Below are 71765 nucleotides of genomic sequence, written 5' to 3'. Positions count from 1 at the left end.
TTATTCCCTGGTGTTATGAGGGAAGCATTCATGCGCAACTGTCCTATGTAATTTTTAACCCCCTGTTGGCATCTATGGAGGGATAGAAATTCCAGGATTTGGGGACAAATGCTGCTAAGAACTGATGTATAGAAGTTTACCGCACATGGCACATGGCTAGTACAATAATAATCCAAGGTACCCCCAGAAAGTTTTAGAAATCTTTTCTTTTCTTTTAAATGTGATATATGCACTCCTTCTAAAGGAGAAGGTCTGTAGCATGGGGGTGCTTCTGTACCCAGGCCTTCTGTTGGACAAACAAGTGGCAGTGGTTGCCAGGTGTGCTTTTTGCCAGCTTCAGCTCTTCCCGAGCAGGAAAGATTTTGCCATTGTAATACCTGCATTAGACTACTGCAATGCACTCTACATAGGGCTGCCCTTTGAAGATGATCAGCTAATGTCTATTATTGAGCTTTTATTACTAATTCCTTTCTGTCTAATACTGTCCATGTAACTGTCTGCAGTCAAACAGTGAAAATTACAGTGGGCATCTATATTTTTATATGCTGAATGAATATTTTAAGGTCAAGTTGCATCTTTAAAGAACTCGGCTTACCATCCTCATAGTGGGGCCTGAATATCTCACAGAACGACAGCTGACCTCCAGATTTCAAAGATCAGTTTCCTCAGGGGAAATGGCAGCGTTTGCTGAGGGACTCTATTGCATCACATCCCCACGGAGCGTAACACCCATCCCAAACTCTGTGGTCCCCAGACACTGCTCCCAAATGCCAAAGAATTTTCAAGCCAGGGTTACCAACCCTATAAAGAAAGGGGAAAGGGGAAACAGTTGTGATAATAGTGACTTCTTTTGCTCTAGATAGAGACAATAGCTATGGACAGTTATCTGATGATCTGAGGAGGAGACTTGTGACATTGAAACAGAGAGTTGTCACCCAACTGTCCAGGATTAGAGCACTTCAAAACAGCATCCGAAATCAAGTTACAGAGATAAATCGTTTAGAGGTAGGTGTTGTTGTTTTTTTATTATCATTTTCAAAGTTTATTTACAGAGGTAGGGGCTGTTCCCGTCTCAGTCAAGAAGACATGATACACAAGCATTCTTTGCTCTGTAGGGATATTTCCAGAACTACGCGGCTTGTGCCATTATATTTATCAGTTCATACTAGCTGGGAACCAATTTATCATGGCTTCATTCACTGATAGTGGAAATTATAATTTTGATGAGGATGCTGAGAGTCATTTGTTAAAGAACCTAAAGAATAGCACATGAGATTGTTCAGAGATTGTTTTGTGCTGTTGGAAGATTATTCCTTGGTTATCCACCGGAAGCAGAACTGAAACTGGAGTACCACAAATCACTTAATAAAACTGTATTTCCCCATTAAAATCTAACAATGCATGATACATAGGAATGTTCCTACTATATGTTTACTTAGGAGTAAATCCTATTCAGCAAAGGTTCCACTGCTTCTTTTAGTTTCCTTTTGTTCCTTTGATTTACAGCCTCATTAATTTCTTCCCATTCTCTGTTCAGCTGGCCCAAACATTCAGAAATCAATTGTCAATAATCATTTCTTGTTCAGAGGCAGGAATTAAATACAGTACTGCTTTTCACTTTGCAAGCCAAGCCATTGCTCACCTTTAAATTATTTTTATTATCCAAAATTGTATAACTGTATTATTATGATCCTACATAATTTTTTAAAAAATAAATGAGAGTAGCTTTGACTGCAAAGGGGAAAGCAGTATTAATTTCCCCAAACAGGTACTAGAAACTTACAATTGATTCATGACGGTTGATGGCTAACAGCAGAAAATGAGGAAAAAAATTGTTACTGCTCTTTGATGTCTGCATTGGATATCCTAGTGCTGTAATTGCTATCTATCTATCTATCTATCTATCTATCTATCTATCTATCTATCTATCTATCTATCTATCTATCTGTCTGTCTGTCTGTCTGTCTGTCTGTCTGTCTGTCTGTCTGTCTGTCTGTCTGTCTGTCTGTCTGTCTGTCTGTCTGTCTGTCTGTCTGTCTGTCTGTCTGTTATAAACCATACATCATGTATATAAAATTCTGTGAGGACAATGAGTAAACCCGGGAATGTAATAGGTTACCAACATTATTTTCCTTTAAAACTGAGTATAAATGAATCATGGCAATTTCAGGCAATATGGCCTGTGTAGAAGCAGCCTAGGATTTCCATGACTGGGGCAGTTAATCTAAAGTGAAAATGGTTTATATTTGAAGTGTACACATATATTTAATTAAAATAATTATCCTGCCTTCCTTCTAGAAGAAATGATCCCCTTCCAGTGTATGTAGGAAAGTGGCCTCAGCTGTCTTACAACTTTGTTAGTAGCCTTAATGAAGCCAGTGGAATGAATTTTCAGACTGTTTATACATATATAGAAAGAAAGAAAAACTGCTTTAGGATATTTACTGAGCAATCTTAAATAGAGTTATTCCGTCTAAGGCCATTGATTTCAATGGGCATAGGCTGGGGTAATTTTTCTTAGGATTGCACTGTTAGAGATCAAATGCAGTCACTTAATTTTTCCCTATCCATCTCTACACAGGTGGACATTGATATTAAGGTACGTGCCTGCCATGGGTCTTGCACTCAACGTGTTGATTATCATGTGAATACAGACAGCTATGACAACATACAGAAGCAGCTTGTACAAGTTAGTGCCATCAACTCTCAACCAGAATTCCAAAGTAGTCCATTGAGGGTCCTGAAAATACAACCGGTGAAAGACTCTAGTGTTTCTGAACGTTACAAAACTCTTCGTCTGTCAGAAGAAGATGAAAAAATACTTAACAAACTAAAACTATATGAAACAATATTAGAAGGCCCAGAATCAGAATCTAGAGGTTCGACTATAGTCACCAAGCATGTTGTCTCAGCAGGAAGTTCAGATCGGCAACCCCATACCAGCAAGATAGTCACTCCTGGGTATCGGGAAGGAACACCTGAAGAAGCAGGCAGCTCCACCAAAATCAAAGTGAGCTCTACTGGTGGTGGAAGTGGCTTCTCTGATCTTAGCCATTTGTCAGGTGTAAAAGAGTTTTTCACCCCAGAGTCTGGGAGCAGAATCCATGGAACCCACACCCATGTTGTGCACATTGAAGGACCTGATGTTATCTCTGAACTAGGGGAGGGAGAAGATGATGATTTCAGGGGGGTTCATGTCTCACCTGAATTCCATTCTAAAACAACTGGCGTCTCATCACATTCCAGAACAATTGTAACCAGCAGCAGTAGTACTAGTAGCTTCAACAAAGGGGGCTCCACTTTTGAAACCAAATCACTAAAAATTTCTTCACCGTTTGAGGAACATAGTGTTCAACTTGATGAAAGTGGAGAGGATGCTCCTGATTTTCGGGCACGCAGCTTGAGAACAGGCGGAGAGAAGCTGGGGGAAAGCTACATCGGGACAGGTATCGATCACCGAAAATAAATATTGAGGGAGCAGGAATGAGTTCAGTTTGCAACCAAATTGACAAACTGGCTATATCATTACCCCAATCAATTTCATAGTTTAAAAAAATACAAATAATGTGGCTGTTTATTGCTATTTAGGAAGGTGAGAGCAATTACTTCTTACTATTAATAACTGGATAGCAAGGAAGTTGCATAAGGAATGTCATCTGCAATTAAAATATGCATGTAAGCAACCATTTCAGAAAAAAACAAGGCTCAAGGTTTCTTTTCAGTGTAGCACAAAATTAAATGTAGCAGGTTATCTTCAGCAATATTACTGTTTGGATTCCTGTGAGCCTTTTATAAAGCTTAACTGAAAACTTCTGTCAACCCAGATCAACTTTTTTTTTTAGACTGTGAGGATATCCATCAAAAACACACTTCTGGTGCCAAAAGTGGCATTTTCAGAATCAAGCCAGCAGGATCCGCTAAGGTTTTTTCAGTTTATTGCGACCAAGACACCAGTTTGGGAGGATGGCTTCTGATCCAACAGAGATTTGATGGGTCATTGAATTTTAACCGGACCTGGGAAGACTACAAGAAAGGTTTCGGCAGCGTGGATGGCAAAGGGAATGGAGAGCTCTGGTTGGGCAACGAAAATCTCCATATACTGACCCAGGAGGACACTGTCCTTCGAGTCGAAGTAGAGGACTGGGAGGGCAATGAAGCTTATGCAGAATATTATATGCAGATAGGCTCTGAACTGGAAGGTTATAGCCTCAGTGTCTCTGATTATGAGGGCACCGCTGGAGATGCTCTGATCATAGGCTCAGAGGAAGAAGGCAGTGAATACACAGCTCATGCTAACATGAAGTTCAGTACCTTTGACAGAGACAATGATCAGTGGGAGGAAAACTGTGCTGAAGTATACGGAGGTGGGTGGTGGTACAACAATTGCCAAGCTGCTAATCTCAATGGGATTTACTACTCAGGAGGTCAGTATGACCCAAGGAACAACATTCCTTATGAGATTGAAAATGGTGTCGTTTGGGTCCCCTTCAAGCCCTCAGATTACTCTCTCAAAGTTGTTAAAATGAAAATTAGGCCTGTAGAGACGGACTAGAAAGAAAAAGAAAAACTAAACTTTCTCCCAAACTATATACCTCAGAATTATATTGTATTTTTTATCCAAGCAACTGAATGCAACTGAGACACATCTGCATATTAAATAAAACAAGCGGTTTCACTCTTTAACAATTGTTGGTGTGGTTAATTTATTTACAACCAGTACTGCTAATAAATATTTTATAATGTCTGGTGGGCTTGGTGTTCATAGTTAAAATAATACATTGGTTGATACCTGTTGAAATCAATTTCAGATCCATTCTTGTGAAGAAATAACATTGTCTGAGGAAAGAAAGACTGGATTGGCTATAGCAATGCCTGTCCCCTAAGTGTGAAGTCTCTTTCCAGTCAGGAGTTTAGATGTTGGTGGGCATACATTCCTCTTTGTTCTAAAATTTTCTTTATTTAAACCAGTGCTTTTTTTCTTAAAAAATGTTTAGGGGTACTCTCAGTACGTGAGAATTCCAACATTTTAAAATTTTTACTTTCTCTTGTTAGATTCACAAAATGTTTAGGGGTATGCATACCCCTTTGTACCCCCAGAAAAAAAGCACTGATTTAAATTATAAACTATACACCACAAGACAATAAACAACAAACATAGAGAACAAGAAAAAACACACATTTCTAAACATAACACACTAACAATACATATATCTATAAAATGAAGAGGAAAAGGAAAAAGAAAATAAACACTACAAAAGGAAAAAGAAAATAGATTACACTACAAGTGGAGTTCCGATTTTCTCTGCCACAAGTATATATCATTTCTAGACTCCCACTTATTCTAAGTTAATCACAAAACCCCTTTTTTCTATTGTTCCTGTTTCTTAATCCATAAATCCAGATGTCATTAAATCCTTGTTATCCATTTCATGCAAAAAGTCTATTAGCGTTTCTTTCCATTCAGACAAGAAGTTAACTAATGTCCTTTCTCTAATTAATGCAGTATGTTTTGCCATTAACACAAACTCCAAAACTTTTGTCAACCATTCCTCCACTGTAGGCAATGTTGTAGTTTTCCACTTTTGTGCATAAAGTACTCATGCTGCTGTAGTAAAGTATAAAAACAGTGTTCTAAAACTTTTTCCCAACTGGCTGTCCATTTCCCATCAAAAAAGTCTCTAGTTTCAGCTGAAGTTTAATCTTCAAAATCTTCTGAATTGATGATTGTATCTGCAACCCAAAACTCTTTGCTTTCTTACATGTGGTGGGCATACATTCCTGTTGATACAGTCCAAATAGGTTCAGTAGGGTAGCTTTTTTTGAATACATAGCTTGGTCTTTAACTGTGATGGTTCCACAAAAGAAGAAACTTCAGAAGTGAAACAATTGGAACCAACTAGTATTTAAAATGCTAATGAGTGTGTGTGTGTGTGTGTGTGAGTGAGTGAGTGAGAGAGAGAGAGAGAGAGAGAGAGAGAGAGAGACCTTTTGAGTTGCCCAGAACTTTCCATGTGGCCTCCAGCAGCAGAACCTCAGCAGGGTTGATATACTGGGCCCAGTACCACATAGAAAAACTCCATGATGTGGCTCCAAGGAAAACAGGAGGAAATGAAACAGTCTGAGAATGTAGCAAGCTGCTTCTGAACTTTATCCCTGTTAGAGTAAGGAGGAGATTATGAAAATACTCCCGAGACTTTCTGGGGCATATGGGGCAAGTTGGCAAAGATGCTGCAAAAAAACAAAGCCTTGGCAAAATATTTAAGGGTGGGACTGAGAGCTGTAACTGACCTTTGTCAGAGCTTGTCCACTGAATCCAGTTAGAAGCCATGATTAATGAAGCTATTACATTGGTCTGTCAATGTTACAGCCATTGCTTGTTGTCCTCCTTTCCTTTGTTTTTGAATTCATACCATGGAAGGTGTAGAATGTAGGTGTGGGATAATCCTGGATTATCAAGTTGCAAAGTTGTCTGAAGAGTTTGTCTCACTCTTTACCCAACTCTTTACCCGTAATAAAAATAGAGAAGAATGAGGATTCAGCAGTGGTGGTGGCAATGCCACCCTGTATAGCAGTGCAGCCTTCAGGAAACATGAACTAGAACTGGGAAGGAGAAGCACTAATGTGGCTGGAAGGAACAGAAGATTCCTTAGGGTAGGAGAAGAAGCAGGAAAGGAAAACATGGTGAAATGGCAGCACTGAGGGTCAGTTCATTGCTGATGCAAATGGAGATATTGTGTGGCAGGACTTTTACATGGATTCCTGTCAATATGAAAATGTGCTTTGCAGCTCTTAGGATTAGAAGTGGCATCATGCTTGATATACATCTTTTTTGGAGGAAATCACCTTATGAAAAACTATCCAATCTGAAAACCATAGAAAGAATCAACTTACATGTATATACTCTGTATGTTACAGGAGCCACATGATGTATAACAATATTAAAAGTTCTGAACAGCCAGTATTGTATATTTTTTTCCTATTTAACATATACTTCTCCTCTGGGACTTCAAAGAAAGAGGCCTGAAAATGAGGAGGCTGTTTAAGAAACTGTAGTTAGAAATAGTAGAGTCCAGTAGCATCTTTAAGACTAACCAACTTTTTTGTAGCATAAGCTTTTGAGACAGCTCTCTTTGTCAGCTGCATGCTTTCTTTGTCAGATGCATCAGATGCATCTGTTGAAGAGAGCTGTGGCTCTCGAAAGCTCATGGTACAATAAAGTTGGTTAGTCTTAAAGGTGCTTCTGGACTCTTTACTATTTTGCTACTACAGACGAACATGGCTAACTCCTCTGGATCTAAGTGGTTAGAAATAAAAAGAAAGTTGACTTATAAAGTGCAGAGGTTATTTAACAATCCAAAAAAGGAAGGAAGGTTCCCTAAAACATCAAGATACATTGTTATTGTCATGAGAGAGCTCTTCATGCAAAAGCCAGCTGCTGCCAGGAATACATTGGGCTGATGTGGAGATTCTCAGCATAGTTAAGCCAATGGTTTGGATCTAGTAAGCTTTTTTACTCAATCACACCCCATCCCTCTCCTTACTACTACTCTCATCCCATGGCTTTTGTCCATGCAGGTCCCATAATGGGGTATAATAACAACCATAAAATCACAGCAGTGACATTATGCTAGGATTACTAGACCACTGTGAGGCTGCCTCATACTGAACCATGCCATTTCTAGTCTGATAGGCCTCAGTTTACCCAGGCAATGGCCTCTTTCCTGTCCCCAAGATCCTTCCGCTGGTGATATTAAGGACTGAACTTAAAACTTTCTGTATAAACTCATATGCTCCACCCTTCTCTTGGGTAAGAAGGCTGCAACTTTCAAGAGGGCAGTATCTCTTTCAAAGGGGACATGTGGAGAAGTAGAACCTGTGTACACGTAATTTTGTGTGTAAGGTATAGTTTCCCCCTAAAAATAAAAAAGAGTCCAGTAGCACCTTTAAGACTAACCAATTTTATTTTATTGTAGCATAAGCTTTCGAGAATCAAGTTCTCTTCATCAGATGCCTGATCCGAACCCTTAAAGGTGCTACTGGACTCTTTTTGATTTTGCTACTACAGACTAACACGGCTAACTCCTCTGGATCTATGACCCCTAAAAATACTGGACCTTAAGAAGTGACTTGACTGAATGAATCACATAGATGTTTGGAATAAACAAGCGCATATTATACCAAAGGTAGGCTATATCTATCTGCATCATGGACTACAATTAAACATGCAAATGTTTCGTGGCAAATATAATGGTTAGTGTCAGATTAGGAGCAGGGAAACTTGGGTTCTCAACCATCAAGTTAATGGGAAGCCTTGGGCCAGTCATTCTCTATCTCCCAGACTTGTGAGGATAAAAAGAGGGACCATATACACCACCCTGTACTCTTTGGAGGAAAGGCTGGGAAAAAAGAGGTACAATAGCTTGGTGCAACAACCAAGGACAAGAAGCAAAAACCAGCATTCATGAACACTTTCCTGAGCAAAAACTGAAAGAGGATTTTGAAGGCTGGATCCACTGGAGTCACTGAAGAGAAGCAATGATAACTCCATATATATATAGCGCTTTCCTTGAGAGCCCCCTTTTATCTCCTTCTTAACCACTTTTGTCAGGAGCAAAAGATCTTTGCAGCGCAACTATAATCAGTCAAGTTCCTCTCCTTTGGTGACTGTCACCTGGGTAATATTTGTGATACAATTTGTGATTAGAACATGGGAGGGGGAAATCTATTCCTGCATGAAAAAGCTTTAAAGGCTATAACTAGCATCTTGAATTGAACCTGGAAACATGGAAACAAACTGACAGCCAATGAAGCGCTTTTAAATAGGCAAGATGGGATCGCATCTGCAAGCCCCAACAGTTGTCAGGCTGCTAGATTCTGGTGTCTTCAAGGACAGTTCAACACTGAGCATGCTGCCATAGTCTGATTGTGAAGTTACAAAAGCATGGATCAGTGTGGCTGGGTCCACTGAGTCTAAGAATGGAGAGAGTTGGAAAACCAAATGTAGCTCATAGAAGGAACTCTTGGTCACAGAACCTACTGGCTAAGTCTATGAGCTGTTGCCAAGTAGGCCCCCCTCCCCTGCTTTGAAGCCTGCTATGAACTGTGCTAAAGTTTCCTGCGTTGCTGTTTCACTGCTACACCAAAGACTGCCTTTGCACGTGTGTGCTCTAATACACGTGTCAGTTTCCTGCCTGCGTGTCAATTACCCTTGCTGCTGCTATAGACTGTGTAGTTTACTGACTCCATGTTTGGTTGACTGCACAAAGGACTCTATTTCTGGGCAGCCCTGCCCTGACCTGTATCTGGAATCCCCAGTGTGTGTTTGGACTCTGTTACAAGTGTGCCCCGTGCCTGCATTGCCATCTGCCACGGACCGTGCCTGTTCCCTGCTTTGGACTGTGTTTTGTGTGTTGTTTCCCCTGCCTCCATGGAAGCCTGCCTCATATGGGCCCAAGCCGCTGCTAGCAGCCGGGCGCCTGCCGGGGAAACCTCCAGCGAGCCTGGCTAGGCGCTCCCTGGTCAGTTCCCACCTGGAGCCTCCCGCGGGCCGGTCGCCGAGCTTGCCCTCGCTACCGGGCAGCCTGCTATCCAGCCCCAGCCATGCCCAGCCGGCATCCATGTTCTCAGGCAGCCAGAAGACCCTGGGAAAAAGACTGCTTTGAGAAGCCATTTCGGCGAAGCGGGCACACCACGTCCGCAGCGAGAGCCCCTCGCCCCGCTCTGCATATCTTAGGAGCCGCCCCGGAGAAGGAACTAAGTGCCGACCATCCCAAGCACTTAAAGAATGCATCTCAAAGAAACCTCCGCATTCCAAAGCTGATGACATCAGGACAAGCCCTGTCCGCTGGAACATCCTTTCAGCCCACTTGGATTTCCCCCTCCCTCTTTTGTCCCCTCTTCCTGAGGTGTCACTTATCACAATCTGATTACCAAAGTGGCCCATCCAAGCCATTCAGTAGCCCATTAGACCCTTTGTTTTAATCTGTGAGAACCACCAAGTACAGCACCAGCCCCAGGGTACGTTTTGGGGTATTTAAGCTGGTCTCCCAGACCACTCGGTGCCTCGGCCATTCCCTATCCAGACCTCCTTGCTGTCCGTCTGTGGTTCCAGTGCTGGCATTGGGCCACCCTCGCTGCTGTGTCTCTGCTTCGCTCCAGGATAAGTGAGTATTCCCCCCTATCATCGTTGGGAACCAGCTAATGCGAACGTCTCTGTATTTCCTACGCTATATTTCTTAGACCTTGTATGTTCTTTGTATGATTGTGCAAGCTAGGCTTACGCTACACTCAATACACGTGTTTGGACCTTACTCCTTGTCTGCCTCTTTTTCACTAGAGTGTCTGGGATCGGGACCTCCGTAAACATAGGTTATGATCCTCGCTTAATATTAATAGTTACAGACTGCTGCAGCTAATTCCCCATTATAATATTGAGCAGTTCTGGTAACAGTTTACTGGTGGAGAATGCGGGCATAACCCGGTTCGTGTGAATACACGTGAGTCGACACGCGTGTCTTCAGCGAACTGACTTAGAGGAAAATTTTCCAGACCTCAGTGTAAAGAGCGCAATTTAGCTCAGGGAATTAAAAGTGTGATTGTGTGTGGCTCTAGTGAGCATTTCTATCTTGTGGGTTGGCTTTTTCCCCATTTCCTCCTTCAGCCAGCTTTGGACTACTTGCCTTTTGTGGTGCACCGCGAGGCCCTCCAGCCGTTATAACCGGTGTACTGTGGGTGAGGACCTCTGAACTGGTGAAGTTCCTGGCCACCTTCCGGGCCGCCTAAACGCGTCTATGTGGGTGGGATCCCAGAAGTAGGCTCTAGATATATACGCATATATACTTCCTGAAGCAGCACATATAAAATTCTCTTCCGCCCTCCCCCGTCTCTCCTAAGTCCGTCCAAACCCCCGTTCCAGCCAGCACTTAGGCTTCAATCCCCGCTCCGGAGGAAACGTGAAGGGATTGTTAGTCCGTTTGGTTGTTCAGTCAGTTTAGCTTTGGGAATCTGAAGCCAGGTTCCTGAAGCCCCGCGGCAGCCGGCCGCACCGTGCTTAAGAGTTTTAAGGAAGACTCTTGGGCGCCTTTCCGCTTGCGAGTTTTAAGTTAGACTCGTGAGCACACCTCGCTTGGGAGTCAGTGGGACTCTTGGGCACACTTTCGCTTGAGAGTTGGTAGAACTCTTGAGCGCTTTTTCCGCTTGGGAGTACCGTGGTTTTACTCCTGAGCACTTTTGCTTGGGGACGTGCAGAGGCAGTCCTTGAGCGCTTTTAGTCTTTTGGTCGAGGCTTGGAGACAGTTTAACCGTTTGTCTCTGAGCACGAGGCCTGGGGACTTTTTGAGTTTAGTTCTTGGGCAGAGAGCTTGAGAGCACTTGCAGCTTCTGAGCAGAGGCTTGGGAGCATTTCTGGTTGCCTGAGCATAGGCTTGGGAGACCCCCTTAGTTGCAGTTCCTGAGCAGAGGCTTGGGAACCCTTTTTGGTTTTCTGAGCACATAGGCTTGGGAGACCCCTGAGCTTTGGCTTCTAGGCAGAGGCTTGGAAGCACTGAGCGTTTTTGGTTCTTGGGCTTAGAGAGCTTGAGAGCACCCTCTGAGTCAGTAAACTTTTCCTGGTCCCGTGGCTTGTAGGCAAGCTTGAAACGGGAATAGGAATTTTCCCCTCTCCCCCAGAGGAGAAGGATTGAGCGTAGGACCCTAAAAATACCCTTGTGAACCTAAAAGTAGAACCTTAAAACCCCCTGGTAAAAACCCTTGAGGACCTGAGGGAAGGATAAACCTCCCGAAAGGAACATAGAGAGGAAGAAGTTGTTAAAACCCTTGAGCAGCTTTAATCGCCCCACCCCTGGTGTCGCTGATCCACTCTGTAACCTCCCCCGAGATCAGCCTTAAACTAAAAACGAAGTAAAATGTACCGGGCAGCCCCCACCGTGCCCCGCCTGGAGAAGTGGCTAGTGAAGAAGGGAGATTGCCCTTGGGAAGCCGGTTCCTTCAAGGGACCCGACCTGCTCCAGATAGTCAGAAGCGCCTTCCAAGACTTTTGCGAAAAAGAGAAACCTAGGTCCAGTAAGAAGGATAGGTATGGAGCCTGGGCACTTTTCACCGCCCTACAGGACAGCGTGTCCCTAATTAATAAGCTACAGATAGCTCAGGAAGAACAGGAACAGGAGATAGAAAAGCTAAGGAGAGAAAAGAAGGAACATGAGGAAAAAGCAGCCGAGTGGCGTTCCGAACGCGTTAACTTCATGCTGGAGAAGCAGGGTCTAGCTGCTGCCCTCCAAGACGCCCAGCACAAGGCTGAAGTGGTCACCGCTCGTGCCGATATGGCTGAGCACGCAGTAATTGAAGGACAGGAGAAGATTGCAAAATTAACCCATGCTGCCCAGTTCATGGCAGAGCAGAAAGTCGCAAAGATAGCCGCAGCAGACCACTCCGCTTGTAAGAGGGAGCTAGAGGCCCTAAAGCAGCACCAGGGGATGCAGCAGGCCGTAATTTCCGCCGTGCATCCCACAGCCCTCTTGGCCCTCCCCGAAGGTAGTACCGACAGTTGGTCACCCCCTTCGCCCCAGCCTGCGGACGCCCCACAGCCCCTCCATCCGATAGCTACCAAAGAAATTGTCTCCACAGACGAGGATGGCAGGAAGACAGACCGAATAGTTAAAGAGACCCGTAATTGGAGGCCCGATGAGCTCCAAGCCATAGCGGACCGCATGGGACCCCTGAACCGAGACTCAGCTATACAGTGGTTCGCACACGTGACCATGTCCCAGCCCTCTGCCAGTGGCTCCGATGTAGCTCAGCTGGCCCGCCACTGTGCCAGCCCCGAAATAGTCACCTCCCTCAACGCATATATTTCTAACCGGAGATTAGCCACTCGCAGTCAGTATGGTGCCATGAAGGAGTTGTGCGCCTTCCTCTGGCCTACCAAGAGCTTGAAGGCCTTATACATAGCAGAATCTCAAAAACCCGGAGAGGACCCAGAGGCATATTTAGCCAGGAAACAGCTCCTAGCCGAACTAGCAGACGAGGTAGATTTAGACTTGAGCGACATGCCGGACTTCGACGACTTAGAGTTTAGGAGGGCAGTCATAGATGGACTCAACAGCACCACTCGCCTGGCCCTAGCAGGAGTAGAGCCCGGGAGCATTACATGGGGAGAGCTGGAATCCCGCATCAGGAGCATTGCTGGCCTGTTGCGAGAGACCGGCGCCATCCGCCATGTGAAGTCCCCGGCCTCTCGTAGAAAGGAGAGCGAGCCGATAAGTGCAGTCACCTATGCCAATCATGGCCCCCACTCTCAATACCGACCGCAGGGACGCAGCCCGTACCCGGAGGCAAGGGGAGGGATCCTGAGGGGAAGGAGCAGCAGCTTTAACCGGGGAAGAGGACCAAGGGACTACCGCCCGGGAGTTTCCTTTGCGCCCACCCCGAGTTACAGTTCCTCCTCCCAGCAGGGACCCCACGAGCCCCGATTACAGGAGGCGCCCCTAGCCCCTTCTCACTCGCGAGCATCACACCCGTACAATCATCAGGTCTACCCGCCTCCAGATCAGTCTAACGCTTGGGGAGCATCGCAGGGCGACCACGAGGGCTACCGGGACCGCGGCAGCACGCCCCAGTCCAGGGACTCCCTCCGTTGGGAACTATGGATGCGCCTCAAAAACATTGGAGCGAACATGGAGCTATTTGACGGGAAGCCCACGTCCGTTCTAATGAAGGCGATCATGGAGTGGGAGGACCAGCAACAGCCCCCAGTACCTCCGTCAGCGCCCCCTTTACCGCCAGACCCTCCCTTCTCGAGTCCCCCGATAGCTGCGGTCCGGGAACGACCGAGCCCCAACAACCCCTTTAGAGGAAGCGCCGCTTCCACCGACCAGTGTGCAGGATCAGAATAGGGTTGCCCCGAGTCCCAGTCTCCCTCCGTGGGCATAGTTGCCAAACTAAAGCCGGACACATGGGGGAGACCGACAGTAAAGGCAGGGATCGGGACTCCCGGGGAAAAGAAGAAGCCTGCCACTCTCCTCATAGATACCGGAGCTTCACTTAACATACTCCGGCCCACCTTAGTCACGAAAGGCACCCAGACCCCCACAACCATGCAACTCGCCGGTTTTGGAGGCGGCATGCAGGAATCCCAGGTCTGGCAGGATATCCCCCTCTCCGTTGGGAACCTGGCCACCCGGATTTCGGCATGCGCAAACCGGGGAGAAGATGATGGACTTTTGGGCATGCCATTTTTCCGTGCCGAGGGACTGACCATTGACCTAGCAAATGGGCTCCTGTGGCGCATCCCAGGAGGCCCAGACTTCGTCAATGCAATCCATCGGTGCGCAGCCCTTAAGGCCCCCCTCCCTCTCGCCCCCATCACAGGAGACCCCTGGGTTCAGGACTTTCCCGAAGTATGGGTGACAGACAAGGCCGAGTGTGGGATAGTGAAGGGCGCCTGCGTCCTGATAGAAGGAAAGGACCCCCCCCCTCAGAGACAGTACAAGTACCCAGCGGAAGCTGAGGCAGGGATAGCCAAGACTATAGAAGGACTCCTTGAGTGGGACGTCATACTCCCGATGCAGTCCATCTGCAACGCCCCATTGTGGCCAGTTCTAAAAGCAGATGGAGTGACTTGGAGGATGACGGTCGACTTCCGTGCCCTGAATGCCACCACCCCTCCAGTTGCCCCGGTTGTGGCCAAGTACAATGAGATCCTGACGGCCATTGCCGCTGGGTCCCGGTTCTACTCGGTCATAGACCTGGCCAACGCTTTCCACTCCATCCGGTTGCATGAGTCTTGCTGGTACAAGTTCGCGTTCACTTTCCGCGGCCAGCAATACGCATTCAAACGGACACCCCAGGGATTCCACTCCAGCCCCAGTATTTGTCATGCCCATGTAGTTCAGATGTGGGAACGCCTCCAACCCTCCTCGAGGCCCCATGTACTGAGCTACGTGGATGACATTTTAGTCCACGCCCCCACGGAAGAATTAGCCCGCCAAATCACCAGGGAAGTCCTGGAACTCCTCCGCGAGACTGGGTTCAAGGCAAGCAGGGAAAAGGCCCAATTGGTTCAGACCAGCGTCAAGTACCTGGGTCTGACCCTGGGACCCGAGGGTCGCACCCCGGATGCCCAGCGAATGGAGGTCATTTCCAAGCTGCCTGCACCCACCGATGTCCCCTCCCTCAGAGCCCTTCTAGGAACCTTTAACTTTTCCCGAGACTTCATCGAGTCCTTTGCAGACAAAGCTCGCCCCCTTTACGCCCTCCTCAAGAAGAACACTCCCTGGGAGTGGGGACCGGAGCAACAGACAGCCTTAGCCGAGCTAAAGCGCAGTCTGGCCGCAGCCCCGGCCCTAGCCCATCCAGATGTCACCCAGCCATTCTTTATTCAGTTAGCAGTATCAGACAAGAGCATAGGAGCCACGCTCACCCAGCAGCAAGCGGGAACCGCTAGAGTAGTAGCCTATGCCTCTCGCAACCTAACCGCAGTAGAGACCAAGTTCAGCCCATGCGAAAAGACTTGCCTTGCTCTAGTTTGGAGTCTGACCCATTGGGAATTTATCATAGGAGGTTCACGTACAATAGTTCAAACCACTCACACGCCTCTCAAATATATCCTGTCGGGAAAAATACAAGACGGACAAGTCTCAAACGCCCGCATAGCGCAGTGGACCCTGGCCCTAGTCAACCGCGGAGTGGAATTTAAAAAGGAGACCACCGAGCCTCCAGCCCCCTATGGCCTATTGGTAACCGGGACCGAGCACGAGTGCCCCCTGGACCCGCCACCGCAGGTTGTCTGGCCAGTCACTTGGGGAGTCCCGCTAGAGGAAGCCCGACAGAACGGCTTCACATGCTGGTTCTGTGACGGCTCCTCCTTCCACGTTGGAGGCTCCCCCCGGACAGGCTACGGCGCCGTGCGAGTGAGCGACGCCCATACTCTCAAAGGTCCAGCCCGCCCCCATTCCAGCCAAGCGGCTGAAGTGCAAGCGCTTCTGGCAGTGCTTGAGTTTGAGCCCCCAGAAAGCCCGCTGGCCATTTACACAGACTCGGATTGGACGGCCAAAGCCGCCACGGTCTGGCTCCCGGTATGGCAGAATCAGGGGTGGAGAGCTAGCGATGGGAAACCCGTAGCCCACCTACAGCTATGGCAGCAAGTAGCAGCACTCCTTCAGTCCCGCTCAGGCCCAACGCAGGTTACCCATGTCAAGGGACACCAGAAGACAAACTCAGAGACCGCTTATTGGAATGACCAGGCAGACCTCGCAGCCAAGGCAGCCGCCACTAAGAATGCTCCCCTACTGGAACCAGCTACCGATTGCCCCTTACACCCTGTCACCACTCGAGCACAAGCCCGCAGCCAGGCTCAGGGCACTACGGGAACACTAGACCTAGCGCAACTACAGCTATCTGACCCAGAAATAACTGACCTCCTAACCGCAGGGAGAGATCAGACAGGAAGACTAATGATCCGAGAAGAGGAAGGCATAGTTTGGGCAGTAGATGCAGCCGGCGAACGCCACTGGGAAGTGCCACTGGAAGTCAGGGCCGACCTGATTCAGTTTGTCCACGAGCAGGGACACCGAGGCAAGGACCTGACTCTGGAAAGGGTAAAAGAGGTTGGATGGTGGCCTGGCATGCGCACCGAAGTAGCGCAATGGGTGGACAACTGTCTGTCCTGCGCTATGGTCAATGCAGACCCCACCGGACCTAGAGCCCCCCTCCAGCATCAGAGAATTAACGGACCCTGGGCTCGCATACAGATTGACTTTATCGGCCCCCTTCCCCCCACTCCTCGCGGCAATCGCTACTGTCTCACTGTCATAGACCCCTTTAGCAAATGGGTCGAAGCGTTTCCGTGCAAGCGCAACAATGCAGCCACCACAGCCAAACTATTGTTCAACAATGTCTTTTCAAGATGGGGCATCGTGAGAGTCATGGACTCTGATTTAGGCTCACACTTCATCGGAGAAGTCACCCAGGAGCTGTGCAAGGCGCTAGGCATCCAGCAGCGCTTCCACATAGCCGGCCACCCTCAAGCCTCGGGCGCCATAGAAAGAACCAACCGGACCCTCAAGGAGGCTCTCCGCAAAATGGTTCGCTCCTCCGGGAGAGACTGGGATGAAAAACTCCCCATAATCCTAATGGCCATCAGAGGCACCACCGCAGTTCACGGGCTCACCCCCCATATGGTAATGACAGGGCGAAGAATGCAGCTCCCGGAAGCCTTCTGGCTAGATACGCAGCTCCCTTCTGATATGCAGCCCGTAGTGATTAATGACGCCTGGGTCCAGGATCTGCTCTCATCCATACACGCTGTCCACATGCAAGTGGCCCAGAAGTTGGGCACCGCTCAGAAAGATATGGACCGCAAATTAGGATGGGTCAGGAACCCCAGGCAGTGGGAGGAAGGACAGCTCGTTCTGTATAGAAAGTTCTCGCAAAAGGCGCATTCACTAGCAGCCAAATGGCAGGGCCCAGTCCCCATCACGAAAAGAGTCTCCCCAGCCGTCTATCAGGTAGCTATCCAGAGAAAGACAGGAGGCACTTGGTTAAAATACTTTCACGCCTCTCAGTTAAAAGAATGGAAAGGGAAGCCGCTGCAATCTGCCCCTCCTGTGTATGACCCTGGGGGAGCCGCCACCAGCCCAGCCCCCCTCTGCCCAGTGATTCGCCAGATATCCCTTCACCCTGGGCCAGAGATACCCTGTGTCCCCTTAGACCAGACCTTTTTGGCCTTAGTATAAAAGAAACAGTAGAATATGTAGATATAGGTGTGAATGTCAAAAGTTTTTCCAGTCCTATTCTTTAACTTCATTAGGCGGGCCCCACAGTTGGGACCCTTGGGGAAGACACGGCAACCGGGGCCAAGTGGGACCACCACCGAGAGTGATTCTTAATTGGATTGTAAGCCGCATGTTCGGAGGAAATTGCACAGGCAAGAGAGATTTGCTGTGTGTGGGGGTGTTTGGAGAGGCTTTAGCCCAAGAGTGAATGCATTTCCAATATTGGAGACACACCAATAAAGGTGATCTCTGTATTTGAAAACATTTCACCCGCCGTGCTGGTGAGGATCCCGCATCTGCGTGGATTCGGGGTCTCACCTGCCAGACCCACGCTTTCGCATGGTGGTCGGCTTTGGCTTTGAGGGCCGTGCCTCCCCTGGAAAAGGACCCCCAGATCGCCCAACACCTCTCTTTTACTAATGTTCATATCCGTCACGGTGAGTTGCTATACGGCGCCACCACTTAGTACGCTTTAGTGCAAAAGTAAAAGACCCGCCAGTATTCTGTAAATATGTTACCTCTGGAATGTGTTATTGGGGTGCGTTCGCCACGCACAAGGGGCAGCGTACCTCATTTACATAGCCAGGATCCCCCGCGCCAAGATGACCCCCGAATAACCCAGACACAGTGGCGCCGGCAGATCTCGGCCGCCTCCGCCGCTTTTCGATAAACGCTGCCGAGCACCTTCGGCTCCACTTCGGCCCTTTCCGCCAGCAGCCGCCCGCCCCACGTAATCTTTTCCCTTGCCCGTACCGTATAAGGGAAAAGAAGGGGGGGAGACATGTTGAAGTTTTAATGAAGCCCTGCCAGGCCTTCCAAGTGAGGGCAACCCGAAAGTACCCCACACCCGTATGCTTCTTGCTCCTTATATTTTTTCTTGCTCAGTGGATTTTTCTTTTTGCCCGGTGTACCTTTTTTTGAAACCAGAAAATGGGGCCTCCCGAGGGAGTCCCTCCAAAAATTGCTAGTCCTGCAAACATATGACGAAAGCCCATTTTTGAAAATTAAAGCGAGGGCCCCCGTCTGCAGCAACCCTTATAGTTAATGGAAACCGCTCTCTAGTTTTTTTTTCTTTTTAAAGCGGCAAGGCCAGGCCGAGCCGGACCGATAGCTCTCAGCCCGCAAAATAAAAGTAGCCCGCCACCGAGCAAGGGGCACCTGAAGGCCACCTAGCCTAGGCACCCAGGGACCCCTGGGGCGAGTTTGCATAATCCCGCCTAACGCACAGCCGACCCTAGCCCGACGTAGAGACGTTCCCCCTGAAATATACATGCTTGAGAAAGAAACCTTCGCACAGGAGTTCCCCAGAGCAACAAGCTGGAAGGCTCGCTTAGTGCTCCGGGACTTCTCGTTCGAACCCCGCCTAATAAACAGTGCTGGCAGAAAAACGCTCTCCCTTTTCCTTTTCCCTACTTCACTTCATTTATTTTGCTGCAAGAAACTCAGGGAACCTGTACTTATATTCGCAGGTTTCCCCAGGATATTTTCACCACAGAAAGAAAAGGAAGGCCAGGAGATGAGGCACCTGGCTACCCTGTGTTTGCTCGTGCTGGCAGGCACCCTAATAGAGGGACGCCCGTCCAAATTAATGCCCTACCCCCACTGGAGATGTATTAACACACTAGCAGGAAATGAAATGATGGTCTGCAAGGTTGTGCAGCAGATCAATATGACCACCCCCACGGACCGCACTAACTTCCGCAGTTGTGAAGAGCAGTGGATCCGACCCCCAGAGCTTGTTATTTTATGTGTGGGAGTGAAAACCATGTCCCAAGAATTAGTATGCTATTCACCTACTGACACAGTTTCACCACTTGCTCCGATTCCTTGTATGTTTCTTCCCCGTATCAGGCCAGCCCCCACCGCAGTCCCGGTGGTAGACAGATATACCACCCCTGTCAACTTCGAAACCTCGCCATTTGTCACTGAGGCTTTCGGACCATACTGTGAAGTTATTCTAGTGTCGGCCGCAGTATGGAAGGCAGGAGACCCCTTTAGAATGACCATCCTACTAGGCACCACTGCCACTGAAACTGCATCAGTCGCTATCACGCCCCCTTCAGGCGCAGTTCTCTCCTTTGCTATAGAGCGCTGGGAGAACCTGACCTGGATTGTAAAAGAGGAAGACCTAGCCAAACACGGCCCACCCGATTGGATACTGGTTCAACAGACGCCCGATTGCCAAACCAAGCCCCTAGTAGAGAAATTTCACCGGCTTGGGCTGCTCTTTGTAAATTTGACTCACGAACCAGGCAATTACTCCCTGCTGATCCGGACCCAGGAGACCCACACCATCCAAATCGACCCTTTGATTGCTAGCAATGAACAATTAAGCCAAGGCGGCACGCATATAGTGGGCTCCCATGTTTTGAAAACTGACATTCGAGAGAGAGTTCTAGTCCGCCCGCAAATGTCTTTAAAAGAGATCCGCATAGACTTAGCTGAACTAAATGTAACCCAGAGGCTGCCGCAGTGCGCTCCCTATCTGGAGGCCGGTAGCAAGGGTTGGAATGCATGGCTACAACTGTGGATCGATCCCTCTCCTTCTCTCTCGCGTGCCAGACGAAGCATTGCCGACTGGACTGCTCCTGCAGCTGGAGGCTTAGCAATCATGGATTCGGTCAACATTGAGACTCTCGCTAATAAGTTTGCCCATGTCACGGCTAGCATCTCCGACTTAGGTAAACCGGTGGTGCAGTCCCTAAATTCCATTTCGAATGGGCAACACGAGATCAGCTCCATTTTAGTTAACTGGGAGAGTCAAATTGAAAGAGATTTTTCTCTGCTGCTCAAAGGGACACAGTCTTTGGAACGCAACATGTCAATAGCCATGGCATGTATGCAAGCCCAACAATTAAACCAGGCTGTGGCCATGGGGCTAATTCGGCAAGCCACGGACGGGCATTTGCCCCTGGAAATTAAAAGATTGATTATGCCCAAATTGTCACCCATAGAACTGGAGCTTGAATCCTGGTGGTCTCTCGTAAATTCCTCATTCTCACCGACCACCCAGGAGCTTAAATTATTTTTATTAACGGCCAGTGCGCACGAGTCATTCCACGTGTATCCAGTCGTGCCTCTGGGACTCCAAGTCAGCGACACCGAGGTCCTCTACGCCCGCCACCCCGACCATTGGGCCCGCTTCACCCCGACCGGATGGCAACTCGTCAGCCTCCAAGGGTGCCAGCATCGGGACCAGACCGGCTTCATTTGCCAGGACCAAGCCTTTGCACCGCATCACCCCTGTGTAGCCCCGCAAGTCGACGCCCTCAACGAGTGCTCTTTTGAGGTCGTCCGGGAGAACAGCTCCGCTGTGGTCTACATTGGGAAAGGATGTGCCTGCGTGCGAACGGCCTGCGACTTTGTGATCCTGAACTCGTTCCAGCTCAAGCCCGTGATCCCGGGAGTCAATCGCTGCTTTTGCAACCTGTCTTCGGTGGCAGCCTGCGACTTCACCTACACGGTACCGGTCTGGACCCAAGAAGAGATCCTGGTGGCACCCTCCATCTATCGCCATGTGAAGCCCATTCCCCTTGGCATCGGTCTGGAGCTAATCCACGAGCTCCTGACCCACCCCCAGCTCCACCGCACCCTCCAGAGCATCCAGAGGGACGGGGACACTACTGCTTTGGTTGTGTCCCACAACGGAAAGGAGATTTTGGATCTTGCCCAGCGGATTAAGACCACCGGTGAGCACTCGTGGTGGGAGACCCTCTTTGGCTGGAGCCCCACTGCCACTGGAATTTACAATTTGGCTTTGCACCCGATCGTTGTTATTTTGGCCTTCCAAGTTTTGTTATGTGCCTCACTACTTTATTTGGGCTGTTGGAGCCGCCGACAGCTCCAGCAACTCCAGCTGTCTTACCGCTTGGATCACTACAATCCCGACCTCCTCTTGCCCTAATGGTTGTTCTTGGCGCCCCACTTCTATTCCCTGCTTATTTTGTTGTTCATGGTGTTATGAACTATGCTTGTGTTTTACTACATGTACGGATCCTGAACCGGCCCCATGGACGCTTTGCTGCCGGACACCGCTCCGAGGCCCTGTTGTGGACTAGGGGGGGACATATTTCCCTTCCCCCCAGCCCACGGCCCGTCTCCAGATGACCGCCAGCGACACCACCTCCATGAGGACTAGAACTGTGTGCCTGAAGCCCTTCTCGCCGCCTGCCGACCCTGCTCTGCGGATGGACGCAGACAGCAAGGGGGGGTGGAAGTGTGTTTTGGAACACATGGACTAAGTTTGCTCGTTCCTGTAAATATGCAACCCAGTCCAGCAGCTGTACTGCGGACTGAGCCGTCTGTGATCTTTGCTGCTCTATTGTTTTACGTTTCTTATGAATTTCTTGCCATTTCGTCTTATGAATTTTACTCCCATGAATTTAGCCCCGAACTAGTCCCTCCCTCTATCTACTGCAAGTGCGCCCATGAACTTTATCCCGATGAATTTGATTTTAACCTTTTGAATTGCCTTCTTAACCCAACTCCCTCCGCCGAGGCAGTTCTAGTCTATGAATTTGATTTTAATCCAGCCATATTGATTTGGTTTTTAATTGCAGAGTGTATTTTTCTGACCCCCTAGGAGCCCTTCCGCCGCCTACCCCTCATGAATTGTTTCCACGCACTTGCTTTTACTCTTGCTGCTTTTATTGGTTTTAACCTCCCGAATCATTGCTTTTAGTCCTATGTATTTATGTATTTATGGTTTTAATTATCTATGAATTGTTCAATCTATGAATTGTTCAACCCTTGATGAATTGGTCTATGCCCTGCTTGCACATTTCACTTTTACCTTGTATGAATTGCTTTTAATCCTGCATTCATGAATTGTATCCATGAATTGCCCCTGCTTTTAATCTTATGTCTATGAATCAATCCATGTATATGAATTGCTCCTGGTTTTTAATGCTTTTAACCCATCATGAATTCCGTATGAATTACCTTCATCCATGAATTAATCAATGTACACAATTATGAATTATTGCTATTTATATGCATGAATTGATCATTGCTGCCTATTACTATGAATTACTATTGCTATGAATTATTACTATTTATTCTGACGATTGCACTTAGCACACCCCCTGGTGTGAACCCAGAGACCTGCGGCCCATTGGCTGATCTAAATTGCACTTATTCGGTTAGGTGGTTCTCCAAACTAAATTTTTGAGTGACGCCTCCCCCTCCTTCCCTTCCCACTCCTTCTTCGCTCGAAGCTCGACCACCGGACATTGCCGACCACCTCGCCTTTGAAGTCAAGTTCGGAGACCCGCGCGCCTGACGTCCCGGGGTCTCCGAGGGGGGGGAATTGTTGCCAAGTAGGCCCCCCTCCCCTGCTTTGAAGCCTGCTATGAACTGTGCTAAAGTTTCCTGCGTTGCTGTTTCACTGCTACACCAAAGACTGCCTTTGCACGTGTGTGCTCTAATACACGTGTCAGTTTCCTGCCTGCGTGTCAATTACCCTTGCTGCTGCTATAGACTGTGTAGTTTACTGACTCCATGTTTGGTTGACTGCACAAAGGACTCTCTTTCTGGGCAGCCCTGCCCTGACCTGTATCTGGAATCCCCAGTGTGTGTTTGGACTCTGTTACAAGTGTGCCCCGTGCCTGCATTGCCATCTGCCACGGACCGTGCCTGTTCCCTGCTTTGGACTGTGTTTTGTGTGTTGTTTCCCCTGCCTCCATGGAAGCCTGCCTCATATGGGCCCAAGCCGCTGCTAGCAGCCGGGCGCCTGCCGGGGAAACCTCCAGCGAGCCTGGCTAGGCGCTCCCTGGTCAGTTCCCGCCTGGAGCCTCCCGCGGGCCGGTCGCCGAGCTTGCCCTCGCTACCGGGCAGCCTGCTATCCAGCCCCAGCCATGCCCAGCCGGCATCCATGTTCTCAGGCAGCCAGAAGACCCTGGGAAAAAGACTGCTTTGAGAAGCCATTTCGGCGAAGCGGGCACACCACGTCCGCAGCGAGAGCCCCTCGCCCCGCTCTGCATATCTTAGGAGCCGCCCCGGAGAAGGAACTAAGTGCCGACCATCCCAAGCACTTAAAGAATGCATCTCAAAGAAACCTCCGCATTCCAAAGCTGATGACATCAGGACAAGCCCTGTCCGCTGGAACATCCTTTCAGCCCACTTGGATTTCCCCCTCCCTCTTTTGTCCCCTCTTCCTGAGGTGTCACTTATCACAATCTGATTACCAAAGTGGCCCATCCAAGCCATTCAGTAGCCCATTAGACCCTTTGTTTTAATCTGTGAGAACCACCAAGTACAGCACCAGCCCCAGGGTACGTTTTGGGGTATTTAAGCTGGTCTCCCAGACCACTCGGTGCCTCGGCCATTCCCTATCCAGACCTCCTTGCTGTCCGTCTGTGGTTCCAGTGCTGGCATTGGGCCACCCTCGCTGCTGTGTCTCTGCTTCGCTCCAGGATAAGTGAGTATTCCCCCCTATCATCGTTGGGAACCAGCTAATGCGAACGTCTCTGTATTTCCTACGCTATATTTCTTAGACCTTGTATGTTCTTTGTATGATTGTGCAAGCTAGGCTTACGCTACACTCAATACACGTGTTTGGACCTTACTCCTTGTCTGCCTCTTTTTCACTAGAGTGTCTGGGATCGGGACCTCCGTAAACATAGGTTATGATCCTCGCTTAATATTAATAGTTACAGACTGCTGCAGCTAATTCCCCATTATAATAAAGAGCAGTTCTGGTAACAGAGCATCCTCAAGCTCCTAACCTTCTGTGCAAATGTCAATATCACTTAGTCCAAAATAATAGGTCCCAGTCACTCTAAAATGTCCACCTTCACAACCAACTGGGTCTCATCTCCATATTGAAGAATCCAGAACTATCTAACTCTCAGAACAATCTAATTCAGAAGCTTCATGTAAATATTGAAGAGCATGGGTGACAAAAATGGAACCCTCACGTAATCCGCAAGACAAATTTCAACCCTATGATTCTGTTTCTCTGATGGAAACTCTTTGTGTCTGATCAGACCAAAAAGTTTGAAACCACCAAACAGCTTTTCCTGTAACACCAGCTCCATATTCAATGAGTTAATTTTCAATTGTATCAAAGGCCGCTGATAGAGCTAACAGTACTGATACTGTTAGCTCTATCAGCGGCCTTTGATACAATTGAAAACAGCAACCTAGAGACCAGCGTTCAACTGGTCACTTCATCCTTAGCCAATGGAAGTTTTACAAGCAGAAATCTAATAACTGCTTTCTTCAAAGGACTAGGAAGAAACCCCTCTGAGATGCATTGTAACACTCTAGTACCTTTCTTTGCCATGGTTTTAAAGGCCAAGATGGGCACAGATAAAGGGCATAGTCGGTGGCTATCAGATCTCCAAGGACTAGGTCAGCATCCATCAACAAAATCTGAATCTATCAACTGACAGCCAGTGTAGTGTAGTGATTAGTATTGGACTAGGAAATGGGAGACCCAGGTTCAAATCCCCACTCCACTATGGAAACGTGCTGGTAACCTTGGGCCAGTCATACATTCTCAACTTAACCCGCCTCACATGGTAGTTGTGAGCATAAAATGGAGGAGTGGAGAATATTTTAAGCCACTTTGGGTTAATTGAGGAGAAAAGCGGGGCACAAATTAACTGAAGAAAGACAAAGGATAAGCAGGTTCCGGATCTGCTCCCAACTTAGCCTGCAAGTCAGAGCAGATGGAAGAAATTTTATCAGCAAAGAACCTCACAAGAATACCACATCCTGGAGTCAAATTAACATCATTCACATCATTAAATTTGAACTGGATGAAGTTCAGCTGACAGATTAGTGGGTTATGGGTGAAACCCTCCCTTAACCTGGCTGATCTAGCCACATAGATCTATGATACAATAACTGCAAGACCTCAAAAACTTAGACACGCTAGCTACTGCAGAATGTCACGGCTCATTTACTACTGGGAGCTAGGTTGGATGCTGGTTGTTATCAGGGTTTTTTTTCTGGGAAAAGAGGGGGTGGAACTCAGTGGGTTGCCAGCATAGGGAGCCACTCTTGGTGGGAGGTGGTGCCTCTGGTACCACATGTGCGCACGCAAAATGCACGCATGCTCCCAGGGCCAATGACATCACTTTGGGTCAGCTGGAACGAGGAGGGAGTTTTTAAAAGTTTAAATCACCCTCGGCAAAAATGATCACATGGCTGGTGGCCCTGCCCCCTGATCTCCAGACAGAGGGGAGTTTAGATTGCCTAATTACCTAAACTCCCCTCTGTCTGGAGATCAGGGGCTGGGGCCACCAGCCACGTGACCATTTTCAAGAGGTTCCGGAACTCCGTTCCACCGCGTTCCAGCTGAAAAAAAGCCCTGGTTGTTATACTTTTAATGGCCTAAAACTCCACAGGATCACCTCTCTCACTACATTCTATGGAGGCAGCGCCACTCATCTGAGCAAAGCCTCTTGAAGTGGCACCCTGCAAAAGGGTAAAAACAACTGTGGCTCATACCTGAGCTTTGTCTGTGTGACCTCCACACCTTGTGGAACGGTCTGCCCGATGAGGTAAAAACTGCTCCCATGCTTCTATCACTTTAAAGAGTATCTAAAACATACTGGTTGAAAGGGCATTTGCTTAGCATGAAGAGAGATGTAGTAGAACAGAATTCTGCAGAAGGGCAGTCTCTAGACAAGTAATGAAATTTTAATTGTAAGTTTGTAACTGCCTGTGAAATTGTTAGGCAGCCTTCTTTTCCTCTCCTTCTATACTGCATTGCTTACTGGATATACTACACTGTCTAAAGTTCAGCATCCTGTAATTGTGAAATCCGGGATCCTGGATCTTGGTTCTCTTAACTGTGACATCCAATTTATGTGATATATTGTTTTTATTTCCTTGTTCTTTAATTCATGTAATCAAGTCTTACTGCATTGTTCATGCACTATACTTTCTTTGCTGCCTTGTTCATTATAATTTTGTAATCCACTTTCAGTGTCAATGAAAAAGGTGGACGACAAATAAAGTAAATACATCAGTATATGAAGCATGCAAGATTTGCAAGAAAGTGCCTTGCTTGAACACATTACATTAAGTAAATGGAATGCCTATGTTCACATGAACTTCCATGTTCAAAGTTAGTGCCCATCAAAATACCAGGATGGTGTGAACAAACAACAGGAGAAGGCTTTGCTGGAGGTATCTGGCCAGTGCAGGACTAGAAGGAACTTTGATCTGGTCCAGCAAGGCTTACATTGCTAAGTACTTCCAGCTATTCCAAGGGAGGCTCCAGCCTGAAACTGCTGAATGAGAATTAATCAAAACGTTTGACACCACCTCCCAAGGACTTAAGGAACGGGGATTCCTCAGCCCTTACAGGTGTTCGCCAGCTTAGCAAAACTTGAGAAATTGTGTTATTGCCCATTACAGCTATTGCAAACAGTCTCTATATTTTTATTATTCACATCTGAAACTTACATAATTAAATCTTGCCTTCTATGTCAGCATTTCATGGCTCTTTGACCCTGCTGTTTACAAATATATATTTCTGTGTGCTTAATAAAGCCACGCTACATGCATCTTGCCAAGTAAACTTACACTAGAATAAAAGCCTTTTAGTCTTTAAGGTGTCATAAGACAACATTTTCAGAGATTTGAATTTGATTTTAAATGGGCACAGCAGTGCTTGTCCTTGTACATATCACAAATAATATTTGAAAGCTGTTTTAGTGGTGTAATTTTAGTCTCATGTTATGTATAATATCTGTCTTTAAACACAGTGCATTTAGGCATTTATGCCTAGTGGGGTAATTTTTTTTACTACTTTAATGAGAAGTCAAGATCAAGTATCATGAATAGATGTGAGCCCAGAATCTTGCTACTATTTATTTTGATAATTATTGTTGAAAGAAGGGTCGAATCTTCATGCTCACTTTCTTCAGTGAATGCCAGGACCCTTTAAAGTTCATCCATACAACTCCATCGTCTGTTCCATGTTTTGCCATATCTGGTGTATATACTCCATTCCAGTAGTACCTGCCATTTGGATTGGCTGAATGACAGCGATTGTACCACCAACCACCAGCATCTTCCTTAGCACACTGTTTTCTGGAGTCTGTGGTCCTGTAAGGAAAAATATACATAATCAATGATGTTGACCAAGATATACATGGGGCTGCCCTTGGGCCTGCTCTGGAAGCTGCAACTGGTCCAGAATGCAGTGGGGCAGGTTTTGACCAGGACTTTGTTCTGGTCACATATAACGTTGGTCGTGCACCAGCTGTACTGGCTCCCAGTGGAATTTCAGATCAGGTTCAAGGTTTTGACCTTTAAGGCCATTAGCAAATTGGGACCAGCATACCTACTGGACTACTCTCATCATACGTTCCCAGGAGGGTGCTTCGATCAGAAGATTAACACCTACTGGTCATCCCTGGGGGTTCGTCCTGCCTCAACCGGGGCCAGGGTTATTTCAGCCCTGGCACCTGTCTAGTGCAACTCTCTGTCTGTGGAGACTCAGGCCCAGCAGGATTTGTTATCATTCCACTGGGCCTATAAGACGGAGATGTTCTGCCAGGAATATGGCAGTTGAGGCGAATGAGCCCCCTTATCTGGCCTCCTGCCACAGGGGGGCACAAGTCCCCCTGGTGTTGCTGCTATGTTAACTGCTCACCCTGCCCCACGGGCTTTGTTAAAGTTGGAGGGTCGTTGCAAATGTGGTCTGCCGTTTTAATGATTATTTATTGAAATTTTATTGTTATGCTACCATGTTTTATCTTATGTTCTGGTTGTAATCTGCTCCAAGCCCACCTGCTCGGTGAGTGGACTATAAAGCTAATTAATAAATAAAAATAAAAATATACATATCCATAAGATATCAGGCACATTACCTGTGAATATCCTATTATCTTATAACAGATAAGTAATTGTGAAGGTCAACCCTATTAAATCAACATTTCTATCCCAGGAGATCATCTTATAGTTCTCCAAACAAAAAGTATTGCATACTGTAGACCTTCATCATTCATGGATTCATGATTCTTGATTTAATTTATTCATGGTCCAACAATGTGATGTGGTCTCCAGAAGGTTTTTGCTCCTAACATGTTGTTTTTCCTGTGCCCCTTCGAAATGCCGGCACAGAGTGCTACGGTGTGAACAACTGGAAGCGCGAGGAGACGGGATTTGACAAAAAATTGCATCATGGCGCCGATAGGAATGATAGTGCCACATAATGGCAATTAGACGGAATAAACGCCCGTGTGACGACGGCCTGTCTTTGTAATCATTACATAGTTACCCTTTGTTGGGAATATGGCTGTTTTGCTACTGGGAGACAGCAGATTCTCTGCTTCCCAGTATGCACAGATTTCATCATTCACAGTGATCCCAAGAATGCATCCCCACAAATGTTGAGGATCTACTGTATTCTTGATAACATTATCCAGGTTACAGCTTTGGGGGTAAAACACACTACAGGTACAACCTGAAGTCAATTAGCAAATCAGAACTGAACGGATTGGGTTCAAAGAATCCCTTTTCCTAAGCCTTCCTCAAATGGAGAAGAAAGATAACAGGTTTAGTGCAAGGGAATTACAGGATCAGTGGCAGTTATGTATGGCTAGTTGACTACAGTATTACAGCATTTACAGTTGTAAAGCAATCTCTCCAGTCATACATGTTTTAAAATTATAGTTTACTAATTTTAGTATCTCACACACAAACCCTAATGTTAGTTTTAAGCACCTTATCATATGCATATTTTTATCTCTGTTTAATTAGCCAACCTCCCTTTCTCTCTTTGCCTTTACTATGCCATGAATGCCAAATTTTCTGTAAAGGTTCCTTACAATTAAAAACAATAGATTTTTCTTTTAGCCTTTCATATATGAAGCCACCACTTGTACCTCCAGGTACACAGTAAAAAGATAATCAATCCAGCAGACAAAAAGAAAAAAAGAGGGGGAGAAAAGATGAAAAGAGAGTGAATGAATACCAAGTGAAAATACACATACCATCTATCATTGTCTCTGTCAAAAGTGCTGAAGAACATGCCATTATGGACTGTCATTGTTCTGTTTACGCCTTGCAGCTGTGAAGCTCCTTCCATAAGAGCATTTCCAGCTGTGCCCCTATAGTTGCTAACAGAGAGCTGGTACTTGTTTGCTTCCCCTTGCACACTGAATCGTTCATAATGTGCCTTAACGTTATCACCATTCCAGTCTTCCAGTTCAATTAAAACTTCAGTAGGTCCTGTTTTGGTTAGCTGGCTGATTCTTTCATTTCCAAGCCAATATTCACCTGTGACACAACAAAAACAAATTGGCTGAAGGAATTTCAAGGAAGTCTCAACAAAATCTCCGACTTACTACAGCCTATGTCCCTCATGGCTTTTGGACATGTAAGTCCCAGGATATACCGCATAGCTTTTTTACTGGTCAAAAGGAACCCCTTCTCCCTTTTTCAGCAGTGGAAAATCTGCTTGGAACCATCCCTAGATATTAAGTTCCAACAAAGACAGGAGAAACACACTTGCTGAAAATCTCAGCCTGAGCATTTAGTTTATAAAGCAGAGATATTCTGGGAACGTTTTTAGCAACTGCTAATCACAGGGTGGTGATTTTGTGAAAACGATGTGATTTTCCCATGCAAAATGTCTTCACTGAAGGACTGAAAAGAGTTCTACACTTTATTAGGCAGCTGATAAAAACAGCTCTCATGCCTTTGCCCTACAAACTTTACACATGGATAAGAAGCTCAAGAGAGCAGCCTCGGATAAATGAGGCAGGCTCTTACGGATGTTGGGCTTAAGACCTGAATGCCAATGATAATGCCTGTATTGTGAACCCACACAAAAGAGCCCAAGTATACACAGCACAGCTGAAGCATAAGAGAAGATACTATCTTACAATAACTCCTCATACTCTGTACAAGCAGAAGCAGCAGAGAGTTGTTCATTATTACAAGCTGTTCAGAGACAGACCCCTACCTGGAGTGTCACAATAGTTCTTTCCACCACTGAAAGCAATATTTCCAAATCCCTTTTTGTATGAATCCCATGTTCTTCCGAAACCAACCGTGCCGTCCTGGCGGTTCTGAATAAGAGTCCAGCCTGACAAATGTGGGAAGGGACATCAAAATGTAGTCGTTATCTCTAGTATTGTTTCATATTTTCAAAAAATAAATATTGTGGCCATTTTCAAAGCCATTATTAATTCAACTTCAGTGCTTTGAGTCTTCATATGCTTGATTTTTACCAGCCTAAACGTAGCTTGGGTGAAATAAATATTATTTGTGTACTTTCCACAGAAAGTACACAATCTGCTGGGATCTTCTCTCATTTTTCACAGAAGAACTTGATGCATTGCAACCAGCAGTACGTAAACCTAAATACTCCTAGAGTTGTCCTGGAATTACAACTGATCTCCAGGCTACAGAGGTCAGTTCCCCTGGAGGAAACAGCAGCTTCAGAGGACAGATTCTATGGTGTACCATAGAGATAATTTCCCCACGGAGCTCCTTCCACTTCCCAAACTCAGCCTTCTCCCGGCACCACCCCCCAAATATCCAGAAATTTCTGGATCCAGAACAGGCAACCCTAAAGACCACTGAATAGCTTGAGTGAAATAAATATTATTTGTTTACTTTTCATATAGTGGGACTCTGGTGGTTAATAGAGCAATGATTTCACTGGGAGCTAGTTATGCGTCTAAAGATATTTATTTTGTCCTGTCTCAAGGGCAAGGTACAACATATATGACAAACTAAAAATATGAGATATTATCCAGCCGAAATTCAGTACTTTTTATCTCTTTCGATTTCAATCTCTCTTTACTTGAAGTCAAGGGAATTTAATAAAGGGTTTAACACTGGTAGGATCGTACCTATAAAACCATGGAGGGAGTAATCTCAACAAAATTAAAATCTCTACCAACTTCTTAGAGACTGAGCATTATATTTAATGTTTAAAAAACTCATTTCAAAGTTTTTACCCCTAGTATTGCTTGTAGAGGCCACCCACAGTCGCTTGTAGATGCTACTAAGGCAGTGAAAAAACATTAGCTCGGACTTCCTTTATACTGTCGAAGGCTTTCACGGCCGGAGAACGATGGTTGTTGGGGGTTTTCCGGGCTGTACGTCAGGAACTACAATGCCAAGACCACGGCAATACAGCCCGGAAAACCCCCAACAACCATCTTCCTTTATACTCACCTCCATTTTCTGTGGTCATGTCACAATAAGCTTTGTAGGGTTTGAAGATAGGATCGGGTTGAATAAGGTACAACTCAGATGTTTCACCTCCTTTCCTAAATATGTCTTCACACTCTGCAAACACAGCAATCAAGAAAATCTGTTTAAACTCCTTATAGACAGGTTTTAAAAAGTGTATTTATGTTTGTGGCACGTGCCCTGTTGAAATCAACAACACTCCTGGGAAGTATATCAGTAGAAATCCTCCCCCAACAATCTTGATAGGTTTTACTGAAACACGAGTGAAGCTGTGAACAGGTAGGCCTGAGGATTCTTTTGAGGCTCACTACAGCAGAGTTTTCATTCAATACACGAGATGTGTGGAAGGTCGGATGCCCATGTGTGCATCAACTGGTTGAAGAGAAGGGACAGCAGAACCGCAGGCAGGGCCTCTCAATATAGTAAGTGGTTGATGGGAAGGGGAGAGAGAATGAGGCTGCAGGGCTGCTGCACTCCCAGGTACCAGCAGCCAACTGTAAATCGGAGGCTGTAGCTGAAGGTGGTGCTGCCAGAGGCACTGTGAAAGGTTTGATGCTCCTCGCAGTGCAAAGTGCATACACTGTCGGGCTTCCTTCTGATTACCACTTGCTCACTGCAGTGTTAGTATCTCTGCTAAGAGTAGGCAATGGATAGATGGATTTTTCTCATTCTGTTCCTTTACTGTTCTGGGATTTGATTTATTAATTCTGGTTTCACTAGGAGAACTGAGCGGCTCCTTCAGCTCATTTATCTCTCCCCCCCCCCGATATGTTACTAATGTGCATGTACCCAATGATAAAATACTGTAAGAAATAATCTTACTATCAACTGTAACAACGATTGTGTCAAGTGCTTTACTGATGCACACATGCACTCCTCTGCACTGGTGAAACACCACAGAAAAGGAATTTTCATACGGAGGTGGACTGGCCATTATGGCCACCAGGACCTTTGCTGGTGGGCCAGTGGTCTCTCCCCACCTGGGCCAGTGGTCCAGCCCAGTGGCAGAAGGGCCATATGAAGCCTGCTGGCAGGCAGACCGACTCTCCTTCCCTCCTTTAGGTTTGTGAAGTGGGGTGGGGCAGGACTGGGGTGGACTCTGTGGGCAGGACAGGAAGGCTGCCTCTCCATAGCTCCTGAGGTGGTCTTTCCCAGTTTTTCCCCCTCCCAGTCCACCCCTGGGAGTATCATAGTAATGACTGCTTTTTTGCTGTGTTTTATCAATGCGCAGGTATACATCAGGGAGCAATGTGCAGTTGGAGAAAAGGCAGCAAACTGCCCATGTACAGTTACCTGTACAAAACTTGGAAATAAAAAAAATGGAACAACAAGGCTTCTAATACTCCACTTTGGATACCAAATTTGGTAATCTGGATCTCTGACATCTAGGGAGAAACTCTGACTAGAATTCTGAAAGCATCTCTAATAAGGGCCTCCACACAAAGCCCTGGTAGCATTCTAAAGGCTGCCTATATGCCTCATTGCAGAGCAAGGGAAATGAATATTACCTTTGCCAGAGACCACTGGTACATTGCATGAAACTGTACAGGGAGTCTGGCATCCTTCCAACTGGGATGTGACCACGCTTTCCAGTTTCTGTAATTTCTGGTGCAAAGTGTCCACAATACTACGAAGTATTTTCAAATTAGATGGCACGTTGCTCTCCAAGTTCTCTTTGACAAAAACATAATGCTGCTCTATCTCCTTGTTGAATTCAGAAATTACATTTTCATTATCTGGAAAAAATGAACATTCTTGTAAATACATTTTTTTAAAAATAAAACCTAACAAGATGGTGGCCAGGATAGACTAGTTTGTAAATCATGATTGAGATTTGCTTCTGCTTTTTACCCAGGCAAACACTTGAGGACATCGTAGCTAACCCGATTCAGTACTCTGGCCAAGAATCATTGCCCTAATTTCTTAAACTGTGGGTCAGTACCTGTGACCAAATGAGATTGGTACAAATGTGCAGATTTTCTCACATGGTGCTCAGACAGGTTTTGCATTTTCAAGGTTTTAACAAAAAAGCTACTTTGATTGGGATGTATTTCTTGTTACATGTCTCTTTTCTGTTTCCTACCCTGGATTTACATTTCACCTTAAAAAGTTACCATAGATTCAGTTGTGAAAACATGGGTTATAAAGAATTGTGCATGGTTTGGCACACACAAAAGAGGACATACGATTTCTTCTATACTTACCAAGCTCACAATTTACACAAAAGGTACACTTTAGGTTGAAAAGTGACACAAATAATAAAGGCTGACTCACAAACTAGTTGCATCTGGAAGCAGTTGCATGCATACATGTGCATAAGACTGTATGGATCCACTCAATAGACACTGTAGGCACTACACATGTTAAAAACTGGGGAAAGTTTGAGACTGTATGTGTGTATGAACCATGGAGATATTACAGTTAGTGCTGGCTAGCAGTGCAATCCTATGCAAAACCGAACTATTCAAAAAGGCTTTTCACTCAAATGGGAGGGCTGTATGTAGAGATGGTGTCTCAGATGCTTCGCTACAGTGCTTCATCATTGTATTGCCTTACATATTATCTGTTGCTTTAAATATGTACTCCTATGTACCACCAGTGCTCCATACTGTCTAATATTACTCTTATTGTGTTCTGCTTCAGTATTTTTTCTACTCTATATTGGATTCTTGCTAATACTATGTCTTTTAAACTTGTATCTATAGTATTTACCCTGTGGTATTGTTTATGGACATGTCCTTGATACTGTATTGAAAAGTACTTGATACTGATTGTACTAATCTCATACTATGTAATCCACCTTGAGTCTCAGTGAGAAAAGCAGACTATAAATGACATAAACAAACAAACATTAACCCTTCATGACTGGCTGACTTGACTCTGGCTGCTGAAGATGTACGCAGTGCTTAGTCTAGTCATTTGAATTAGCTCACCTCACAGTGCATATTACTTTTAGCCTTTCTGGAGGAGTCTTTTACACTGAAAGCAAGAACAAGACAGCTTTGTTTTTATGCCAGTTTACTAATGGGATAAATAACACTGGCATGGGTTACCTTTTATTAGCTTCTGTCTTTTTGCTAACCGCTGATCCAGTTGGTGGGTGAATTCATAGAAAGTGGAAGAACTTCTTTCTAAGTCACGTATTTTCTTGTCTAGATCTGCAACAACGGGTTTTACTGTTCTTTCCTGTTTTACCAGGGCCGTTTGCAGCTCGCATCCAGTTGGACACAGGACTCCCTTTTAAAAAAATGACCTGGTTACAAATGTGGCTGATTAGGATTTATATACGTTTCTGAACGGTGCAGAAGCATACAAGTCGGTAAGTGGCTCTCATATATGAAGCGGCGCTGACACCACGGTGGCGCATATGAATGGAATTTTATGCAAGTGTATAAAGAAAGGACAAAGGAACCAATTAACTGGATAACCACTTTCCTTATACAGAATTCATAAAAGATTAATTGGGTGGGGAGGGGGTGAAGAAATTATGTGCCATAATATGTAAACAAGATGCACTTCCAAACAGTAATAATCACAATGCTATTACAGTACACAGTTACATAAAAAGCAAAATTAATGTAACCACCGCAGACTATTTCAAGTAGAAAGTACCTCTGAAACAGCCAAATTTCATCAGGATTTAATGCTTTAACACACACGAGTTTGTTCTAAGCTGCTAGTGAGCTGCAGCAAGGAATGAACGGGCACATAACCCATATCAGAAGAACCCTTGTGAGAACACTGAACTTGGAAATAACCTGGGAAAACAGATAAAGCTTTACTCCTATGAAAAAGTCTGTTCCCATAGCAGTTTCAGAGCAAATATACCTACCAGTTCCTCTGATGCATGTCTGCAGCCTCCACTATCAGGGTAAACTATCTGCTTTACAACTTGACCTCGGGTAGGGGCTTTTGTTGGACGACCTCGGTACCTAATGCCACCGCTGGGGGGAGGAGGAGCTGGTCTCAGTGTTGGAACTGGTTCTCGTTGCCTGTTGACTGGCCTGTGGCCTCGCGCGTCCACTCCTTCACCCTCACCTGCATCCTGTACGACACCAGAGAGAAGAAATAATGTAGCTTGGGTCATCATCATCTCTGTCAATCAAGATGACCAAATCTACAGTGTATTTACAATATTTCAATCAACGTGCATTCACTCATACAAGAGACATTTCTGTACATGTTGCTTAAAGTAGGTTTATTTTTCCTGCATTTCTCATTTTCTGAAAACTGAATAAAAAAGTGACATTTCCTAGAACGAACTTCTGTTTTTAAAATGGTGTCTCTGCTTTTAATACAGTAGTCACAAATGATGAATGCAATGTACAAAGCAAAAAAAGGAGGGCGGCAAAGGGCAGTAGCTCAGTGGCAGAGCATACAGCACATGTTGTGAATGTAGAAGATCCCAGATCCAATCCCCTGGCCTCTCTACTAAAGGTTGCCAAGTCTGTCCCACAGGAAGTAAGATTAGCATCACCTCTTCAGGCCTTCCAGGACAAACTGAAAATATTCTCAGTCTTTTGAGGGATATCATTGGAGGATATTTTATTGTGTTTTCCTGTGATGACAGGGTTGCAGTTTTATGCTCCCTTATTTAGGTTTTATTTTATTATTATTAGCCACTTTGGGTGCCTCAAAGAAGCAGAAATGCTGATATACAAAACAGACAAAACTTTCTCTGTCTGGGTACTTCTGCCAGTCAGAGTAGGCCATACTGAGCTCGATAGAGCAAAGATCTCATTCAACAGAAGGGAGCTTTATATGTTCACATGATAAGCCAAGCTTGTATTCAGAGGTGGATGTTTGGAAAAACTGCAGACATTTGGTATCTCAAAAAGGCTGATGCTGGCTCCTAAAACACTGTAGCTGCGACGTGCATTTGGAAAGCCTGGGGCAGCAAGGGATGGATGTCACCAGAATAAAGATCTCTAATTAGGGTGGGAGCAAATATAGATCCAAAAAATGACTAAGCTGTGGTCAAGAGGAGTGCTGATTGCACAGCACAAAATCTGAAGCAATCACCTCCAACCAGCTATTACCCAGTCTACACTTTTAGTGGTGATTGTTGTACGGCTAAGCACACACAGTAAAGATTACATGCTAGCTTCATTCTGTGTAAGGGGGGGGGGGAAATGGAAACAAAAAAAAATAGTTCTGTTTCACTAACACTGACCCAGTCCCGATTATTACAAATGCCGGGCTTTCCCTTCATCTCACTGGGATTTTTGGGGTGTTCAAGGCCTCTGAAAATCATGCCAGAGTGTCAGTGTGCATTATATGAAGTGATCTCCTGTCCTGCAAATGCAAAATTTAGGAATGAGAGATGACTTCCAATCTATAGGTTGACATTAAATTATTCAAAATATAATGACAGTCATGTAGGGACACTGTATGTAATGATCCTCACATCCTTATGTCTGAGTAATCCCTCCGGGGCCAGATGCATTGATAAAATTTCCATTGGAGTCCCATCAATTTAGGAATACCAATTTTTAAAGGCTTCAGAAACTACTGAGAAAACTGGCAACAAGCTTTCCTGTACATGGCTATTGGGTAGCAAATTGCTACCAAATATTTCTTCAGTTTATGGAAAGTCATGCATTGTAAAAGCCTGTATATATTTTTAAAGATTCTTTAGAACAGTTAAAAAGAAAGCTCAATCTTACCACTGGTGCAGCCGTAGATTCCTACAAAAGGAATGGGAGAGAGAAGGATAAAATATTATTAAAATAAATACACAAGATGAAAATACATATAATACTATTCTCAAACTTATCTAGATCACAACAAGAGTTCCTTAATACATACGAAAACATATTAATTTTGCACATATCTTCTGAAATATATAACACAGAGAAAAAGAAATATAAAACACACACATATATAAAAACTGATATTCTAACCTCCTCATCGTAGTCCGAAACACATTGCGATTTATCTAGGACAATGGAAAGTAGAAAAAGCAACAGTAGTTTCATGATACTGCTTTTGTTGAACATCATAGCAGCTTTTCACTGCTGTATCTCCAACAAAGAGTGAATCAGTGGTCACATATAAATGGATCAATATAGGTTTCTTTTCGTTTGTTAATGATAATGTCTAGGTTCCCTCCCACTGTTAATGTTTAGCCTTCTTGTGCACTTTGTGCCTAGATTCATCAGTTGGGCAACAGAATCTGCTATATATACACTATCTCATGGACACAGAAAGCAGGAGACTTTCAAATAGAGTACCGCTCATTTGTGGAAATTATTTTAATGATCAGAACACAGGTAAAAAAATAAACAGATTCCCGACAATATGACTATAACTCAAAGTGCCTGTAACTGCAGCGAGGTCGCTGTCTCCTGACCTCATTTCCATTGTACTTTCTTTTCAGCTTCCCAAGTTTCACTGGTCGTGTCCCACTACTCATGTTCTACTAGTGTATGATTACACTTCCTCTGCTGGCATATGGTTACTGTTCTATTACTGATAAAATAGTGTTATTTACAAGTAAAGTATTGGGTACTGGGGTACAGTTGTCAACCTCGAAGTGGTGGCTGGAGATCTCCTGGAATTACAACTGATCTCTATCAGTTCCCCTAGAGAAAATGGCTCCTTCGGAAGGCGGAATTCATGGCATTTCACCCTGCTGCGGCCCCCTCTCCTAAAATTCACCCTCCCGAGGCTCTACTCTTAAATATCTAGGAATTTCACAACCCAGGGCTGACAAGTCTACGGGGCTCCCCTAAAACAACAGCCTTGAAACACTGATTAGAAAGTCCAACCAAAATGTCTCAGAGAAGTCAGCAAGCTTTTGAGGCTTTGTCATGCTGGACATTCAATAAAAAACAAGAAACAGGAAGAGAAAGATAGTTTAAGGCAAGTCTCACGTCTGCAGCTTTCATAGACTAATGGAGGACATATTGCAGACATCATTCAAGAGTGCTGGGAAAAAGAGAGACTTCAAGTTGTATCAAAGACTTGCCATATTTTGTTGCTTCTTTGTCCCAGCAGCCTTTGGTACTTTCTAGAAATCCATCTCTCCCCCACCACCCAGCACCATCTAATCCACTAACAATGCTGTTCTAAGCAAAGTTGCACCGTTCTAACTTTGTAGCACCTTCTGTAAGCCATGTTAAGGCTTTGTTGAACATTTGGCTTTTCCATCATACAGTGAAACATCTTTTTCTCCCCTTCGTCTGTTGGACTAGACATCTGGCCAGAAGAAGAGCCCCAAAGCACTCAAAAGCTTGCTTTCCAACTTGGTTACATTTCAGTTTGGATCCAGTGAAAGGTGTCACAGTTCTGTTGCTGGAATTCTACTCTGCATCGTTTAATGAATGGCACCAGTTGAGCTCATCCCTGATTTTAATAGTGCAGGTTGCCTGTTGATTTCTGATGAATGAGAGAGCTGCAGCTTTAAATGGCTGAGCAATGATCATTTCTGGTCTGCACTAGGAGGCTTATTTTCATGCCCAGATTCTTTGGATAGGCAGTAAATGCTTCAGAAAAAAGTGTTGTTTCTCTCAGTTTCTCTAATTGTGGTTCTTTGGCCTGATAATGGAAACATTCTAGAAATCACTAGGAGATTTTCTGCCATTTATTTGTTTTTAATTGTTTATTTTACTTCATTTATAACCTGCTTTTCTCCCAAATGGGCATACATCCATTTTCTCTCCTCCATTTTTCCTCACAACAATCCTGTGAGGTAGGTTAGGCTGAAAGTCTGTGACTTTCCCTGAGTCACCCAGAAAGCTTCCATGGCAGAGTGGGGAATGAAACCTGGGTCATCCGGATCCTCTGGCTGTTACACTACGCTAAGCTTGTATCATGGAAAATAACTTCTTCGTATTTGTATAAAAAGAAACTATAATACTGGAGAAAAGTGATATCCAATAATGCTCCCTCAAGTAGTAAAACTGAAATAATCTGCCTATGATTCAGTTTTGCATTAGTTTAAAATCTTTATAAAAACGTCATCAGCAAAGTTACAAGAACGATGCTCTTACTTTTAAAGGATTTACTCTGTACCTCTGTCATTTCATAACTTTGACAGCTGTTACTCAGTTTATTTTTTAAATTTGTTTTCTAAGTATCATTTGAATGTAATGTATTGTCACTGATAATTTTTCCTGTGCTGGCAAGATTTCAATAAAATTCTAATGAAAGAAACAGTAACAAAATATGAATTATATCAGCATTTGATTTCCAGCAAAATGAAACTAAAGATAAGACTTATTGATATTTATTTACAAAATTATATTCCTAAAGTAGCCTGCAATATGATTAAGTAAAACTGCAACTTTTAGTGAAATATAAAATAAAGCAGACTATAGAATCAACCAGCACATAAATGATAAAGGAATGAAGCGACAGATCAAATACTATCCAAAAGTCATTGCCCGCAGAAACTCACACAAAAGCATCAACAAAATATCTCCACCCTCAGTACCTAGGGCTGGCAACCTCCAGGTCGTGGCTGGAAAGTTCCCAGAATCTCCAGGCTACTGAGATCAGTTCTCCAAAAGAATATGGTTCTTTTGGAGAATAGACTCAATTAATAATAATAATAATAATAATAATAATAATAATAATAATAGCACATATATACCACTCTTCTAGACAGTTTGCCGCCCCAATCAGAGTGGTGAGCAAAGTCTCCCACAGCACTGCTGGGGAGCTGGGGCTGAAAGGAGTGGCTTACCCAAGGCCATCTGCTGAGCTCATGGCATTTGAACCAGCAGAGTGCTGATTTGCAACCTAACCACTTAACCACTATGCTTTATGGCATTACACCCTGCTGAGGTCTCTCCCCTCCTCCCCCAACTCTCCAGGAATTTCCAAACCTGAAGCTGGCAACCCTATATAGGCATCCCAGTTGCATGCCAGTGGCAGGACATTTCTTGGGGGCTTGCCTCCTTGCCCACCGATCACTGGCGATCAACGGGAGGTTGCAAACCCCCTGGCAATTGCCCATCACTGGCAGGCAATCTGGGAAAGCGCACACTGGGTGTGCTCCTGGCAGGGCGTGATGTCCTTTCCGGAAGTGATGTTGTTGTGCTGGACATGGGCTTGCTCCCGTGCTTTCCTTGGGCCAATTTTAGCCCCAAATAGGCAGAATTTGCCTCACACAAGGTGTAGGAACATGCCGGTGGGATGACATCACTTCCCAGAAGTAACATCAGAAGCTCAGGAGCGCATGTGCGCAAAGTGCACATGCAAGAAGTCTCCCAGGAGGAGACTTCAGGTAAGTGCTGGGTCCTCCTGCTCCCACTGGGATGGGATAGGGATCTGGCAGCCCTATCTGGGTTATCTTGTAATTCCCAAAGAACTCAACCCTCCACTAGGAGGCTGACAACCTTACCCAGAAACAAAATGGGAGCCTGTACAGTTGCATTAAGGTTAGGAACTGATTATAATAATCCACAACAGATGGTATTTTGGATTAGTTGCTGTTTCTGAGAATTTTCAAAGGCAACCCCAGATGAAGTGTATTAGAATAGTCTGGTCTGGAAGTCACCAAGGCTTTAGTAACTATGCCAGATCAGGTTTCTCCAAGAGGGATTAAAGTCAGGAGCAGTTAAAATGTACCCGTGGTCAAAGTTGCATGCAGGAGTAGAACAGTTACAGAAATACACCCGAGCAGAGGGGGTACAATACTCACAATGGAATTATCCTATTTGAAGCTTTGGTATATTCATTCCTAGAATCACAGAATCATAGAGTTGGAAGGGGCCATACAGACCATCTAGTCCAATCCCCTGGCCAGTGCAGGATCAGCCTAAAGCATCTAAGCGTTCCTGTATACCTTTATTTATTATTTTTATTAACTTTCTTACTATGTATAGTTATGGAGCAAAACATAAAAATACTCGATAGAACCAGCAAAATAATAATAAAAAAAATTACACTGTGCACCAAAGTAAATTAAAACAAACTTCATTGTGTGCTAAGCCATTAAAAGCCAGGCCTAGCAAAATTGTCTTCTAACATTTCTGGAAAGTTATTTGGATTGGACTTTGATTATCGGGGGAAAGGAAGTTACACAATTGTTGGGCAGCCACCACAAGATCTCTGTGTAACTTTGCTGTCTAAATCAGACAAGTAGATGCTATGGGAAATTCATGAATGTTCTGAACAATTAGGAAAGGACACACAACTATCTTATCTTAGGGTTTTTGGCCAGGAAAAACTAGTGCTTTAGCAATTATTTAAATGTGAAGATTTTTCTTACAATCAAGATAAGCTTCTCCTTTGCCAGGTTCTCTTCCCATTTATTTGTCTAGCCAAGAACTGTCCTCATTGTGTTACAGATTCCCCTCCATATACCCCATGACTTACACAGAAAGATGTCCTCACCAAACACGGGTTTTAACAAATCAACTCTTCCCCCAGACTATTTGTCCTAATGGTTTGTTCAATCAATGGCACAATGCCCTTAAACAAGTTCTGTCAGATAAGTCAAGGGCAGTACTCTTACATCAAAGGTTGGTTTTTTGTGCGGGGCCATGGGACGAGGATTTTTAGGTAACCAATAAGTCACAATGTTTGTGGAACGAAAGTGGGAGTGGGGGGAACGAGGAGAAAGAAATGTCATTTGAACACAGGTAATGTCGCAAGACTATTCTGCATTTTAAAACAGCAGTGTAAACAAGTAATTTAGCTCTGATTCCCTTGCATTGTAGCTTGAAGACAACAAATATTTGTCACAGAGATTTTCGTAAATGAGGATCTTCTGTCATCCCCATATCCTGGAAGCAAGCACGTTGTCAAAGATTAACAAAAGTTGGCAAAGGAGCCATTTCAAAAATAATTGAACCTTCACTGATTCCACCACCCTGCCCCAGTTTGAGGCTTACCCCACAGACAAACAATTTAAAACAGTCCCCCCCCCACACATTTAACTTAAACTTAGAAACAGCAACTTTGAAAGACCAGAGCAGAAACTTATTCTTTATTTAACCCTGCTAGAAGGGAATTTGGCTGTTTGCTTCCTATTGCTCTCAAAACAAACAAGAGTCTCTTGGAAACATGAACGTTTGTCATATTTTGTAAAAAAAGTAAAAAAAAATAGACATTAGCTCTACTCTTGGGCAGCTGCTCTCATACAACACTTGCACAGCCTCATCTTCATCAAAAGGTGCATCCAGCCAGTTCAATAAAACACATATGGAGCTAGGCATATGCATGCACTTCAGTTATGCTCACAGGTATCAGCTTCTGCACTCAGATCTCTGCAGGGCCAGGCTAATTAGATATATATATCTATATATCTATAGTATAAATAGTATATAGTATATAGTATATACTATAGTATATATAGTATAGTATATATATATAGTATAAATAGTTGCACATTATGAAGCACTGATCTATTCCATTTCCATTCAAATATAATTTGATAGTTGATTCCCGACTGGCTGGTTACCATATGGAACAGAAGAGAAACCAGATTATGGCCGGTTACCAAGACTAATATCAAGCTGTGAAGTCCTGTGTGAGGAGCAAGAACGTGCCCTGCTTGGGGAATGAAGGCTTTACACAGTTGTACATTTGATACAATAGTACAGCACACCACATACTATGTTCTTCAGCTGAACGTACAAGGCGAGTAAAATCAAAGAGCAAAGCAACAGAGATTTTATGTTCCTGTAGAACTACAAACACTGTAGCAAATTTAGATTAAGTCAATGGGCTCAGACAGGAGTAACTCCCCTTAGGATTGCGCTGTAAGAGTGCTATAATGGCTAAATGCTAATCAACAGTAATTCTGGATAAATACATTTGTCAAATCTGCAGCAGGGTCATTTATAATAATTTATTGATTTTTATATATTCCAAACAAAAAGAAACATCCTACATTTTCTTAAGAACTAGTTTTGTTACATTTTAACACTTTGTTCACCATCTCCTGTAGTTTCATCCAACTACATATTATCCTTTCACATCACGAAAAACTGTTTAACATTTTCCCAATTTATTTAATTCAGTTTAACACTCGGTTTTTGTAGTTTAACAACTACAAAATTCACAATGTATATACATCATGTACTTGTGGGAGATTATACCCTGTGTAAAATTTGTATACACTGTATGCAGTGTAAATACTACGAAACCCATGATAAAGTACAATAACAAGTGAGGGAGGAAATGACTGTATATCACCACCCAAGAACCTAGATTAACAGTGCGATCCTATGGAGAGTTACTCCAGTCTAAGGCCATTGACTTCAATGGGCTTAGACTGGAGTAACTCTCCATAGGATTGCACTGTAAATTTAAAAGTTGAGAAAACATCAAACTATAGAGCACATGGGACAGGAAAATTTAAAATCACCAATAGACTTTCTAAGAAATCTGTTGTTTGGAGTCACCTTTTTCAGAGAGGTAACAGTGTGAGTCTAAGACAGTAAAAACAAAAATTCTTGGGTCATGTAAAACCTAACACATTTCCTGGGGCTTAAGAACTGAGCTAGGAATTCTGCCTGTGAATTTGCCAGTCTCTAAACTTGATCTTCACAAATTTTCATGTTGTCAATGAAAAGCTAACTCATGCCCTCTTCTGTTCACAATTTGTAACTGCAGCTTCTACCTTCTGAAGTACAAAACAGAAATGAACTTAGTGGAACAAATTTTGTCCAATAGAATCCAGCTATTATCTGCCTGAAGTAGTTATCATGCAATTTTGTACTTTGGAAGGCATACTGTATTAACTTGAAAGGAAGACCCTTAACGTAAGGTAACCCCCTTAAAAAGGTTATATGCACACACACACAAAATTATTGGACATAACTAATTTGTCTGCAAATATATGACAACCCCCTTTCTTTTTTTAACAGCAAACCTATGAAAACTCCTAGTCTTGCATTTGAGTGAACACGGTATTATTATATTTTGCTGTTCTTTATCTTCCCTATCTGTTCAATTATGTAAGTGGTGGCATTAATATGGTGTTACTTTTGAAAAATCCCAACATGGAATATTTCTAGCCACCTTGGAACCCTCAAATAAAAAGTTATCCATCCCCACCCCTGCAGTGAATCTCATATTGAGTGATAAATTTTACCACTGTCTGTATTGGATAGGCAAAGACTGCAAGAAAGCTGTTAACGGCACAGCAGTCCAGTCAAAGCTATTTGTGTTCACAGATCTCACTTTCTCCAAAAACTCCTCACATTAAAACTTTGTCATGTTGCTAGGTTCATACATAGAAGCAAAACCTGGTAATTTTCTCCTTGCCTCGCCGATGTGGGGATACGAGGGACTGCCTTATAGTGGATTGTCTCTTTTCTCTATGGTTGGGGACAAAGGGTGGCGGCTTGGGGAGAAATTGTCATCCCGCCACCCTTTGGTGTGTGGGGTCCCACAGGGAGCAATACTCTCACCTTTATTAACATCTATATGAGCCCCCTTGCCCAGCTGGTGCGAAGTTTCAGACTTGGGTGTCATCAATATGCAGACGACACCTAGTTGTATCTGATGGTGGACGGACGGCCCGGCTCAGCCCCAAATGTCCTGAAACATGCTTTTGCAGCCGTGACTGGTTGGTTGAAGCAGAGTCGGCTGAAACTGAACCCGACGAAGACGGAGGTCCTGTACTTGAGCCACGGGGGATTAGGTTCGGGAATCCGGCTCCCAGCCCTCGATGGGGCACCATTAGTGCCAGTTCCAAGGGTTAAGAGCCTGGGGGTGATCTTGGATACCTCCCTGAAAGTGGAGGCACAGGTCACAGTGGTTGTCAGGTCCTCTTTTTTCCATCTGCGGCAGACCAGGCAACTTGTCCCTTACCTGTCAACCCGTGACTTAACTACAGTGATCCAAGCAACGGTCATCTCTAGGCTAGACTACTGTAACTCACTCTACGCGGGGCTGCCTTTGAGCCTGACCCGGAGATTACAGCTGGTACAAAATGCAGTGGCGCATGTTATTATGAGAGTGCCAAATAAGCGCATATAACACGATTCTTACGCAAGCTGCGTTGGTTGCCAGTGGAGTACCGGATCAGATTCAAGGTTCAGGTATTGACCTATAAGGCCCTGTGCGGACTGGGACCAGCATATCTACGGGACCATCTCTCCCCATATATTCCCCCAGACGACACTCCGATCAGGGGACAAACAGCTGTTGGTGGTCCCTGGCCCCAAGGAGGCCCGCCTAGCCTCAACTAGAGCCAGGGCCTTTTCGGTCCTGGCTCCCACCTGGTGGAATGCTCTGTCTGCTGAAATCAGGGCCCAGCAGGACTTACTATCTTTTCGCCAGGCCTGCAAGACAGAGTTGTTCCGCCAGGCATATGGCTGAGGCTGGGCCTCCACCCGCCTGGAAAAAAGGGGTGTATAAAACCCTCCCTGTAAAGGCTGTCCACCATCTTGTTTTAAATGTGTTGTTTTTAATGAATATGAATTTTTATTGTATTTTAATTGTATTTTTAATATGTTGGTATCCGCCCTGAGCCCGCTTGCGGGGAGGGCGGAATACAAATTTGAAATAAATAAAGATAATTTTATAAACAAATTAATGAGAATGATACGTTAATTTACTTACTTCAGTTAATTATATTTAAGTCTACAAAGTTAAGTATTAGGCTAAAAACCTGGGCCGATAGGTGCATGCAGCCCTGAACACCTTGAAAAAAGATAGGATAAGAATACGATTGCATACGCTAGTAAATCCTCCTCAGATGCTACACTGGTGATCCATTCACTAGGTCCTTGCCAGGGGGACGTAATATGTGCAACTGCTGGATTGTGTGCATTGGGCAATGTGCGGATTTTCCACGTGAGTACAAAACCCAGAGAGTTCTAGCTCGCATGAATGGAAGTTGCATGCATATGGAAAATCCACTTCTTGCCCAGTTCACCCGATACACCAAACATCTCTAGCGTGCTCCCCAAGAATGCAGCCGGTGGGCTCCCCGTTTGTTTAAACCAAGCACCAGTGGAACTTCTGCGGCGGGCTAGAGCTGGTATCGTTAAACGTGGCTCGGGTGGAAGTGCCTGCAAGGCTGTGAGAGCCATTTAAAAACATCCCTAGCTAGTTCCGTGAGCTGAGCGGACTTGCAGAGTCCAGACATTCTTGCGGACAAGCCACCAAATCCCTTCCTACGCAAGACCCCTGAAGGTTGCCACTGCCAACCGCAGCAGCAGCAGCCAGGACGAGAAAGCGCAACACCTGCTCGGCCCGTGCGCGGCTTCCATCGCAGCCTGCCCCGCCACACTCTCGCCGCCCCTACGCGTGTTGGGAGCTTCTCGCCAGTAAGGCGCTCAGCGCCACAACTCTCTCCACCGCCTCCCAACCCAAAGGACCAAAGAAGCGGCCACCCTTGGACCGCGCATGCGCCCTTCGAGGGACGCGTCAGTTCCGGTGCGGCGAGAGAGGCGCCGGAAGTGGTTCCTCGTCGCTAACGGCCCTTGTTCGCGCGTCCCGTTGTAGCGGTTCGCTGGACTGCGAGTGGCTGCGGCAGGTGTAGCCGGGACGGCGGGCTGGCGCCATGGTTGAGGTGAGGAGAGCGGTCGCTCCTCTTCGGGGCTCGTAGCGCATTAGCCGCGGCCGGTTAAGGGCCTTCCCGCTCCTCCTCGCCGCCTTTGGGCTTCGGCGCTCGGGACCCTGCCCTTTCCCACGTAGAGGAAGCGGTTCCTTGGTTTGGGTCGGGCGGGCTTGCAGCTTCAGGGGTATCGTTGGAGGAGAAGAGCGGGGCCTTGGGAAAATCCTTCCCCGCGCCCGTTTGAGCAAAGATGGGGGCGGGCGGGAGAACTAACGCTTGCATGGTGATTTATTGATGTTTTCTGGGTTTGGTTAAGAGAAACGGAACTGTTACTAAAACAAAAAGGGGGAATTCTTGTGGCCCCTGTAAGTGTTTTGGCTTGACTAGGACATAAGTTTTCGTGTACTGGAGCCCGCTTTATTAGAAGCATGAAAAGGACCAACACACATTCACAAAGTGGCATAAAATGACTATTAATCAGGAAATGAGGGCTTAAGTTATGATGAGCGACTGCTCGGACACCTCAAGCATTAAATTTGTTAGATTGTTTTTGCATCTGTGACCCCTGTTGTGAATTATCACTGTGCTTATGATGGTTGCATTTGGGCTTAAAGATGTCACAGTCTGTATATCTATCATTTAATTGCCTTTTGGTTCAGTGAGGACAGGGTTTATGCCTTTGATGAAGTGGATGCTGGTTTGTAAAAAGCTTATGTCACAATAAATCATCTCCTTAAGGTACCACAAAAGCCCTTGTGCATTTGTTGCAGTAGTCTTAACACAGCTGCTTCTAGAATTTTATTAGCATCACTAGTAGGGGAACAAGCCATAAAACTGTGTGGAAACGTGTGTGCTCTGAATACAGAAGATTTCCATTTTAATCTCTGGCATCTCCATTTAAAAACGCGATTTCCCATCTTCCAGTAAAACAACATGAAGCTTGCTCTCTGCAATGCCTTGCACAGATCCCAGGTGGGTAGAGATGGGATGTGAGGTTGGAGGAGCACTATTAGTCAGCGTCTCATCTATGATACTGGGATAAGAACAGTAATAGCATCTCATGCTCCTTCCACTCTGTCATGAATACAAAGAATGTGCCGCACATGCTGTCCATTCATTGAAGACAGAAATTGCAAGTAGCTGAGTTGGTTAAAAGAGAAAAAAAAATGTAACACCTTTTATTAGGCTCTTCAGTAAACAACACCTCTAACCCACTTTTCTGACTTGCAATTTTTATCCTAAATTCTAACAGCCAAGAGATCTGAAAAACACACAGTACATGCAAAAAAAGCCAACCCAGAATATTAACCCAGTGTCAGTATTAAAGAAACCACACAAAGAGTGAAGGATGAGATACCAGTTTGGCAGGTTGAAGTATAAGATAAATAGAAGCAAGGGTAAACAGATGCAAGTGGCTGTCTTCTTGGCCAGAAAGAAAGATCTAGTGGGCATTGTTTTGAGTGCTTGGATTTTTGGTTCCTTGGAAAGTCTTTTAAACCAACAGCATTTTTACTTATAGTACAGTGAAGTATGAAAGAAGATATGCTTGATGTAAACAGTGGGTGAAGGAGTAAATATATTGCTAAATTACAACCTTTGTTATTAAAACTTTCTGGAATTCATAGAGCTCCATGTGCACTCCCAGGTACTTTCCTGTATTCTTAGGTGCCCTACAGGTCCCACTTTTGACTGCATCTCCTTGCGCTCCATTGTACATTATGCTCTGGAGTATTTTCCACCTTCTAAGATCATAAGAAATGCCCTGCTGTATCAGGTCAGCGGTCATCTTTCCAGCATACTGTCTCACTCAGTGGCCAACCAGAAAAGCCAAGTCCTTCCCCTGATGCTGCCTGCTGGCACTATTACTCAGACATTTTCTGCCTGTGGATGTTCCCTTTAGCATTGTGAGCAGTAGCAATTGATGAACATACCCTCCATGAATCTGTCCAGTTCTTTTTAAAAGCTGTCTATGCTAGTGATTATCATTTGGTTCACTGGCAGTGAATTTCACAATTTGATTACTTGTTTAGTGAAGAAGTACTTCCATTTGTCCTGAATCTATTGCCCATCAGTGTCATTGGATACCCCTAGGTTCTAGTACTATGGGAGAAGGATAAAAAATGCATTATGTTCGCTTTCTCTGTTCCACGCAAAATTTTATAAATTTCTGTCCTCTTCCTCCAATTTGTCATTTTTCTAAACCAAACAATCTGAGATTTTTTACCCATTTTTCATAGGGGTACTTTTTCCATCTTTGCAATTACCTTTTTGAAATATGGTAGCTAAAGCTGTATACAGAATTTTAAATGAGGTCATGCCATAGATTTATACAGGGGCTTTTAAATAGTTCAATCAACACATGTTCAGACCCCTCTCAGCATATTTTTAAAGTTAGGACTTTTTGTTCCATTATGATTATGTTACAGTTACCTACATTGAATTTAATTTGTCACAGTGTTGCCAACTCACCCAATTTGGAAAGATCCTCTGATTTGGAAAGCTTTCCACCTTGTTTTTCACCATCCTGAATAGTTTGGTGTCCTATGCAAACTTTGACGCTATACTGATCAGACTCAATTCCAGATAATTTATGAATGAGTTAAATAGCACTGGTCCCAGTACCAATCCTTGTGGTACTCTGCTGTTTAATTCATCCATTGGTATAACTGTCCATTCAATCTTACTCTCCACTTTCTGTCAGTATGGCCAATTTTAGTCAGTAAGAGGACCTATCCTATTTTCCCACAATTGTTAAGTTTACTCAGGAGCCTTTGGTGAGGAACCTTGTCAAAATGCTTTTAGAAGTTCAAGTATATGATGCATACTGGATCACCCTTATCTGCATTCTTGTTAATGTGCTCAGAGAACTCCAAAAGGCTGGTGAGGCAGGACTTTTCCTATGCAGAAGCTGATTTTCCCTCAGTAGGATTTATTATTCTCTGTACTTAGTAATTCTGTCTTTAATAACAGTTTCTACTAATTTACCTGGGTTATAATTTTCTGGATCACCTCTGGCTGCTTTTTAAAGATTGATGTAATGTTTCCTACTTTCCAGTCCTTTGATACTGGAGTCAGTTTTTGTCACAAGTTATATATAATAGATCAACAGTTTCATGTTTGAGTTCCTTAAGAATTCTGAGGTGCAAGCCATTCAGAGTCTGAGACTTACTTATATTTAATTTGCTCAGCAATCCTAGACCTTTATCTTTCATCACCTCAATTAGACTTTGGATACCCTTGCTGAAAACAGGATAGGGCTGCAGTTGGAAGTCGGAGCCTTAAATCCCCAATGTAAATGGGAGGGTCTTCCTGTAGCTGTTTGGATTCTACTAACGGAAAGCAGCAAAGAAGTCTTCAATAAGAGATCACTTTCAAGAAATGATGTTTAATTTTTTTCCTGTTACAGAAGGATTATTTTTGTGCTTATCTTGGTTCTTACAGCACAAAAACAATAATTCTATAACAGAGAAAATATTAATGTCACTTCCTGAGAGTGGCAGGATTCAAGTCCAGTGGCACCTTAGAGACCAAGAAGTTTTTTGAGTGTAAGCTTTTGAGAGAAAGAGCTCCTTTTCCAGACATCTGAGAGTCATCTTTTATTGCAGATTTCTTTGCTTCACTCCTAATTGACTGTATTTCTGGTGGATAATGTACAAGAAAGGTCCTCTTATTATTTCAGATTATCTAAATGTTTTAAGTATTTCACTGTATTGGGTAGCCACTAATTTGGTTAGAAAAGAATTTGTATTGTCTCTATATAGCACCACCGGCATTTTGGAGAATAGCCTAAACAAGAGGGGGAAAGATGTGTTTGCCCAAGAAGATACAGTGGGAGAATAAGCTTGTCCTATAGACAATATGAAATACCTTATTAACAACATTTTGAAAGTGCAGTAGCTTGGATCTCATCTAAATTTCTCTGAACATGAGGGGTGATGTGTGTGTGTGTGTGTGTGTGTGTGTTATGTGCCATTAAGTCTCTGTCCTATGGCAACCCTATGAATGAAAGACCTCCAAAACATCCTATAGCTAACAGACTTGCTCAGATTCTGCAGACTGGAGGACGTGGCTTCTTTTATTGAGTCAAGCCATCTCGTTTTGGGTCTTCCTCTTTTCCTGCTGCCTTCCACTTTTCCTAGCATTATTGACTTTTCCAGAGAGTCTTGTATCCTCATGATGTGGACAAAGTACTATAGCCTCAATTTTGTTATTTTAGCTTCTAGGGAGAATTCAGGCTTGATTTGATCTGGAAACCACTTGTCTTTTTTGCCGTCCATGGAATCTGCAAAATTCTCCTCCTGCACTACATTTCAAATGAATCAATTTTTTTCCTGTCAGCTCTCTTCATTGTCCAACTTTCCGATCTATACATAGTAATGAGGAATAGCATGGCTTGGATTATCTTGATCTTGGTCCCCAGAGAGACATGCTTATCTTTAAGGATCTTTTTCTAGTTCCCTCACAGCTGCTTTTCCAAGTCTCAGTCTTCTGATTTCTTGGTTGCAGTCTTCCTTTTGGTTGATGATTGAGCCAAAGAATAGAAAATCTTGAACCATTTCAGTTTCCTAACTGTCAACTTAAAATTTGTGTAATTCCTCATTAGTCCATTACTTTTTGTCTTCTTGATGTTCAGTTGTAATCCTGTTTTGGTACTTTCTCCTTTAACCTTCATTAGTAGTCATTTCAAGTCTTCACTATTTTCTGCCATAACTCAAATTGTTACTGTTCCGTCCGCCAGTTTTCACTTTACCTTCTTCTAAATCTAATCCAATTTTCCTTATGATATGCTCTGCATAGAGGTTGAACAGGTAGGGAGATAATATGTCTTGACCCTTTGCCAATTAGAAACCCTTCTGTTTCCCCATACGCTGTCCTAAATGAGGGGTGATACTTTTGCCGGTTCTGCAATCCTGCTGAAGACCTCCAATTTCCCTAAGGGTGTTCCTGGGGTCTTTCTCTTCCCCCGAATCAGCGTTTAGGGGGCACGCTGAGCTGGCATTGCAGGCAGGAATCATCAAACAGAAAACCCACTCCCTTCTTTCACTATGGAAATTCTAGGTGGGGTCCAAGCTATTCAGTTCATCTTATGACTAAGTTACTTCTAAGTTGCATAGTATAAAGATACTTGGCTTATTTTCAGGATACAGAAGATTTGAGGGAAGGGCACAAATAGATCAAGTATACGCTTTATCGTCCTGGCTTTTCATATTTGAAAATAAATTCCCATATGCTGAGCACAATCACTTCTTTGTTAAAGGCAGTTGTGTTAAAAGTTAGAAGATTCCAATGTCACAAAAATCTTTCGGACTGTTATTGTTACCATATTTCCAAAAAGAAAAAGAAGCAGATTAATGTAGTTCATGGGTGTAACACCAACATCTGTTAAAATAATTAAACAAGTGGTAGTGGATTTGAGCCAACCTAAAATGAGCACCAGTTCTGTGATCTTGGGCAAGCATCAAAGTAACAGATTGTGTTTAACATTCTGTAAATAATCTGTGTTTGTTTTTATCCAGTTTGGGGTGATGGCGGTGGCAATAAATTTAGAGCAGCCCGGTCTTAATATATATGAGATACAACTTGTTAGACTGGCGGTGAAAAGCTTTAGGTGTTTAGATTTGCACCCAGATCACCTTAGAATGGAAAACAGACCATTGACCTAAAGCATTGCTGTAAGTCCTTGATCTTGACACTCTCCAGAAAGGGAGAAACAGTTACCTTCACAGTTCATTGAGAAATTAGGGTCAGAACAAAGCATCATTTTTAGCATTGATCCCTTAGTGTATATTGTTGCAAAGTAAACACTCAGTAGACTCAAGCTAAGAATTAGATTGCCTGCTTTATTCATGTGCGAATGAAATTTTGCATCTTTTCAAATGGATAAGGAGAAAAATTAGCTATATCATGTACTGGAAAATAAAATAAAGGCAAGACGTAACAATTGAATGCTATATTTTAAAATCATTTGTTCCTCAGCACAAATACTACTGTGTATTACATGTTTTTAAAACTCAGTTTATGGTTCAACATTTGAAAAGTTTAGCCAAATATGACTTGAAATGGGGCTTTAAGGAAAGTTTTAGAGGCTTTATGAAAAGTGGGTATAAGACAATTCTTCACCTCATTCCAGAGTCTAAAGACTACAGTGGTAAAGACCCTGTTCGTGGGTGATGATGTTCCACTCTACCACATTCAGAGCAGGGCTTGATTTCCTCCCTCTGGTTGACACACATGTTGATATAAATTTAATTTGTTAAACTCAGTAATCGAGTAATTGAACTACTTTAATAGGGTGCAAGCTTTTAAAGATGTTTAGTCAGGCTTTCCAGCTTTTAGCTCTGGAGAGGGAAGGAAGGATCTTTTGCCTGGAGCAAAAGGAAGCAGCTAGTTGTTCCGGCTGCTGCAAAGTTTAATGCAGTATGAAAAAACGTGCCTCCCCCTCACCTCCCCTGACATGCGAATGGGAGCAGCGTCTTGTATTACATTGAGCTCTGGAGCAGTTAGGCTTCTATGGAGGACTTGAGGGGCCCATGGCAACCACAAAGAACGGCTGCCTAGTAAGCCAACCCAAATCTGTGAATCCTTCTCTTTTATGAACTTATTTCCCAAGGTATACCTGAAACTTTTTTCTTGTTTAGGAAGTGCAGAAGCACTCTGTGCATACCCTTGTATTCAGATCTTTGAAGAGAACTCATGACATGTTTGTGGCCGACAATGCAAAACCTATAGTATTGGATGAAAAGAGGTAGGGCTGCTTCTAAGCTATCAATACATTTTTTTTTTAAATAAATTTTTATTGAACTTTTGTTGCAACATATAACTTACAATCATAAACATCATTTCAAGTCAGGTCAAAAGTCTAGTTTACAATACATTATTAAAGCTATCAATACATTTGATGTTGTAAACTAGTCTAGAATTTTAATGCAGATCCATTTATTTGTTCTCCCATGACTGAACAGAACTTCGATATGAGGGGGCGCTGGAGTGTTTCCCTTATCATTTGACTGACATTACTTACTGAGATGGGAGAAGCAGAAAGTTAATTAGGCTCTGTTCCTTGAGATACCACAAAATTTTGATCTTTATTTCTCTGTGGCAAAGCTTGATTATTCTGTCAAAGCTTGAGCTTATATGGACATCAAAAATTATTTGATTGGGGCATAAAGAATGCAGAAATTACAAGCTACAGTAATATCTCTGTTGCCTGAAATATAGATAATCTCAGTGTGAAGCAAGTTGTGCTTCAGTAGTTTGACTTTACAAAAAGTTAGACTTTTTGTAAATACTCCTCCTGTATATCCCAGGAGGGGATTTTGCTTATTTATTTTGCTTATTTAATAGAATAATGTCTCAGAAATATTAATAAAGTGTTTTCTTTAAAATAGCCACAAAGTAAAGATGTCAGTAAAACTTCATACAGAGTACAGTTCCGTGCTACACATGCCTGTTTTGAAGGAAAATGCTCGGGAAAAGGGTTCTCACAATGCCATTGATTCCTATGGTCATAAGCAGTATCTTCCGAATCAAGGTATGGTGGTAATTTCCATTCCATTCAGCAGTAGACTACTCTGTTTGTTACTCTGATTGTTATTGATTCATCATTTGATTACCGAGTCTTTTATATTAGAATTTCACATTCAGTAATGGCACTTAATATTAGAATGTGGTAAGCCTCCTCAGTTTTTTTATTCAGAGTATACTTGGCAAATGTAGCATTTGTTTGGATAAAATGTTTGTGTGCATACTTCTTTTCTGTAATAGCATTTGCTATTTATACTGTGCATGGTTTCTAATGAAAATACATCTCTGTATGCTTGTAACAGCGTATGTTTCATTGATAGTTTAACATTATGTACTATGAAACAGTAATAAATCTCTTACTATGTAGGAGAAGATAATGAATATTTGATAACAGGAACACACCCATATCCTCCAGGACCTGGTAAGTAATCTTTTGGACAAACTTGTATTTGGTAAAAGTGTTTTCTACCATAGTGTAAAATTTTAAGCAAGATATTTATGATCATGGATGCACTATTTAAAGATCATTGTGCCTTAATGAAGCTTGGCAGGTTTGATGCCAAAAAACATTTGGAAGAGAATGTAGACAGCAACTGTTAATGATTGTTATTAAATTTAGTGAAGTTCTTGCATCTGTCTCTGTGTGCTGTAGTTTAGGTGTCTTTTGAAACACTGAAACATTTTCCACTTCTATGTCAAATTAGCAGAAATAGAGGACATTTATTCTTAGAAAAGATCTTGGATATTTCTGTGCTGTAAGCTTGTGAAAATGAAGAAAACATAGAAATAGAGTTTTAGATACTTCCAAGTGGTATTTTAAGGGATCTCTGCCTTCACTGTGATGTTGGGTAGTCTCAGTTAGAGTTTGTATTTTGAGTTTCAGTAGTAATCTTTGCAGAAACTCATTCAGGTCATGTGAACTGAAGCTTTACAATATTCACTACAAGCTCTTCATTTTTGTTACCATTCAGCTGCTGTCTGTGTAGGTCTCATCGTGTTAACGAAGTATGAAAATGGAGTTTGCGGGTTTCTGAAGAATTAAAGTAGCAAGACCGACAGTTCAGTCTTATGCAGAGATAGTCCATTCTAAGCCTGTATAGGATTGTATTGTAAATCAGCTAACATTTATGTTAACAGGATCTCAGTGGTAGGTGCATGGGACTAAAAATAATGTGACGTTCTCCATCATTATGTAGGTAGCGCTGCAATGCTGTCTGGCCTGTGAAAGGGGGCCTGCCTGGGCTGGTGGGCCCAACCCCGGACAAATAAGTTGCACATTTTTATTCTGTGTATGTGTTAGGAAGGACTGAATAATAAGAATTTATTTGCTGACAAAGCATTGTTAAATGCTTTTGGTTGAGGTTTGTCCTAAAGGTGTATTTTCTCTCTTACAAGGAGTGGCCTTGACAGCAGACACTAAAATCCAGAGGATGCCCAGTGAGTCAGCGGCCCAGTCGTTAGCTGTGGCGTTGCCTCCTTCTCAATCCAAGTAATATTTTGTTTTTAGTCATTAAAATACACTATAAATTAAGAGCACAAAACTACAAATGACTTTTCAGGTTAGCTTAGAAAATACGATTGAAAACTCAGTGATTTAAATTGCAATTAATTAAGTCACAGTGATATGCTCAGTCTTAATTTCAGTCTTTCCAATGTCATATGGATGCATTCTGATGTGGAGAGCCTTGCCCATTCTTCTGCCCAGTTTCTTGAAAATCCAAGCATTGAATGTTGTATGGGGAGTGTATGAAGTTGTTGTGTGCCCCCCTACTGTCCCTTTACCATAGCTGTAATCTCTAACAGTACTAATCACCTCCTTACAGGTGAGAGTAGAGAGAAATTAACATAATAGCAGCGGTAAAGGTCCCTTTTCTACCCTCTGAGTGAAATGGAAAGCTTTGCAGCATCTTCTGATTAGAGTTTCTTGCTACCTTGGAGTCAGGTAGCAATTTTCCCCAGGGCAGTTTGGCTAGGGATCCTGGAGGTGTTTTGCCATTTTCTGGGCATGGAGCAGGGGTCATTGGGGCAGTTGGGGGGGGGGTAGTTGTGAATTTCCTGCATTGGGCAGAAGGTTGGACTAAATGACCCTAGAGATCCCTTCCAACCCTATGATTCTATAATGGCTAAGGATTTGAGCAGTAAACCTGGATCGCTTCTCAAGTAATGAGTTTAACGAAGGACTCTTACTTTCTCTTAGTGCCCCATCTGTCATATTGATCTCTTCCTATCTGCAATAATAATGGCCTATATTGCAGGGCTCCTGTTAGTACAGTAACAACAGTAAAAGAGAAACTGCATATGCCATTAGCTGGCACAAGTGTAGCATGCTCAGTACTGTCAGAGTATCTGTGGATCTGGTATCCTATAACTGAGATGCCACCACAGAAGAAACCCTGTTTGCATGGCTTTTCATCTTATTTCAGGTAATAGTGGCTCACAGACTAGGACTTTATAGGACTTCAGTTATCCAGTTGGTTTGGGTGGGAGTAGGCATTCCTTCAGGTACTCTGTTCTTGGACCAGGAAGGACCTTAAAGGTCATAACCAGCATTTTAATGGAGCTCACGGCTAATGTAAATTCTTTAACCATAGAGTAAAACCAGATTTAAAATTGAGCCCAAACACAAGTTCAGAGAGTTTCTTCTGTGAACCAGGATCGAACCTGACCTAAAATCTTATGGTTATCTTGTTCCTAAATCAAAATCCTACACAGGAAAACTCTGATCTGGTTTTTGTTTTGGTCTAGAATTGTGGTTTGGTTTAACTCTGTCTCTAGCATAGAAAACATAAGTGCATTGTAAATTTACACCAGATAGCAATCTTGCTATGTTACTTTGAACTCCTTGAGCATTCTAAGTTGTCTTCAGAAGCAGCCCCATGAAGATCACATTTTAGTAGTCTGGCTTGGATATGCTTAAAGTTTAGACAATTGTTGCCACATCTTATTTCTCAATGATGGTCCATAGCTGATGAACTGACCAAAGCTGTTCAAAAGTGCAACATGCCACAGAGATTTGAGCATCCAGTTCTAAACATAGATCTAATATCACCCCAAACTGCAAAGATGTTATTTTAAGGGCAGTGCAACCCAGTTCTGACTCCTCCATCCTTGACTAGATACAAAATCTATATAGAGTCCAGACAGTACCTCCATCTTGTCTGGATTGTGTTTCAGTTTATTGGCTCTTATCTAGCCTATTATAACATCCTGGCACCTGTTTAGACCATCTACCACCATGTCTGGTTATTCTGAAAAGGGAATATAGATAATACTTCATTGTGACAAATCATTACCGGATTTTGGCCTTAATTTCTAAGGTGTCATAATTTTTTTTACTTTTTTATGGTAAACACACAGGATTTTGGAATATAATAAGCATATTGCCAATTATTGCAAACTAGATAGTCTGTCAACACTCGGTATCGTATAATATTTTTAACATTTTCTCTTCCCTGCATCCACTGTTTCCTGGTCTTCCAGAATAGAAGCAAATAGAACAGCTGCTGGCGTAGGTGATATATACAGACATGCTGGTATTCCTGAACGTTCACAGCCTTCAGTTTTGAGCATGGTAAGTATCCTGAATGGAGAACTGCTGATGGATATGTGGCAGGTTTATCAGGTTGGATTTCAATCTTCTGATAGGTTTTGCAGCCGCTGGGTTTTATGACAAATCACAGTGCATACTGTGAAGCATTATTTAAGGGCGGTAAAGCATAATTAGATTTCTTAGCTCAGAAATAAATGTGTGTATGTTAAGTTCTGTTTAATTTATAGGCTATGATGGAAACAGGAGGGAACAAAAATTCTGCGTTAATGGCAAAGAAGGCTCCAACAATGCCAAAACCACAGTGGCACCCCCCATGGAAACTCTACAGAGTAAGTAGCAAATGCACTGCAGAGATAAATCTCAAGATAAAAGGGATGTTAAATGTTCAGTAGGTTTCCTGGTCTCCCAGCATCTGTGACTTTTTTGTCACTGCCTGTAGAGAATAATAACAGGAATGAACTCAGCTCTTGGTTTTGGTGGATTTGACTGTCTCCCTTTAGGCTTCAGTCTTAAAAAGCTGATGCACATGCCAAAACAGTTTAGCAGTCTGAAGTAAATGTGTTTTTACTATTCAGAAAAAGAAGAATCTTGGCTGCAAAAGTATTTTTAGTGTGGACAATGGTATACTGCCACATGTAACTCTTAAAACTCGGGAAGAGAATATCCAAGTCATAAAGGGGCGGGGGGGGGCAGCTATTTTAAAATTTGGCTCTTCAGATTGCCCTCCAGTTCATCTTTTGGTTTGTGGGAAAGGCATGAGACATAGTGCCTTGTTAGCCAATGTCCATTTGCAGTTCTTTGGTAGGTTTTTTAAATGTCATTACTGGTTCAGTTGTGAGTTGGAAAAGCAGAAAAACAATCAAGGCTCATTCGAAATTGAGCATTGTAATTCAGGAGAAGGAATCCCAGCCATTCTACATGATAATTTTTTTGGTCATGGATGCTGCGGTGCTGGGAAGTTAGATTCAGGCTACCAGAGTGTGTGTGTGTCATTTTGTATACTGAAAAGGGCAGAGGTGATGGCCTGAAGTGGAGCAGCTGCACTTGATGGAAGACTTTTTCCTGTCTGTATTGTTCCTCGATACAGTCTTTCATCTGAGGATAGTAAATTATGAGCCACAGAGTATATAGTTGAGACAGTAAACTAACAATGAAGTACAGCTAATGCTGAATGGTATAGCTTTGAAATAAAACATTGAAGCAGATTATCCAGTTTGGTCTAAATTGGCTTGTTTTATGTAAGTGTTTAAGCTGTCCTTTTTCATGTTTTGGTTAATAAACTTTAACCTTCAAGATCATCTTATAACGTCTACAGGTTATCAGTGGTCACTTGGGCTGGGTGAGATGTATCGCAGTAGAACCTGGCAATCAGTGGTTTGTGACTGGCTCCGCTGACAGAACTATAAAGGTAAGAGGCATTGAAGGACTGTCTGTGACATTTATATTGTTTTTAGGTCTTGTAAATTCTTCCATGTTGGCAGTTCTCTACCACACGTTTTATTGCTTGGCTTTCTTCTGATCTCCAGAATTTTGAGTTGTATCTTGTGCCAAAACTGCGATTAGCATTAGTACTAAAGCTGTCAGATTTTGTGCTTTCAAGTATGCATACAGTTTATTTGCTAGAAAGATCTTGGAGCTACTGATCTCAGTTGATTGTGTGGGCTTTTTATTGGTCTTTGATGTCTGTCATTACAGATCTGGGACCTTGCAAGTGGCAAATTAAAACTATCTTTGACTGGCCATATCAGTACAGTTAGAGGTGTAATAGTAAGTGGAAGAAGCCCGTACCTCTTCTCTTGTGGAGAAGATAAACAGGTGAAATGCTGGGATCTTGAATATAATAAGGTAAGTTTAAACTCATTGCCAGCAACTGAATTTTTTCAGCAGTTTAAAGTCATGGAACATCCACTTTTAACTGAATTTTTTTTTATCTGTATCAATAGGTTATTAGGCATTACCATGGTCATTTAAGTGCTGTCTATGGCTTGGATTTGCACCCAACAATAGATGTGCTTGTAACATGTAGCAGAGACTCAACTGCACGAGTAAGTAATACAGAAATGATTAAGATGCATTTGAAAATACTTTCATACTCAAGATGAATCTTCAATAGGATCCTTCTGACTTCTCAAGTATGGGGCTGTGTTTTGGTCAAACATGAATCTATCTGACAGACTTGGCCTTGGCTGGATGAGATCTGTATCTTATATAGTGATAGCAGAGAAACAGGCTAATCTACCATACGTGGTAGATTATGTACGTGATAGTGTACATGATAGCTTCTCAATATGTGTGTGTGGGAATCTGTGATCTTGCTAGTGTTGGCAGTGAACAGTGCGCTTACCCGTCTCCCCTCACTGATCCTTAGTTATAGAGAAGGCAAGGGGTTAACAGCACCTAAGACTTCCTCCTCTCTTCCCCCTGCTCTCCTCCAGTTGTGGACTGGAGAGGGATGATTCGGGGTGATCTCCCTGGCCCGTATCTCAAGCCTTCATGAGGGCAGCCTGGCGAGTGTGCCTGTCCTCTAGCTATTCCTCCGCTTCCTATGAAGATTGCAGCTCCCACTGGAGATGAAGGGATGGTTTGGCTTTGACTTGGCTGGCTTGCCCTGATGACAGGTGGCAACCTCTCAACCGGGCATCCCACCCCTCCCTGACTGCTCTAGCAGGGCACTGCCTGAGACTCAACTGGTAGCAAGGCTGCCCTCAAGCCCAAGGCTTACTGTGCAGAGCCAGGGGTGTTGGCACCCTGGAGACTGGCAGCTGCTCACTGGGAAGGACCAGGGACCTTAGACAATGTTATTTTAGCAAAATACATTCCTGCATTCTTCATACAAGATGGTTATCGTTGTTTCTTCCAATGCAAATATTGTTTCTGTGTGCTTGTGTTAAGCAGCCTTTTAATAACAACAACAACAACAACAACATTCAGTTTGTATACCGCCCTTCAGGACAACACCCACTCAGAGTGGTTTGCAAAGTATGTTGTTATTATCCCCACAACAATTACCCTGTGAAGTGGGTGGGGCTGAGAGAGCTCTAAGGGAGCTGTGACTGACCCAAGGTCACCCAGCTGGCTTCAAGTGGGGGAGTGGGGAATCAAACCCGGCTCTCCTGATTAGAGTCCCATGCTCTTAATGACTACCCCAAACTGTCTCTCCTTTAAGAGATAAATGCCTCTAATTACAGCATTTGGTGATTAATTTCTGTTCTGATGCTAGTTTATTTGATTAGTTGTATTGATAAGTCTTAAGCAGATTGCAGTTTATTTAGGTAAAACATTATTCAATCTGTGGAAAAGCTACTGTGGGTAGGTGGGTGTTTGTGTGTTAAGGAACATAACTGCATTTGCCAAAGTTGAAATCATATTATTAAATGTTTTGGGGATGGTTGTTTTAAACAAAGGACTGAAGCTCACAAGTGGATCAGTATTGTGGATAGGAGACTAACTACTAGTAGCAGGTATTGGAAATAATATAACATGGGATAACAGGTGGAGGAAAAGCTGACATTCAAGTCAGGAGAGGCCAAAGTGACAAGTATTTATTTAGGGTTAAGAATATAAGGACAGCACACACAGTATTAAGTTTGTTATATATACTTGTAAGCCAGCCATATCAACATACTTCTGATTACTTGGATGTATTTGTGTTCCATTAGATTTGGGATGTAAGAACCAAAGCCAGTGTGCATACGTTGACAGGACATACAAATGCAGTGGCAACAGTGAAGTGCCAAGCAGCAGAACCACAGATTATCACAGGTATAGTGGATATTGTTTTGCAAACACCATGGAAACAGGCCATTTAGCATAAATGCTCCCTGTTGTGGCTAGCTGCTTGTGTGCAAATGCCATCTTGTTGCTGCAATGCAACCCAAACAAAAATGATCTTTTTTTAATAATTATTTTCAGAATAAGAGGGGTACAGAAAGAAGAGGGGGAGATACAGGGTCAAAGGAACAGTAAGATTTTGCACTACAAGAGTTATTAAAATACAGAATGCACAAAACATATCTTATTCGGAGTTAATCAGTGTTAAAGTGAAGAATACATATACTATTCCAGCTATTGTGTATTTTCACATTTACCTTCACAAACTAAATACGTCATGCAATCTACAAAAAATGATCTTGTAGCACTTTAAAGATGATAATGTTTACTGGGGAAGTAGCTTCATGGGCCAGAACACATGTTTTCAGGTGCAGGAGATTCTCAAAAGTGTCACTGAAATGGGGAAACTTGGGAGCATAGTAAAACACAGGTCTGTGGGCCTAGAACATGTCTGGTTCTAAGTATCTGTTGCCTTTGTTACCTTCCTAAGAACTTTTTAAAAATTATTATTACAGGAAGTCATGATACCACTATACGACTCTGGGATTTAGTGGCAGGGAAAACTCGTGTCACTTTAACAAATCACAAGAAATCAGTAAGAGCGGTTGTACTGCACCCAAGACAGTAAGAATTTTTCATTTATTATTCTATGCAGATATAAAATGGTTACAGTCATGAGCTCTGGAATTTGTGAAAAAGTAGCTTGTCTTTCTGTCCCCTCTACCCTCATTAAAAAATTAGACATTTGGGGGGAAAGTAGAGAAAATTTTATGAAACACCTTTTAAGCTAGGGTTTTGCTTTATGTGTCTTTTGCACCACAAAACTGCTTTTTAAAAACTATGAGACTTTAATAATAGCTAAAAGACATTTAATAAATTGCAGCGCAATCCTGTTCAAAGTTAATTCCAGTCTAAGCCTCAGAAATCAGTGGGTTTAGACTGGGGTAACTCTATATCGGAACGTGAAACGCTCTTAAATCTTCTTGCCTGCTTAAGACTCCACCGTTTTCCGCAGCATATAAAAGAAACTGATCTATGTTTGGAAATACATATTCCAAATCAAGAAAAAACCTAATGTGTGAAAGAGTAGAGAGATTGTTTCAGTCCATGCAGACCTGAAGTTCTCTGAATTGTGTGAATATAACTATATGCTAGGCCTGTAGCGGAAATATTTATATCTAGTGTAGTCACAAAAATGATAGAATAGCTGTTGAAAACAGGTTATGTATTTTTTTGTGCAACAGGAAAGTAATACAAACTAATTACACAAACTTTGGCAGGGTCTAGAGAAGTATGAGCATTGTAATCTTCTTGCACTGGATCTTTTCGGTGCCCCTATACAGTACCATCCAAAGTACAGTTCTAAGCCCATTGACTTTGGTGGACAGTGAAGGGTGTTGCTCTGCTTAGGATAGCACTGATGGTCTCTGTCATCCTCAAAAGCTACTCCTGAAAGTTGGCACCTTCTGCAATATTTGATACGGAGCAAGTGTCTGCACACACAAAGGAAAAACGGCACATTCACTTTTGCCTGTGAAGCAGTACTTTGTGCTTGCATATGGGATTTTTGGTTGGGAATTTAAAGTTTGGCAAGATTTTTTTCTTTCTTTCTTAAGCATTGTTCTTACCCAGTCACTTGTTCTCAGTGGTTATCTTGGTGGTAATGAAATAAAACTTAAATCTGAATGCAGAACTTGAGGAAAGTTATTCTAGAAAACTAGTTCATAAACTGACAAATATTTTCCATTCTATGTATGTATTTGTAAACTTACACAGCTGCAATAAAATGGTATATTAAAATTATTAATCAAATACTATTATCTTTGGTCAGCCCTGATGATTACAGAATATTTTCTGACTCTAAAACATAACTCTTGTTTCAGGTACACGTTTGCATCTGGTTCTCCAGATAACATTAAGCAGTGGAAGTTCCCTGATGGAAACTTCATCCAAAACCTTTCTGGTCATAGTGCCATTATCAACACACTGGCTGTAAATTCAGATGGAGTTCTGGTGTCTGGAGGTATAATGAAAATGTTACAAGTAGTTTGGATAGGATTGGGCATTTTGATAGATCAAAAAGTTGATAAAGTAATTTTAAAACAAACTTGAATCATCAATATATATACTCATTAACTAAACAAATTACTGTTTTGACTGTTGTTGTAATAACATTGTAAAAAAGATTTAACTTGCAAAATAAGTAAATTTTGTAATAACTCTTGTCTTGAGAAGTTTTTAGGATGCATCAGAAGGCCCTCTTATTGGCTAGGGCTCTTGAAAGGCATGAGCTACAGTTGTTTTCTTGGAAGTGCAGGGTTTCTTTGGCGATGGTTGCAGCTTTAGCAATTGGTTAGCTAGGCTTGGCTGTGCTGCTAGGTTTGCCCCTGACTATTCTAGGGATGGGAGGCAAAGAGCCTTCACTCCTGCTCTTCCTAACAAAATGACACACAATGAAATTTTTAAAAAGGTATGCTGCCACTTGTGCAATGACATTTTTCACTTTACAGAAACTTTGTGTGAGGTCAGGTAACAGGCACATGATTAACAATATTCGATTGGTCAGGTGATCAGCACACCAAGCCCAAGTTTGGATAAGTGGGATCGTTCTTCTTCCTTATGTACACCCAGTGTGATGGGTCTTTGAAGATTGTTCAGAACACAGTGGCCCACTTAGTGGGAGTGAGCGAACAATAGCCAGTGACACCAGTGTCCCAAGAATTTTACTGGTTCCCAGTTGCAATAAAAAGTGCCATTTTTAACTTTTTAAATCCTTTAGCAGTCTGTGCCAGTGGTGTCACATGAATCTCTTTGTGTACAAAATTCATCTACTTGCTCCAAATCCTGTCTTCTAAAGATCAGATTGGAAATTAAGAGCAGTGCCTTTTGTGGTAATAGGCACTCCCATTATGGAATACATTCCCGATGGCTCGTCTGGCCATTATGGAGATCTATTATTCCAGCAGATATTTGAGGAAATAGTGATTATTATTTAACAGTTGTTTCAGCTGTTTGGAAGATGCAATAGTAGTTGTTAGATTTTAGGGCAACTAATGTCGTTTCTGCCCTGTGTAACTAAATTACTAATTTATTTTATTATAAAACCCCCTTAATCTCCAAACCTAAGCTAGCTTTCCAGGTTTCTGCTGCTATCCCTTCTTGGGATTAATCATTTGTTCAATGTGGATCTGCAATTGTGCTTATAGATGTCTCAATCAGGGGTCAAATTGTAAAGGGTTTAGAAGTGGATACCTACTGTGTTAAATGGGTACTTATTATAAAACTAAAGTACTTGATTTTAGGGACTCTGATACCAGCTTTCCCAGTATAGTATATTTACAACTTCTGTGTCTCATACTAGGTATAATGCCCTGTTTGTTTTTCAGCTGACAATGGTACTATGCATCTTTGGGACTGGAGAACTGGATATAACTTCCAGAGGGTGCATGCAGCTGTACAGCCAGGATCATTGGACAGTGAATCTGGAATATTTGCTTGCGCATTTGATCAGTCAGAAAGCAGATTACTTACTGCTGAAGCTGATAAAACCATAAAAGTCTACAGAGAAGACGATACTGCGGTATGGAAAAATATTCTTCATAACAGTATTAGGTTCTTAATATATAAAACTGAGATTAGGATACTTGCAGGACATGTTTATGAGAAGCATTATTCTGAAAAGATGTTTTCAGTTATTTATTAACTATACAGAGGCAGCATGTCTACTTCTGTTGTGAACATATATTAACAGGATGGAGAAATCTCATAAAAAACAGTCATGGTAAATTAAGGTCAGTTTGGTTACTTGGTTGTAGCCTTCAACAACCAAGTGAAATAAAGGACCTAATTTCATTCCCCAAAGTCTGAATAGCTTAGCTTTTAAAACAGGGGGGTTTATATGGGTTGGAGCCAAGCATCTTTTCAGCTGATGAAGCAGGGCCGGAGGAATCCACTTTGACCTCCCAAAAGTCTATGCAGGGGAACATGAAACTGGCATGAACAAAGCCTTGTGGTACAAAGCTTGTTGTAAGAAAGGGAACTGAGTAAGATGGAGTGGGAAAGCTGGCTGGACCCAACTCTGTGTGTAGAGTGAGTTGATGGGATAGGATGAAAAGGTGTCATTTCTCTTGTGAAAGAAAAACACATTTTGATCCAACCCTGTAGATATGGTACCCTTTTTAAAGTATATACTCTGCTTGTTTACAGATCAGAAACTCTCTAGGTTATTTATCTGGAAACACTGACAAAGAAAACTGTTCATTATAGTTTAATTTTAGATAAAATTTACATTAAAAAACTTGCATGCTTATATATTTCACCTGATCATATGATATTTCACCGGCTTCAATCTGATTTTTGGATCTTGTCAAATTTCAAATCTCCCTTCCCCAAACTACACCCCTCCCCCCAAAAAAACTAGTCTAGTAAAGTTATCTGTATCCTGTGTGATACATTTCTGCCTGCAGTAAAGTTGGCAGAAAAGCAGGACATTGATCTGGAATATCTGGCATCAAATCCCTGCTTAGCCTGCAATTACTGGGAAGACTTGGGCAAGTCTCCTTCATCCATCTGTAAAAACGAAATAATGGCTTGCCTTGTGAGGATTTTCTTTAGATAAAGTCTAGTGCCTGTGTGTCTGTGTGCAGGTTTTACAAGTCATGTGTTTTTATCCATATAATGTATATACTTCTGTCACTGTTATTGGACTAAACTGATCCCGCCCCACGCACAGATGGCGTTGCTTTTCATAATGTCCTTTTAAACTGGGGGCGGGAGTGAGTGAGGGGCTGCATGTCTTGTGGGATTGCACAATAAAACACACTGCAGCAGATATAAAACATGAGACTATTGCTTGTGCAGAAGTTAGAAAGCAGGATAGAATTCTGATACATATATTTTAATACTTTTAGACTGAAGAAACTCACCCTGTCAGCTGGAAACCAGAAATCATCAAGAGAAAACGATTTTAATGAGAATTCACCTGCATAACTGTGCCATAATTCTGACTCTGACTAGGACTACAAAGCCTGAACTCTGCTAAAGTCATTGCTCTGCTCAGTTTACAGTTTTCATATTATATATGGCTTCCCTCTAGGATTTGTCCTTTTTCCTGATCCCACAAAATCAGTTGCAGCTGTTACACTTCTCTGAAGAAGTCAGAGTTCATTTTTCATAAAATGGTAATGTGCTGGTGATTGATTAGTCGCAAAATGTGTGCATGTCATTCTGCGCACACAAGGTGAGGCAAGTCTTCTCCCTCTCTCCCACTCTACCCTTCATCTGGAGAACAAAATATTTGGAAATTTGAAGAGTATTTTTTTTAATTCACTGTTCATACTTTGTTCGATGATGCAGAAGAATAAAACAATCAGTAAGGAAGAAAGATCCATTGTATTAATGATTTATTTCCTTAATACAACAAGGTATATTGCAATAAAATATACATTTCATTTTTACTGTGTCCCTAGGCTTCATCAACTAAAATGTGGAACGTAACTTCTGTGCTTTAATGTGGTGAATGTGTTTTGTTCTGTTTCAGAGTCATGGCTTCATTTTTGCTTCTCCTATATCAGGATCCTGTTTAAACTTTTAATGAAATAATCTCTTAAACATTTTGTGTCTGTTTGGTTTCCTTTTTCATTATTATTTATTTAAACTGCACAGAAACATAGTACTACTCTAAGCGGAGTAAGATAGCAGCTTTGGAACAACCTGTGCTTTGTCTAGCATCCAGACAGCATCATGGACAATAAGAAAGTGCTTCTACTCAGGGCATGGGGTGTGGGGCAGGGTCACTGATACTGCTTTCTGACTGCAGCCCTTGGCATTGTATGGAGTCCTGCTCAGTTGGGTTCCCTGCCCTCCAGCAGCTAAGCTCTTCAGGGTGAGCCACGGATCTGTAGTGAAAAAAGGGAGCCTTGTTGCACACAAGTAGCTCTTTGGATCCCTTGTACTATTTGAAGAGTAAGCCTGGGATGGACAGATCACAGTGCTATAATTTTAACTCTTTCACTCTTCTACAAGTTGCAAAAATCACAAGCATCTTCAGCATCTTTATACTGTTATAATAATAATAACGGAATTCATTTAACAGACTCCTATCTCTATAGCAATTTAATATTACCAGAGACACTCTTGGTTTGTAGCATTTCTTGTTATCAATCTAATTCCCTTATCATCCCTGAATTAGTAAGATGTCATTAATTTACCCAAGAGTTGTGCACTTTTGAAAAATGTTTAGTTACAAATAATGTATTTCATAAGTGTTTGCTACTGTAATGATGCTGATATGTTTTTTGTGCTGTATTTAAGCATGACATCTAGAAATAGTTTTAGCTTTTTCTTGGTTTTCTGATATGTGGTGATCTTAAGCATGTAGAAGCTGTTATCCAAAGCATGTATACTTTGAGGTAAGTTCTACTGAAATCACTAAAGCCTGCTTCCAAGTAAACGTGTTTAGGAGTTGTGGTGTAACCTTTAATTGAAACAAATGAAACTGCCTTTGAGTCTACAAATTTAAAATCATCTGCAACACACAGCCCTTAAAAACAAACCACTGGTTGGATCCAGACCTGCCCTTTCATAGGTGGATATTGTCTTCTGCTCATAGGAGTTATTTTATGCTGTGTATTGTGCAAGTGAAGTTAAACCAAATCAAAATATGTTCTTCCACCCATGCAATCTCTGGTAGAATCATGAGAGCTGGTGGAGAACTTGTCTACTGTATCCCTGTTTGAACTCTTGTGCAAGCTGTTGCACAAGCTTGTGTGGAACAGCACTAGTACCAATTCCCTTCTGTTTGCATTTCTTAGGATCCAATTCAAAGATTTTTCTAACTTACATCAGTGTCATGAAAATAAATTTGTAATATTAAGCAATCAAATCATATATTTAACTGAAATCACTTGTATGCTGTCTACCAAGGTTTTGTAACTACTTTTTGAGGCTAGGGTTGGGAGTTATGTTGGTAATCAGGATTACACATTCATTCATTCTTTGTGACTATTCTGTTAAAAAGGCTCTCTAAGTGAGTTGCAGCTAGAGATGTGCACAAGAAAAAAAATTAGGCAGATTCAGTTGGTAACACCGAACTGGAAAAAATGTGATATTCCCCAAACACTGAATTCATTCTCTAGTTCAGTTTGGTATTACAGAGCAAATTTGGTAAAATTTGGCCATTGTTTCCTATGGGAAATTCAATTTGAGTTTTTCAAGTTTTCAAGTGGGGGGGATCATTCTTTGACTGAGTTCAACCAAATTTGCAGGGGACTTACTCCTAACTGTCCTCAACTCCCCAAGTTTCATAAAGATTGGACCCTGGCGGGGGGGATTATGCCCCCGAAGGTGTCCCCAGCCACCTCCCAGCTCCATTATTCTCAAAGGGAAAACTATCTGGGGGCTATCTAGGGGGCTGGAGGTGGCATTTTGCAAGAAAAAATTACCAAGTTCTTAGGTCCCCTGCAAATTCCTTTGCAGAAATTCTGAATTTTTTAAGAATCTCAAGTTTCAGGGAGATTGGACCCCAAAACTCCCTGAGGTCCAATTCTGTGGGATCCTGAACAAGGTGAACCAAGGCTGCCATGGCCAGAGGCGCACACCCAAATGCAGGGTCCACATCAGACAGTCCAACAGATCCAAACTCATGCTTGCCCACCCACCTCGCAACCCTAGTGCCCCCTGAGCAGGCTCACTAGCCACTCTCCGTTGTTCCCTATGAGGACCAATATCACAACAGAAAATCAACCAAACCAACCTGAAGCAAGGGAATGACCCCCCTCTCCGAAACAAAGTGAAACAAGGGAACTAACTTTACACCAGAGAATCACATCCATTCCACCTAAACTAAACTGAAGCAAGGGACACTCTTGCAACTTAGTCCAACAGAACCAGTATTATTCACAGCCACTAGCACTGGGTTCAGCCATTGGGGGAACACCCCAGAACAGAACAAAGCAGTACCCAGCCACAAGCACAAGATAATGGCAGGCAAGCAGTTGCGTAAGATGGATCCCACCTGGGTGGCCTCAGGCTGAAACTAACAGGTACTTGGGAAACCCAAGTAATTCTGTCTCTGCAGCAGCCTTCATCAGCCTCCTCCTACCCCTGCAATGAGGGAAGTTAACATTAGAACAACACATTACATACATTATATAATTACATAACAGCATCCTGCAGCTTCATTTGGGTGTTTCTGTGGGGTTCCCTCTGTGACACAAGGTGTGTCGTTCTCTGCTTTCCCTAACATCTCTCAGTCTTCCCATCCCAGTGGCAAGAGAACAACATTTCTGGGGTCTCTTCTCTCAATTATCTGCAGAAATTTGTGCTGATGTGGGCTGGTGGTTTTGCGGTGAGTGTGTGTGGGGGGGGGGATCCAAATTGCAGTGTGTCGTGTCGATGGATTTAACTGTCACCTGCAGGTTTTCTAGTTAACTTTTAAGTCTTGGGGGAAGCGTTTTCCCCCACTTCACAGACTCCCAGAGGGTGGAGGCCATAAGGTGGATTTACCTCATTCGCTCTGGAAGTCCAAAATTGAGAAATTAAAGAGCAGCATGTTGACCTTCAGGAAACTGCTCAACTCTCCAGGGGAGCAGGGGAGTGCAATGCAAGCTGACAATGTTGCCTGCATGGGAAAAGACGCACTCACTCTCCATGTTCGTCGGAGGGCATGAGAGCAGCTTCTGAGCCTTGAGAGAGGTCTGGGTAGACCGCCTCTTTCTTGGGTCAGTAGCTCAGCAGATCAGTGGAAAGCAACTTGTAGGTCTCTGCAAGGTAGTCCTTGACTATTGCCACCATCAACTGCTGGCTCATGCACCTCACGTTCCTAGAAGGGCCAAGGGCATGCCAGAGTATCTCCATCTCCATGGGCAGCCCAGCACTGGGTGTGCGGGGCGGGGGGAGCCTGCTGAGAAGGAGTGAGAGAGGGACCAACAGTGCTGTGTCCCTCCCCCTGTTCCCTCTGCTGGCAGGAGGCCCCTCTTGGCCTACCTATGCTGCACTAGCAAAGAAAGGGCTTCTCTTGCGCTGGTGGTGCTTTGCCTGCTCTGCGAAGGTGCCCTTGATGTGCAGGTCGCACATGGTCATCAACACATATGACTCCTTGATGAGAGGCTGCTGCACTTTGAGGCCCGCTCACACCACCGTTGCCTTCATGTTTGTACCAACATCAGTCACCGTGTAACCCATGGTGACACTTCCCTCACCCTCACCTACACAGTCCAGTGATTTCCTCTTGATGGTGGCAGCTATTTTCTCCACTCTGTGTACCTTGCAATAGCTAGTCCAGCGATCTCCCATCTGGTCCTGCCTGATGCTGGTCATCCCACCCCTACCCTGAAGGTCATCGGATTGCCACCAGTGTGCAGTAAGTGAGAGGTATGCATGCTGCAACTGAGGGCAGGTCCAGATGTCTGATGTGAAGTGTACAGATCTCCTGGCAGCGTGAGACATGTCTGCC

General features: G+C 43.4%; 3 protein-coding genes across 3 annotated transcripts in view; 2 read left to right on the top strand and 1 right to left on the bottom strand.

The window, feature by feature from the left end:
* FGA (fibrinogen alpha chain) overlaps positions 1-4686 on the top strand; it is a 9484-nt gene extending 4798 nt beyond the window's left edge. Inside the window, exons 4-6 of the mRNA XM_054990387.1 lie at positions 860-1005; positions 2582-3446; positions 3843-4686. Coding sequence (XP_054846362.1) covers positions 860-1005; positions 2582-3446; positions 3843-4552 — 1721 coding nt within the window. The 3' untranslated portion in view covers positions 4553-4686. The remainder of the gene's footprint in view (positions 1-859; positions 1006-2581; positions 3447-3842) is intronic.
* Positions 4687-27582: 22896 nt separating this feature from the next.
* On the bottom strand, positions 27583-37996 carry FGB (fibrinogen beta chain). Its single transcript, XM_054990294.1, has 9 exons — positions 37844-37996; positions 37607-37627; positions 35773-35985; positions 34994-35177; positions 33449-33676; positions 31923-32036; positions 30700-30822; positions 29726-30011; positions 27583-27833 (listed from the first exon to the last, which is right to left on the bottom strand). The coding sequence occupies exons 1-9, from the start codon at positions 37940-37942 to the stop codon at positions 27608-27610; spliced, it is 1494 nt and encodes a 497-aa protein (XP_054846269.1). The 5' UTR covers positions 37943-37996; the 3' UTR covers positions 27583-27607.
* Positions 37997-47308: 9312 nt separating this feature from the next.
* PLRG1 (pleiotropic regulator 1) lies at positions 47309-67923 on the top strand. The gene is made up of 15 exons (XM_054990627.1): positions 47309-47421; positions 54045-54151; positions 54795-54937; positions 55298-55351; positions 56326-56419; positions 58411-58501; positions 58708-58809; positions 59796-59888; positions 60176-60325; positions 60424-60525; positions 62140-62242; positions 62827-62935; positions 64195-64334; positions 65698-65891; positions 67222-67923. Exons 1-15 carry the CDS (start codon positions 47413-47415, stop codon positions 67279-67281), a joined length of 1551 nt encoding a protein of 516 aa, XP_054846602.1. The 5' UTR covers positions 47309-47412; the 3' UTR covers positions 67282-67923.
* Positions 67924-71765: the final 3842 nt, after the last annotated feature.

Source organism: Eublepharis macularius, chromosome 10 (genome assembly GCF_028583425.1).
Source record: "Eublepharis macularius isolate TG4126 chromosome 10, MPM_Emac_v1.0, whole genome shotgun sequence".
Classification (NCBI taxonomy): Eukaryota; Metazoa; Chordata; class Lepidosauria; order Squamata; family Eublepharidae; genus Eublepharis; species Eublepharis macularius.
The sequence above is the reverse complement of the archived record's forward strand: the minus strand, read 5'-3'. Positions and strand labels throughout refer to the sequence as shown.

Bases quoted from the DNA above. Each gene is read 5' to 3' on its own strand.
- FGB (XM_054990294.1), bottom strand. From the start codon at position 37,942: ATGATGTTCAACAAAAGCAGTATCATGAAACTACTGTTGCTTTTTCTA. The intron at 35,178-35,772 runs GTAGGTATATTT...TTTTTTTAAAAG, and splicing joins GACATGCATCAGAGGAACTG to GGAGTCCTGTGTCCAACTGG. The intron at 32,037-33,448 runs GTAATATTCATT...CTGTGTTTGCAG, and splicing joins ACCAGTGGTCTCTGGCAAAG to AGTGTGAAGACATATTTAGG.
- PLRG1 (XM_054990627.1), top strand. The intron at 64,335-65,697 runs GTATAATGAAAA...TTTGTTTTTCAG, and splicing joins TGGAGTTCTGGTGTCTGGAG to CTGACAATGGTACTATGCAT. The intron at 65,892-67,221 runs GTATGGAAAAAT...TAATACTTTTAG, and splicing joins ACAGAGAAGACGATACTGCG to ACTGAAGAAACTCACCCTGT.